Raw genomic sequence first — 72,089 nt, forward strand, 5'->3', positions numbered from 1 at the left:
GCGCGTAGAAAGGCAAAAACATTTAATTTCCACGTTTCGAGTATATGTTCATATATACATAACAATAAAAAAATAGGAACGTGCATTGCATATGGAACGCCACTACGCGGGAAAAGAAAAGAGTTCTCTGCGCATTATGAAACTTCAACTGTTCATAGTTGCTAAGTATGGCGCGGAAAACTAAATGAGACACACGTAAACACGCTCAAGTCTGGTTACTTTTTTATCTCCCGCGCCGACGTCTAGACAACAACGATGACTGCTCTCTGCACAGCAACCTTGAAACGCCGGAGGCGCAGGTATTAGCGACGATTAAACCTCTTCTTTTATATTATTTTTTCGTTTCTCTTGGACTAAGACGAAAGTTTCAAGTTGCTTTATTTTCGCTTATGCTCGCCCTGTCGGTAAAACGCGTTTATTGATCCTTTGTCGCGATGGAAGCGGAAGATAAACAAGGCTTAAGCTATCTTACTGTATATAGCAACAGTAAGCGGAACATCACCTCTTGATTTTCAACCAATCATTAAGAAAGGGAAAGAAAAGGAGGAAGAGAATGTTCGACCTCTTGACTTCACCTGTTTAGTTTGATTCGACTTTTTGTGCTTGATGCGGAGGTTCTATACTTGGCGGCCGTTTATAATTAGAGCACTGTAGGAGGGCGGATTAGACAGCCAGAAGAGTCCTCGACCAAACAGCTACTTTCACGCTTGTCTTTCAGCAATGAAATTACCTTTTTTTCTCATATTAAATAATTCTTTTTAAGCACAAGCTTTACCTACGTGGTGCTTTCTACATTAGTGCTCTGGTATACTATCTTAAAAGCTGAAAAACGAAAAAGTAGGAAGTCAAGGAGATTGATCAATTAGAGTAGAGCGAAGTCGGTTGGCGCATCTAGTGGGGCAAACAGAGTTCGTCCTCTATTCAGCGTGCAAACTTTCCATACTTCACAGCTGTGTGCAACACATCACGAAACTATTTGAGTCGCCAGTAGTAGCACCACCAGCAAGCCTTCTCCGTCCGCTTGTAGTTTGCACTGTGATCTACGACACCATGGAGCATATACTGTCTCGCCAAAACTACCCCCCCTGTGGAAGTAAATTAAGTTTGCATAATGGATTTACAGGTCCTACATCTCATTCGAAACACTGCATTTTACGTAGAAAGATCGCAACGGTGAAGGTTGGCTGGCTCAGCACGATGTTTCTGAAAGCGACCTTTCATAGTTCCAATTATAGTTTATCTTGTTTTACACCCCAGTGATGTGGGCAGGCCCGAGCTAAAAGTGAACAAACGTCACTCAAAGGCGCCAGAGATATATTAACACTAAATTTCAACGTAATGCAGTAAAGGCACTGTCGACAGTTTGCGGTACATCTAAGTTTGACAGACAAGCGTTACAGACCACGGCTACGAATGAAACGCGTTGCTTCATATATTTTGCGATTGCCCAGCGCTGACTTGCTTCCATGATTTAGTTAACGTAATGAGCTTGTTGTATCCATGCGACGAATCTTACTGCTTGCTGTATCCATGCGACAGCAGTCTTACTTTTTTTTTTCATCATAGAGTACACAGAATTGCCAATCCGGCAGGAAAGCAACACTTTGAAGTTGTTGATAACGTACGCTTGCTAGTTTTACGAAAATATATGGTCCAGTGGTGCGCATGTTATAACAGTACACTTCACGTATACGATTTATGTCGCCACTCGTTATGTGTTTGGAAGGTGACGTTCCGAAATTAGGGGTTGTGTGGAACACCCGGCGGGATGGATAAGAAAAGAAGATTGGCAAATGAAATGGCTTGTTACAAAATACAGCCGCAGACTACGGAAAGGCGCTGAATGTAGTTGTTTCGACCTACGGTGTTTCGACCCACTAAACTAGAAAAGGCCATGGGTTCAAACTAGAAAAGTCCAGATGTTCTACGCCCAACTTTACAAACACTCCTTTTCTTGCAAGCCCTCTGGAATTCGTGTATGCTGAACGACGTCCAGTAACACAAACGGGATTCGCCCCATTATATTTGCTCGTAAAAAGCATTTCCTGCTCTGAATAGCCACCTCGATTCACTGCGGTAGCTCAGTTGCTATGGCGTTTTGCTCCTGAGTACGAGCCAGGTCGAGGGTTTGGTCCCAACCGCGGCCGAAAGCAAGAAAACAAATCGGTATGGCGTGCGCCTCATAATCAGATCATGGTTTTGAAGCGCAATGCCCGAGAACTTAATTTAAATACTTTTAATAGCAGCCCCGGGTGCATATATTATAACATCGGTTTTCATTTTTGTCTTCACCGGTTCCTAAAGGCCGCGATATCAACAGCCGCCACCTAATATATATAGAAACAAAAGTGCCAGTTTAAAACTATAAATTATCCTGTGAACGAAACGGCATTATCAAATCAATGATCTCTCAATCTGTGGAGTTTGTGGCAGTTTGTGTATGAATTCATTATTTATGACAGCGAAGTTCAATACTACACGCGAATGAAACAAAAAATATCGAAATATTAGTCGAGAAGGCAACAACAAGCATCGACTGCGTCAGGTAAAGGGCGCAGCGTCTTTCGCGCCAGTTTTATTGTGTACCGCGAATACTTCTCGGGGCTACGAGCGATCGCGCTCGTTAGTAGGAAGCGAAACGCATTTAGAGTGTTGCAAATAGTTGCATATTCAGCAGACCCACTTTGATATACAGCGCACAACGATACAGCGCGCACGCTAACGCGATTCCGGCTGTTCGCAAAACAATGGTTTACGACAGCGTGGATAACAGCCTCTACAAAGCTACCACACTATGAAAGTAAAATGAGTTTTGGATACTCTTACAGACTCTGAAACCCTTTTTTAACACACTTCTTTCAATGCAGGAAGAAAAGGGCAGCAACGAAGGCTCGTCGGCTCAGCACGAAGTTCTGACAACTCCACTTCCCAGAGTTCTACACGTCGAAGCTCCGGAAAACTGCATAGGACTTAATGCGTATTTTAACATATGCGCGACACAAGTTCTACTTCTTTCTCCCCAGCTCTTTCTTTTCGTACCTGTACTCCTTTCACCAGTACAGGTTAGCAAACCGTACGCCTCTCTCTCTCTCTCTCTCTCTCTCTCTCTCTCATGATCTCTCTTTTGCTTTTTAAATAACCTAGATTCAGGCGCACGCACAGCGACTTCAACTGTAAAGACAAAGTGAGAGGTCCCGAGTATCACTGTGTTTGTCTCGAGCTGTAGAAGCTTTAAAGGACTGTGGCGCTAAATAATGATTTTTTACCCTCCACAAGCCACATAATCATATCGCTACAATGTACGCCAGTCATGTCAATGCCCGCAAGCACAAGTCCTGCTCCAAAGCATACTCCCTTTCTTTTTTAACTTAGGAATCTGCTTTTTCATCTTATTTCCTGCACTATCTCATTTTTTTTTATCACTTCTCCTCACGCTCCACTTTTCTTATTGCGAGCTGTTAACATTTCCGCGCCGCGAAAACTTTTTCACCTGTCTCTCACCGTAGTTCTCCCAGCCCAATCTTCTAATGAATGAAAGAAAGCAGCATTGAATCGTTGCTGATCCACATGAGCAGTAAAGTTAGCGCCATGCGAACGAGGACAAACGAACAAGAGAGCAGACAAGTGTGACAAGTGACAGCAGCAAATGTGTTCTCTAGCTTTTCTTTCTTTCTTTTGGAAGGGGGGGGGAGTGTTGTCCTCATACGTAACACGTTACGTTTGCAACTCGAAAGGAGCAGTTTTATCTTTACTTGGGGCCTTGTAATTGCCTTCCCACGTGACACATCGCACTGGAAATGGAAACGACTGTCATTACTGCTGAGCAGCGGATCGCTAAATATGTGGCAGAGAGAAGCACCAGAAGGATTTAACATCAGAGGGTTTGTCGATGAATGCCTTCTCTTATTTTCCGTATTCTTTATAACTTGTCAGATTCATGAAACGAGGGGCGTCCGCTTGTTAACAATCGTTTCTGCTGCCACTGTATCTGCGTAGAAAGTGATCGACTGACACTGATGGCCAAACGGGCTTAATTGCCATCCTGTTAGACGCTTCATATTTTACAACCACAATTAAAGTGGAGAGATTCATATTTAGTTCATTGTCTGTACGTCTATGAACGTCTATGTACATTGTGTTACTTCTAGGCTTTCGTCTTTACCGTCTGCAGTTAGGCTCGCGAATTACGAGAATTTTTCACTTTCTGGGGCCGTATAACGTAAAACTATTCCCATGTGTTTTTATTACAATCTCCTGACGTCAAATTTGGGTAACCACCGACGCAAGCATCGGATGGTCGCCCGTAGGGTTGTCTGAACAGACCAATCAAATGCTCCGCTCGTTCATAGGAGGTCACTTTTGTATGCTTGAAAAACGAATAACATTGCCTGCACTGAGCGGCTTGTCTTATCTAATTAGCTCACAAGAGGCGAGGAGCAAGCTCAAGTGGAGAGGGATTTGATGGGGCCGAGCCACTCCACTGAATATCGATAACCGGATGAAGAGGGCGGTGCCGGCGTCTGCGATTGGTCCGCTTTCTCGTACTTAGCTTGCGGTGGCTCGTCTACAATCGCGGCGGCATGCAACGGAAGCTTAAGAATGAGGCTAAAACGGATCTTCAGCAAAGAAGAGTTGGCAGAACGAGGTCATAAACGTGCCTAAAGTTCTCAAAAACATTGCACGGCCACGCAAAAAGCTTTATTACACGCAAATAAACCTATGTTCTTCGGCAGGGGCGATTAGCCAGTGCCGGAGCGATCGGCGGCAGCCATCTTTTATTCCTTTCGGAACGAGGCAGCCTGCGACTATTCAGAAGAACATTCAGTTTTGTTCGGCATATTAATGCATCTTTAACGCGCACGCGTCACTTTCACGCGGTAAGTTCTTGCGGTTTTGTGACGTCGCGTGAGAGGCTAGCGAAGTGGGTGCTGCCCGAAAACTTTTGACCAAACGCCGAGGGATAATGGCAAAAAGGCGTCGAATAAGAAATAACTATTTTTGTCTTGTTCGGTCAAATTATGCATAATCAGTGTGTACACATCATATCAGATAGGGAGCTATCGCGGTTTTCGTGACGTCGCGTGACAGACAGGTGAAGTGGTATGGTCCGAAAAAGTTTTTTACCAATCGCGGTGGGCTGATTGCAGAATTGGAATAGAAAAGTTTGGAATAGTTTTACGTTATAGCGCCCCTGTTCTCGCCGTCGTTGTAATTAAACCCTGTCGCAGACGATAGGCAAAAGAGCAAGAAAAACACCGGGATGGACGCAGAAACTCTCTGCCATCTAAAGCACTGAAATTGATTGATTGATTGATTGATTGATTGATTGATTGATTGATTGATTGATTGATTGATTGATTGATTGATTGATTGATTGATTGATTGATTGATTGATTGATTGATTGATTGATTGATTGATTCCGACAGACCAATCAACCATCACAAAGGGCAGCCGTCTCACCACTGCGATCATTTTTAGTCTGGACTATGACATAAATTATAATTTTCCAGTTCCTTTGCCCGCTTTCTGAGCATTTGCGGACAAAAACTTGGTTTCCCTGCTGCGAGACCTGAACTCCACAAGAAGAAAGACATCTGCAAACATCAGAACGTGTACAATGACTGCAATTCAAACACTAACACGTTGGTGAGCGATGCCAGAGAGCTCTTCATGGACCAAGAGGTCACTAAGAACACCAGTACTGTCGTCATCTTGAGCATCGAGTCTCTGGTAGCATAGAAGGTTTATTCATCACGCTCAGGCAACCGCATGGACTGCCCAAACTTCGAGTTCGTATTCTAAAGAAACAGGCTGTGTAGTTTTGTACACCACGTCACTGTTATATTTTTGGCCCGAATGCCAAAGGCTTTTAATGAGCGTATTTCATTTACAACTTATTTCTACAGTTCCATTTCGTCATCTACTGCTTCACTTCTACTCCAAACAAATTTATTCAAAGGCTGCAGTGATTTCGCACTGCGACAACTATCCACCCACAGGGCGTATGTTGCCACCTGAAAGATTTGACTTAAGTTTTGCCACTAAAAGCAGCAACGAATGAGTGGAAAACGCTATTCGCTAGAGATTTTCCCGTCAGAAAATTGTACCGGCTGGAGATGTCTAGAAAAACGTGAGAAGGATTTCGTAGTCATTACATCTAGACTCTTTTAACCCACTCGGTTCATTAGCGAGAAGTTTTGTTCGTGGCTAATTACGAACGGTACTTTATTAGATTGTTTATCATTTTCTACAGTTGCACCTTGTGGTATCGTAGTGCCAGCAAAGCAAATATTGCAATACAGCTGCAACAGCCAGTGAAAGAATAGTTAAAAACTATGGTATAAAAACTAGGCCACAACTTACCCCCGCCAATTCTCCAAGTACGTGACAGCACACTTGGATTGTGGCGGTCGTAATGTCTCGACAAGCGCATACGTGTGCGTCACGACCGACCGTGCACGCTTATTTATCGAAGTGATATTTCTATACATCGTATTTCTTGTGCTATTTCGTGCAGACACGGACAGGGATCACGCAAGTATGATCAATACACTGCTGTGCCCGTACAACCAGGCCGGATTCCAAATCTACAAGATGCAGAATTTATCCTGCGAACGCCCTTAGGACAAACCTGGGGCTGAGCCGGAAGACACAGCGCCCTAACGCTCCCTTGACAAAGTCGAAATGCTGCGCCGCCAGGCAGCGGCGTCCTGTGGAGGAGCTTCGGCGTGCGACATGTCCAAATGGGCAACAAACTGCTAGACAGCCGGCGCCATATTTCCTTTCCCCTGGAGGTCAGCGCGCTCGGCGAACTTGAAGCGGGTCGCTAGTTGGACCTCTAGGACGACCGTCGAGTGCTGGCTTTGTATTGGGCCGTTAGAGTGACAATCATTGCTCGGAGCTTTATAAGCCCCGACGCCGCCGCCTGGAGAACCGGATCCACCGAACCACCGCGAGCCAAGTGCCGCTCTCGAGTGGAGGGAGATGTGTTACGCGTTGGAGTCTCACCGGTCGTCGCCGTGCGGGAAAAGTCGCGTTTGTTGTTAGCTCTCGGCCCCGTGCCGATCCGATCTTGTCCTGTATAATGACCCATATATAGTGTATAACGTCCCCTTTTTTTATTCTCACCGACGCCTGACTCGGAGTCTTCGCTACCAACGCCCTGTCACGAAACGGGTGACGAGCGCTACCGGACCCCCTCGAAGTCGCGACAACACCTCGAATTTCCTGTTAGAAACCTCCAAAGTGGGTAAAGACCTCTAATTATAAAGACGTGTTTGAAGTGTGCCCAATGGTGGGACTGAACCTCTGTTTCCAGCACATAAGCGCTATGCCCTGACCATTAGGATAAGATCGCATGCATCTTTCTCTCAGGCCGAAGGCGCTCTTTGAAATGTCTGGCACATGCATCACGTGCCAGTTTCTCACATCCTTCTCACGTGACAACTATTGCTGTGAGGCGCTGTGTTAGACTGCACTACCTTCGGTATCGGCTCGCATGGTTCTTTTTTTCTTTTTGACAGATACCTTCAATGTGTGGGAGGTTTGAGTTTAATGTCATGGCATTTAAAGATAAATAGTTGGTCATGTACTTGAAGCTGAGGGAGTGAGAAACTTCTAAATAGACGATTGCGCTACATTGTTAGAGTAGAACATTAATGCGTTCTTTTATAATTATAATGCAGTAGTAAAGTAGCGGACCTGAATTCACTTGAAGGAAACACAAAATGAGTGTGTCTTGCAGCATAATGCTTGGACTATGGCGGCGGTGTTGTGTATGAACCATACATCAACACGCGAACTCCATTTTCTTTTCTGCACAATAATAACCGAAAATAAGTGAAGGTTCATTATCAAGGGCTCTGCGGTGCTTGGGCATAAGCATTTAATGGAATTTACGCGCTGCATAGGATGAAAATAAAGGCAATTGTTGGCACCACATTTAATTGTGCAGCATTCTATCAACGGATTCCCGAAAGCTTCGCCTCACATATACTTCAACAAATGCGTTAGATTAGCATAACTTTTTCACCTCCTTTTGCTAGGCATTTGCGTCGTGAACATTAAAGTGCACCACAACCGCCCTCTTGAGAAATCTGGGCTCTGTCTGATCGCAAGTCGTCCACCGACTAGTTTCTACTATAACACTGTATCTGCACCACTAGCTATACCGGCCCACTCTCTCGTATTTTTTTTTTGTTGATTACTACTCTGTAAAAACTAAAAACTAAAAACACAATGTGACTTTTAGCGCTGAAGGCGCAGCGAGGAGTAATTGCGAGAGGCACGAAGTCACGTAACCGCGTTGCCCAATAAAAACGCTAGACCTGGTTGTACAAAATAATCGCAAGATCCGGTTGCTTGACAAAGTGAGCGTGAAGTGCTTTGTGTAACGAGAACGCGTAATATGACCGTAGAATGAAATCGCCAAATCTGCTTGCCCGATGACGGAGAGCTTAATCTCTTTATTTGTTTGAGATATCAGGTTGCACAACAAGATGTACTAACCGTACGACAACCGTCAAGCTTCAGTCGCACGGTTTAAGCGAGCCTGACATTGGTTCACGCTCTCCGGTGCTTGGTGCTTACGCTGCACTTATGCAATCGTCTTCGTAAGGATACCATAATAATCGTTATCGCAGGCCGCTACGACCCATTACTACAAGTTCCACGCCACGAATTCATCTGGAAATTCGCTGTAACAGCAGCCGCTGTAATACTTCGCTTGGTAAAGTGCATGCAGTATACTTGTTTTAACTCCTGAAACTTGGTCTATAAATCCTCATTAAAGGACGTCGTTGCTTCAGCTGCGATGCTTCAGACGATGCTCTCAGCTGCGGAAGCTCATGTCACCGCACAAGAGCAACACCTTTTTCAACGGTGAATTATGTTCGGGTTGCAAAAAGGTGCTTGCGTCAGTAGATCTTACGTAAGAGAAGTTATCAGCTGTTGCTATATAGTTAGAGCGGGCTTGCAGGCTGCAAGTAAGAGGTGGACGAGGCAACCCGAACATACAGGCCTCCCTATTCATCGCTCAGGACGATAGAGTTGACGGCTCCGTGCATCTTCAAGGCTAACCAAAAATGCCATAGTCCATACGTTTATGTTTGGACTATGTAGTTTATGTATGCACGCTGTATGAGTATGCGTGTGCTCGTGAGCGTGTCTCTGTGTCTGTGCGCGCTCGCACGCACGCACGCACACACACACACGCGCGCGCGCGTGTGTGTGTGAGAGTGTGTGTGTGTGTGTGTGTGTGTGTGTGTGTGTGTGTGTGTGTGTGTGTGTGTGTGTGTGTGTGTGTGTGTGTGTGTGTGTGTGTGTGTGTGTGTGTGTGTGTGTGTGTGTGTGTGTGTGTGTGTGTGTGTGTGTGTGTGTGTGTGTGTGTGTGTGTGTGTGTGTGTGTGTGTGTGTGTGTGTGTGTGTGTGTGTGTGTGTGTGTGTGTGTGTGTGTGTGTGTGTGTGTGTGTGTGTGTGTGTGTGTGTGTGTGTGTGTGTGTGTGTGTGTGTGTGTGTGTGTGTGTGTGTGTGTGTGTGTGTGTGTGTGTGTGTGTGTGTGTGTGTGTGTGTGTGTGTGTGTGTGTGTGTGTGTGTGTGTGTGTGTGTGTGTGTGTGTGTGTGTGTGTGTGTGTGTGTGTGTGTGTGTGTGTGTGTGTGTGTGTGTGTGTGTGTGTGTGTGTGTGTGTGTGTGTGTGTGTGTGTGTGTGTGTGTGTGTGTGTGTGTGTGTGTGTGTGTGTGTGTGTGTGTGTGTGTGTGTGTGTGTGTGTGTGTGTGTGTGTGTGTGTGTGTGTGTGTGTGTGTGTGTGTGTGTGTGTGTGTGTGTGTGTGTGTGTGTGTGTGTGTGTGTGTGTGTGTGTGTGTGTGTGTGTGTGTGTGTGTGTGTGTGTGTGTGTGTGTGTGTGTGTGTGTGTGTGTGTGTGTGTGTGTGTGTGTGTGTGTGTGTGTGTGTGTGTGTGTGTGTGTGTGTGTGTGTGTGTGTGTGTGTGTGTGCTTGCGTGTGCGTGGTTGTGCGCGCGTCCGCTCGCGCGCCCGCGGTCGGTTATACTGCTAAAATTTAGGAATTTATAGTCGCGCACAAGCATTCTGCTGGCTCCATCATCCTTCCTTGGTGGTTCCGGTAAGCGAAGGGTACACTTTTTCTCTCGTTTGTGTAATGTCCGCCGTTACTTACAGTCATAAACCCTGATCGATATAAAACGTTAGTCATTAGGACAAACCGGTTTCTTTCCGAATGCCATGGGCGCGTGCGGGAAAGCTCGCCCTCGGGGGACGTCGACGGCGCGAGTGCTCTGTAAGCCTTCGGTCAGCAGTGAAAGCCCCACACTCAGCCTATGTGAGCAACTCTGCGGACGTGTTTTAGGAGCAGCCATAAAATAAAAGCCTCCAGCCAGTGAAAGAACCGCCTCGACTGAATAAACGGAGCTGCCGTCAGCCTTACAAGACGAAACAATAAAAGTGCATTCGAGGTTGTCGACACTGCTAACTGCCTCCCTTCTCACCACTATTGTACCGAGAGCGGCGACGTTGTAACGACTGGATAGTAAACCAGCTCGGACCTTGCGTTCTTTTTGTGCTCGGCGCAAGTGCTTTCAGCGTGTTTCTGTGTCAGCTGGAAGCGTCTCTTTCTTCCTTTATCTGAAGCTGCTGGCTCGGGTTTTCTTGCACCCCACAACGAAACTGCCTATCGTCAAGAAGAGCCTGTAAGGCCAGTCGAATAAAACTCACACAAAGTACTTTTTTTTAATTGTATTATGAGATCACTTTCGCAGAAATATTATTTCTCAACACACGTAAATATAGAGGATGCGTAAGGGTTATTGATTACGAACGAAAAACTTAATTTATTTCTGTAGTGTGATCGACACAGAAGTTTTATGCAATCCCGAACACGGTGGTCGCATTTCTTTGGAGGCGAAATGCGAAAACACCCCTATACTTAGATTTAGGTGCACGTTAAAGAACCCCAGCTCATCCAAATTACAGGAGTCCCCTACTACGGCGTTCCTCATAATCAGATTGTAGTTGTGGCACATAAAACCCTATAATTATTCATTTAAGTTTTATTTATTTGTGTTCCGACAGATGCTTTATGTAGAACGCCCAATTTATTTACCCACGCATCTGTGTACACGAATTTTATTTTTTACCACGGTATTCGGATTGAGTAGTGCTGTGACTAATGTTGAGAATTATTTTTATAGGCTACAGGGTATCAGGTTACATTGAAGCGATAGTTGTGATGAACGAATAATACCACCACGGCGTTATACTTAGCTGCTTAGCTATACTATTCGACATCTTAACATTCTTTTCAGAATTGCATTTATCTAGGTTGACAAACTGTATGTGGCTTGGCTGTAGTAACAAAAAAATAAAATTAACAATGGGCTCGCGAGTCATGCTTCCGCAGATACGAGCTAGTTTACAATCTACGGAGAGGGATGCAAGTCATGCCACATGCTCGCAAACTATGTCGCAAAATCATCTAGGCTAGCTCAAAAAGCGCCCCTTGGTTTCCTTTCTTTCTTCTTTCTTTTTTCTTGCAATCATTAACGCTCAAGGATCGGTGCCTGATCTCGCTTGCTTCTGCTTATAAAAATGCTCGAAGTAAATTTGCAAATGTCTTCCATACATTTTCTGAAAGAAAAAGAATAACCTTTTTTTATCCTTTTCAGTAGGCATACATTACGAAAAATCATAGAGACCAGTGGTTCGATGCCTCAAAAGAATCTATTTAAAATGCGCAATGTTCTCACAATGACACACCGACAGTTACACCACTCGGTAATTTTTATACTACTAACGTCAACTGCGTCGGTTATTAAAACAGCTCTTGCGCAAGAAGCTGTTCAGCTTCTATAATAATTTTTTTTCTTTTATTGATTTGGCGCAATCTAGTAAGAAGAATGGGCACATGAAGGTGCTCCGTGCACTACACATGTTCTGCACGAAAAGTAGAAGAAATGTTTCCTCAATCCCTCAACAAATACAATTATCAGCTGTGCCATGTTCACGCTCTGCTTGGCACAAAATCCCACGACACAGCTACATCATGAGCCACGAGCTACAGCAGGAGCACGCGACATCTTATGCCTTGGGTGCAGTTGTTGAGAGCGACGACACTCATAATCTCGAACTCGTTGTATGTTTTGCTAGCGTCCATCTTCATAACCCGGTGGCGGAAAGCGCAGAACGTCCGCCTACTCAAAAAGTAAGAATTCCTTAGAAGGCAACAGTTGAGACGTGATAAGCACGGCGCGTGTCTCATCGCAGAATGCCTCCCTGGGCGCGGACAACGGATATCCACTGAAATGATGACGCCAATTTTAATTCATGTGGCAGCGACGTGGCTCCTCAGACACTCCGGCACAGTCTCCACCGGCGCTGCCCAGCGACTCTACTTTGGTTTGCTCATACAGTAATGTTCGAGAATGGGCGGCACTCGGTTACGTTTGCACCGTCCGATCTCTGAGGCTATGATAATGCGATAATAAAACGTTATTAAAACCGAGGGTCTGGCGGAATCCCGTCTGGTCGGAGAAGAGAGCATTGTCAATAAAACACAAGGCGCCGACCGAGGCACAGCGCATTCAAATAAAAGACGTTTCGGATCCTGCAATGACCGTCTTTTACTTGAATATACTGCACCTTGGTCGGCGATGTGTTTTATTAATAACAAAACATTCTTGAAAAGCCATCATCAAAAGTAGCCAATATGTCCAAATATATCTAGTGCAACCAATTTATTCGTACAATATATCAACCGTGATTCGCGTTGTTTCGCAGACACGCCTGTCTGCAACTTGGGCCAGAGGTCATAAGGACTGCCATGTCGCGAGATCGTGTCTTTGAGCCCTGAGCCGAGGCCACATTTTCGGCTGATCAATCCCAGACACCCTGACAGCTATCGATCGAGGATACGTATCCGAATACAGACGCTGTAGGCATAACCGTCTACTGGCACTTTAACAGCTCTTCGGGCGGTAAGCAGCTGCACCTGGCCAGCTACAGTGCCACGTTAGCGCACATCGCAGCTCCGCTCGATTCGCTTTCAGCGAAGACGATTTCAGCTTCTTCTTCCGCCGGCGCGTTAACGAGGTCGGCAACCGGCAGACGCCTCGCAATTTCACCGTGGTCCCAACCAGTGAGGGCGTCGAAAAAGGGGCGGATACTGTATGTTAATGAGTTTCAAGGCCATCGCCACCGCTCCGTTCAAACGGGATAACATCATCAGTGTTGCTAAATCTGAAGCAATGTAGCTTTCGATAGCTTTTCTGTGAACGGTGCCTCTCTGGCTGCCACCCACTCTATAGATAGTAGTCCCTCCGGAGTTGACTTTTCTCTATCCTCAATAAGCTGGTGGTGACGACGGCTGTACCCATTGTAGTATAGTTAAGTGGCTATGGCGTTGCGCTGCTAAGCACATGGTAATAAGCTTGATGCCCCAGCCGCGGCGGCCATATTTTGAAGGGAGCGAAATGCACAGAAGCTAAGGTAGTTTGATTTAGGTGCACGCTAAAGAAACACAGGCGGTCAAATTCAATGAAGGGTCGTCCACTGTGGCGTTATTCATGTCCTACAGTGCAGCTTCGAGACATTAAACTCCATAATTTAATTTAACTGTTGTTGGCGTACGCTTCACCACCACTACTATAAAAAGAGGCCCATTATTGTTGCTTCTTTGTTGCTTTTTCTGGTGATTTGATGGCCCACAGGCCGCGGCCACCCGACCGTTTTTTTATCGAATTCCGACCCTCCTCCAGAAGAAACGCAGAGTATACATACACCGTGTGGGGAAAAGCTAGCTGTCACCCATGTACAAATCACGGAAAAGGAGTAGTGGTCTAAATCTAGATGTCGTGCAAGGCTCGTGTTTCGATCCTGTTTGCGTGTTTCCAGCTCTAGCCTATTTGCCTTGCATAACGTCCTTAACATTCATACAAACGAAAGAAGCTCATTCAGTCACTTCCTGCGTTTATTCGATGTCAGCGATGTAATTCTTTTTTTGGCGCCATGTCCAAGAAACTTCCTAGAAAGCAAGCTTCACCACAAAGGCTTTCCGTAGTCATCAGCCCGGTGCCGGCCAAGAAAGCAGCGCGGACATATTTGCCAAGAAATGAATCAGCTATAAGCGACGCCCTCTTCTTCCTCACAAATTCACGTAATCTACCCTTTAGGCCCTGAGCACTGTCACAGCTTACGATTATCTGGTTTTCTTTCTCTCCTCGTGCGCAATAAGCGCCTAGCGTGAAAAGCAGCAAACAGCAGGTCCCTGTATTCACTTCCGCATTTCGCCTAGCCTGAAACGTAGAGAAGACATGCCGACTGAAAAAAGAAAAAAAAAAAGGTGGCAGACGGGAAACGTACTTTTACGGTTCAACCTTTTGTTCCCGTGCTTGCAAGGAAAAAAGCACATACCGTAACGGCCTCAGTTCATATAGACAGGCTTTTCCTCGCTCTCAAGCTCCCTGTTGTCCCTAGTATAGCGGCACCCAAGGAGGAGCAATCGCCGTAAAAAGGAGCGCGACGGAAGCGCGGAGAAAAAGGAGGCGACCGCGGCATAAAATGGCGCAAAAATTATGCGCAGGGCACGGAAATCGTTTCGACGCGCGAGCGCGGCGCAATGATGGCCCCGTGAGACGCGAGCCTCCTTTCGTCCATGAAACCAGCGGGGAGCTGCACAAGTAGCCTAAAAAAAACGCAAAAAGGAGAAAAGAAAAGCCTATAGGCATCGTCGTCGTGGCCTCAACCGCGAGCGACGCCGGAAAATACCACCCCTCCAACTCCGTCAATTCAACCTCCTGCTTTTTTTTTCGTAAGTCCTTCTCCCCATTTATTCGGTGGGCGCCCTTAGAGCATGTCTAAGAGGGGAAGAGAAGGGAAGAGACGGAAAGTTGATGCGTGTGACTTCACTTTTGCTAGTACTCCCGCTACACGTTCCTCTCTCTCTCACTTTTTTCTCTCCCTCCATTTCATGACCAGAATATATGTATTTTCTTTCCTTGAATGATTAGCGAGGACGAAGATAATTTCCGCTTCGCTTTCTTTTCACACGACGTTTCTCTTTACCTTAGGGCCGTCAAAAACGATATATATACGCGATGCCGTAGATGCATGATGCCATGCTAGCCATATAGAGCGCCACTTTCTTTATAAAGGCGCGAAGTTGGGGAAGGGGATGGGGAAATTGGATAATGTAAGGAGGACCGGCAGCGGGACGATAAAACGGTGCTTTTGGAGCGCGCGAACGAAGCTGATTTCCATGTTTTAGCGCCAGTATAATTTCGCTACTTGGCTGTAGGGCGCGACATGCTCGTGGTCTTGGAGAGCGAGAACAGCTGTGGCAGATGTCCCTTATAGCCCAATGACTTCGCAGTGCCACCTCAACAAGGAGCAAGCGAGTGTGTGCACAAAGGAAGGCAGCTACGTCGTCGCCCATCGCGTCAGTGCAGTGGCCGTAGCGTTCCCAGCGGTACGTTATGACCAGCTTATCTTCGACTTTCTTTTTTCTTCTTTTTTTTCTTTTTTGTACGCAGGTGTCCACGGCACCACTACCTCCGTTCGCACCCGACTATCCCTGTCTAATGACTTCTTTGTGATGCAGTCAAGATGTAGAACGCATGCCACGTTGGGCGCATCACCTGCAATCAAGCGAGTTGCAAATTATTGAAAACGACAGCCTCGCCCTGCGGCTCTCGCATTCGAGAACTGCGCCTCTTCTTTTCATAGTATATTCTGTCACTGAAAGCCGGGAGTATTTCGGCAGAGGCTAGTCTCCTTCTTTATCTTCAGACGGACGACTCGCGCATGTCACAATTTCGCTGAGGTGGACCGTGTTGCCTAGGCAGCATGAAGACTAAGAAAAGCGTCTTAATTACCCTAACCTGATTTTCGAGTTAATGAAGGTGACAGCTGCTTCGTGGAACAAAACTTCAATGCTGATTTAGCGGTAACTGTGAAATTAATGGAGTAGCATTACGTTCCCACCTCTGTGAAGTTCCTCATCCATGATTTAAACGCATTCTCCGCACTCCAAAGCGCTGTTCGGGAGCTCACTCGATATGCGTCCTGTCTCTTCGATGAGCAATCTGCAAGTGATAGTACATATCAGTATATGACAGCCGGCCACCCAGCAAAACAGCTCCGATCGAACAGAACGTGTTCTTCGTCGTCCTCGTCTCTCTTCACCGAATCCTCCGCGGAGCGCAAAATAAAATTCAACCAAACTATAACTGCACAACACACGAAAATGCACTGAATGTACGTGTCATTATTCCCCGGCCCCTTTCAAAATCATCGGCTCGATGCTTCGGAAGAAAGGAAGGTAGGAGAGGATCATCAGAGCCCGTAGTAAGGCTTCATCCTAGCCACGTGGACGATGTCCGGTTGTGGTGTACGGCGGAAGAATCGCGTTATGCTCCCTGGAACAACATTGTAGTTGACGTCACTGAGGCGTTTAAGGATCCGGTAAGGCCCAAAATAACGACGGGGAAGTTTCTCCGACCTCCCGCGTTGGCGGATGGGATTTCAGATCCACGCTTTGTCTCCGAGGCCATGCCGTTAGTAAATTCTGTGTGGCGGAGGTTGTACGTGTGAGCATCGTAGTGTTGCTGAGAGCAAAGGCGCAGGCGAGCTAGCTGACGAGCTTCCTTGGCATACTGACCATATTGGGCAGCACTGACTGTGGTAGATACGAAGGCGTCGGGGAGGAACATTATGTCTAAAATTGTTGTAACTTCGCGGCCGTGAAGCAAGTGAAAATGAGTAAATCCTGTGGTTTCTTGAACAGCGGTATTACAGGCGAAGGTTACGAAAGGAAGAACGCTGTTCCTGTTCTAGGCCGTTCGTCTGTGGATGATACGCTGTCACCCGACGGTGGAAAGTGCCGTTGAGGATCATCAATTCTTCCAGGAGTTGGGCTGTGAAAGCGGATCGACCCTCTGTCAGTAATAACCACTGCTGGTGCACCATGACGGAGGACGATAGCATGGATGAAGAAACTGGCAACGTCAGTAGCAGCACCTCGTTGAAGGGGTCTTGTTTCACAGTAAAGGGTGAAATAATATGTCGCAACTATTATCCATCGGTTGCTAGCCGAAGATTTGGGAAATGGTCCAAGCAAGTCCATTCCGAGTTCTTGAACGTGTGCCCGGCATATTTCGACAGGCTGTAACAAGCCAGCTGGTTTCATGGGCGGTGTTTTGCGCCGCTGGCAGTCGCAGCATCTCTTAACGTAGTACTTAACGGGACAGTTTCGGCCAGTAGTACTTGTGGCGAAAAAGTGCAAGAGTGCGCGTGAACCCCAAGTGTCCGGAAGACGGTTCGTCGTGACAAGCATGTAGGATCTCCTTGCATCGCAGATGCCACTACCAGAACTTGGCCAAGCCCCACACGACAGCAAGTTCTTTTTTTTTTTTTTTGTAGTCGAGTAGTTCGATTTCGCTGATGATGAGGTACGCCCTAGCGTAGGCGATCACTCTTTCTAGACCTTCTTGCCGCTACACAAGGACGGCTCGAATGCTGAAATTGCTGGCGTCTGTGTGCACTTCAGTGTCAGCATCTTCGTCGAAGTGACCTAGGATTGGGAGAGCTTGAAGTCATTGTTGTAGGTCGCAAAAAGCGCGATGTTGCTATGGGTGCCAAACGAAAACAACACTATCCCTTGTGAGATAATGCAAGCGCTCAGCTATCTCGGAAAAATTTCGTACGAAGCGACGGTAGTACGGGCAAATTCCCCAAAAACGGCGAACCTCGCGTTCATTCGTAGTTCTCGAGAAGGTGGCAACTGCTCGCGTTTTTTCAGGATCTGGGCGAATTGCATCGCGGCTGACAGCATGACCAAGAGATTTTAGCTCCTCGTAACCAAAGTGACATTTTTCGTGCTTGAGTGACAGGCCAGCAGTTCTGAATGCATCACGTACTGCACGAGGACGTTGAAAATGCTTCTGAAATGTCTCCGAAAAAGCGACGACGTCGTCTAAATAAACAATACGCGTTTGCTACTTAAGACCGAACAAAACAGTGTCCATCAATCTTTGAAAAGCCGCAGGAGCTGAGCACAGGACCACAGGAAGAACCTTGAATTCAAAGAGACCGCCAGGAGTTATAAATGCGATCTTTACTCGGTCATGGTCATCGATCTTGATTTGCTAATAACCACTATGCAGTGTCGAAGTCGGTACAGTGAGTCATCGATTCGAAGAAATGGATAGACGTCTTTCGTTGTGACGTTGCTCAGTTTACGATCATCAACGCAGAAGCACGGTTGGCCTTTTTCTTTTTAACTAGCACTACTTATGACGCCCATGACAGGTACATTCAGTGCATTTCGGTGCGTTGTGCTGTTAAAGTTTCATTGAGCTTTATATTGGGGACCGCGGAGGATTCGGTGAAGAGAGACGAAGACGACGAAGTTAGACGCTCTGCTCTATCGGAGCTGTTCTGCTGAATGACCAGCTGTTGCTTCAGTTATGAACTCAGCGACGGGAGCTGGAGGGTTGCGCATGAGTCCAGCGAAGAGTTGTTCTTTCACCCCTCGTATTAGGAGACGAACTTTCTTTGTCTCGGCCATACCTGGATCCGCAAGTCTGAACAAGCGTGACATGTCCTCGAAAAACATGGCCACGCTTTCATTTGGCTTCTGAAACCGACTCTGCAGGACCTGCTCGGCCTTGTCTTTCCTTTCAGGGGTGCTGTATGTCTCGCGGAGCTGTCGGCGGAATTCTTGCCAGCTAGTGATGGAGCCCTGATATTCGCGAACCATGTGCGAGCGTAAACGCTATAGACTATACTTTCCAAGCGCAAAGTACACGTAGCGCAGTTTCCTTGAGCCATCCCTTTCATTGACCGCAGCGACTCGGTCGAAGTGTTCAAGCCAATTCTCCACGACCTCGAACACACCGCCATGAAATGACTTCGAAACGCGCGCTGCGTATGCGACACTCGGGGTAGAAGTGGATTGGATTGTGCTGCTCTCTTGCGTCTTACATACTTCTGTGGTGGACATTCTTACCGGGCTCTATGACACGTATTCGGGAGGTAGTCCTCGCAAGCGGCGGCTGTGGCGAAGTGCCCGGTTTTCCTCCAGAATTGTGGAAATGGTGGCAGGAATTTGATGCGTCGGGAGGTCGGATTAGTTTAGAGGATGGTACATAGCACCTCCACCAGTTTAATCACAGCATTAACACGACAAGCAACCGCCGGCGACCCAGCAGAACAGCTTCGATCGAGCAGAACGTCTTTTTCGTCGTCCTCGTCCCTCTTCACCGAATGTTCCACGGCGCGCAAAATAAAGCTCAAACTGTAACCGCACATCACACGGAAATGCACTGTAATTACGCTCATGCACACATGTACTTTCTTTCACTTTGACACTCTATAATGCTAGCGCATTCAAAATCTCTCGTCGGCGAATGTCGACAAATCTCTTTCGCGGTGCTGTAACATTGGTCCGCCTCTGCTGCATGCCTATCACTGCGAGGAGCATTTACAAGCCTTCATTTCTACCGTATTGGAATTTCAAAAAGACCAACGTAGGACTCTTGCACATTTGAAAAAACCATCGAGCACAGCTGTTTCGCACCTGCCCTTGATACGCCGTCCATTGCACCTCTCTACAGACCGCCAATAAACCGGCTGGACTACAGAACATTTTTTAGGCGCAAATTTTTGGACTGTGGCCACATATGTCGCCTGGTCCAGAAAGCTATTCGTGTGCCGCAGCAGTTTTCGAAAGGCAACGGCCACAGTGACTGTTTGTTGTCCTCTTGTGCATCCGTCTGTTCGCACGCAGCGTTCCACTCTCTAATTCTTCACTTTCGAATTTCTTTTTTTTTTGTAGCGAAAGAATTAAAGGCGAGTTCCGCAACTGTTTTGGTGTGAGAAAGGCCCGCATGTCGTGGCATGCCATGGTGTTTTCGATATCAAATTCTCAACCACTTTCAAAGCTCCAATTTAGCTTTGAAAAGCAAGTGTCCATCATTAAAAAAGTCACCGCTTTGCGTATATGTTAGTATAACAACAACTTATACGCGCAGTTTTTTTTTCAGGTATCGATATTTCTTTTTTCTTTCTTACGTCGAAATGTACCGGCGTCACGCAGGGGGCCAGCTAAACGTTTTCTGTGCGGCTGCGGCGGTGAAAGCATTGCGCGAGGCCATGAGCCAGCAAGCAGACCCCCAGCACTCCCATCGAAGGGTGTGAAGACTCGCTTAGGCAGCTTCATTGTCTCTGATATATGAGCTGTAAGACTGGCATACATCTACGCAGCATATACCTATTTCCCGTGTGTGCTATACCGAGCCGAACGCTCCTCTTGTTCACATCACAGTTCTTCCTCTTCTCGACTTATCAGGCTCTCCTCGACATGCCACATCAGCTGTAACTCTATTCTGCCTACAGCTGCAAGAAGCAAATTTATACAAAGATGCATATGGCTCATACAAACATATTTATAGAAAGCCCGTTATATCCGGGTTTCGATTCTTCTGTGGTAATTATTCAACATCAGACGATTTCTCTGTGTTCACTCCCCTTTTTTCACTCAACGTCTTCTTACTACTAATATTCTTAAAGCACAGGTATAGAACGCATATTCTTTTAGCCACATGTTTCATTTCAGAACTTTAAAAAGGCATCTTTTAGTTATTTCTTCTAAACCTGAGCTGACCCAACTAAGTATTCTGTAAGCTCGTTTTTATAACGAGGTGTTTGTTTGTGACGAAGTTCCAGAAACACTTTTAAAGTGTTTTAATCTTAACGAGTCCATGTGCGTGTTGTAAGAAAAGAAATTAAAATGAGAAATCAGTCCCAAGTGCGCAGAAATAGCACGCGAAACTGGCAACGAACGAATAGTTTGCCTTTACTAATTGTTTTTAGATTCACTCTGTCAAACGTCTTAGAAATCCGCGCACCGTGTCTCCATGATTCTGAAAATCGTATTTTAGCAGACATTTTCTGTTCAGGCGTCCAGATGTACGCCGTGCTACCGCTTTTAAATTCCTGCTTTAAGCCTAAGTTTTATAAGCAAGGAAAGTTTCATAAGCTCTTTGACATGTGGTTTGCGCGATAGAAAGTCAAAGAAAGGAAAGGCAGAAGGAACGAGTCTATGAAAAAGAAAAGCAATCTCCTATGTTGTTAGGAGTTCTGACTCTCACTATAGTTAAAGGGGGTGCTTATTTTTTTATTATTATTAAACCTGGATATGGGTACATCGTTGCAGCGGTTCATGAGCCTCTAACGCAAACCACATACTTGGCATTCTTCCTTATTCTCCGAGGATGAGCTAAAATTGCACGCCAGTAATCAATCATCAGTGCTGACGCCTGCAAGAGATCAGGGTTCTTGGGACGCGGATGCTTTTTCTTTTGTCCTCCTTAGCCGGCTCTTTATTGCGACTGCAGATTTAGCACAAGAATGTTTTACATCACGTCAAAAAGTTAGCTCCAAAGGAACATTGTAAGCAAGCATTCCTGGACAACAAAAGCTCTTATTTGAGTCAAATGCTCCATTAAATTACGATATTTTTTTTATTCTGGGGTATTCAGCTTCTACCGCTGTATGATCAGGGCTGCTGCAGATGCGATTTTACATTAGAAGAACATAAACGTTGAAAAAATATACTGTTTGCCATTAAAGCTTTCTTTTTCTTTCGGTTTTCTTTCTTCTCTGTTTTATTGTAGCTCTACCTTAGCATCTTAGGGCGGCTAGGCTTTCGGTATTACTTTCTAGCTCTCCATACAATGCGTTGAATTGCAGATTCCCTATAGTTTCTCTTTACTGATGTTTAAGTTAAGGTTGCTATATTTGAATGTTCACTCTTGACGCCTAGTTATGGCAATCCCATTCTTATGCGTGGGTAGTGCAAAAAGGGCGGGGGCCTGAAAATTTGACGCACTTTATATCTATAATTGTAGAATTATTCAATAAACTCCAGAAAAAAATTGTTGCAGGATATTTTAAGCTCATTTAGCCCTTGTAATTGAATGCCACCAATATTTTGTGTGAAAAATTTCCTACGAACTTTCGGGCCTACCACGAATTCGCGACATCCTGGACTTAAGCCAGAAAATGTCACACGCATGTCGCAAGAAAAAGAGATGAGCTTGAGGCAGTAACTGGCTTAACTTCAGCAAAACAGTTTATTTTGCACTAAAGATGACCTCATATTTGACGAATGAGCGACACCACTTCTGCCAGTAAACTATAACTGGTAAAGATACTGGAAGCATTTGACAGTTTTGTAGGTGCAGATTTGCACTTTGGGCACGTAAGAAACCGTTTGTTCCTCGCACGCTGGTCGCTTGCATGGTTCACGTGTGCTTTTCACGGCTGGATAGTGTCCGGTGCCGTCAGTGCTAGCGCAGTCAACAGGCAGTGGGCGGAGTGAGGGGTGGAGGATAGGTGCACAGACCAGGCCCGTGTGCCCCCCTTTTCCCCTCCCTCTGAAATTTCTTTGTACGACGAATAACTGGCATAAAACGACATGCGACAACACCCGCAGCCCCTTCCCCCTACACCAGTGAAGTACGTGCCCCCCACCCTCGAAAAATAAATTCCTTGCTCCTCCACCGGCTAAGGCTGAGACTTCGGACGACATTCCTGTTAGGCAACTGCCGTCGCTTATATCCTCCGGTGGAAGGTCGAAGCGAAGCCCTTTCATACCCCCATAAATAGGCCTAACGTAAGTTTCCTGCCGAAAAACTATACGCGCAATTTCGAGGTGTTGGTACATGTCGCTAAAGCCAATGAGTGCTGTAAAGGCCAGAATGTCGACAATTCGCGACGTACCGTAGCCAAGTGGTAATGCGAAAATTATCTGCAATCTCGAACTCACTACATACTCATCGCTTGAATGTAAACAACAGGGGGAAAAATTGAAAGAGTAAACCGACTTTATGTTCTCGAAACTTTTAGAAGGTAGTTGACGCTGCACAGGGCGGCACTTCGCCGATCGCGACTCCAAAAAATAGTTGCCAACCAACTGATACTGCTCTAGATGGCACCGCATGTCAGCGTTAGAAATCATTTCTTGTCGCGAATGCGTGACAACCAAAACTTGAGCCAGGAAACATATTCCAAGCTTGCACTCATTCGGTGTGTCGTGAATTCGCGAAAACCTGCATTAAAGGGTTACAGATATTGAAAAGGCTAAATCGTGTCAGGACTGCTTCGCCGCTACATTCTTCACGAATGATCTGTAGCTGTACGAAGTTGAAACACATCAGACCATTAAAGCTATTTAATAAAAGAATATACGTACATGCAAAACGCTTATTTTTGCAGGAAGAGGGTGTCTTGGAATTGCATTGTAAGTCCCGTTGACAAGGAATTTATTAGGTGTATGTGACTGAGTACCACCTAATTGAGCGAAGCAGTATATACTGTGGCGAGGAAAGCACATGTCGTCTTGAAAAAGACAAGTACACCTGTAGAAACGTTGGCTCCTACTTTCATTTTGTTCTATATAGTGTGGCGAGGAAACCACATGTTGCCTTGAAGAAGACAAGTCTACTTGTCGAAACGTTGGCTCCTGCTGTCACCTTGTTCTATATACTGTGGCGAGTAAACCGTATGTCGCCTTGAAGAACACAAGTCCACTTGTAGAAACGTTGGCTCCTGCTTTCCCCTTGTTCTATATACTGTTGCCAGGAAACCATATTGACACGTGAACTCGTTTATCTTTCACGGGTGAGCGCTTTTACCGTCTAAGAAATGTTCACAAGCGTCGTACGCCGAGAACGAGCCCAATCATTAGTAGAAACCCGAGTGCAGCTGCTTAATGAGAACACCACGATTTTTACAGAAGAAATGAGCCGCCTATTCCGCCACGCCGACCCGGAAATGTCCGAGGAGAAGAAAGTCCGCCTACTGATGCGTGGTGTAAAGGAGGAACTTTCCGCCGGAATGGTACGAAGCCCACCGAAGACCGTCGACGAGTTTCGCTAAGCCACCAGCATCGAGAAGACACTGAAAATGCGGAACCGGCAATTCAACCGCCGCACGAACTCGACAAACTACGCCGGAGTTCAGTCAGTTGCTAGATGTCAGATGTCACGTGGTAGTGACGGTTGAGGACACAGCAAGAAAACTGTGAATGGCGAAACTAACCTTATTGGGCGAACCTGTGCCCCCCCAAAAAAAACAGGCTACACTCAATGCTCAACCAAAACAGTGAACACAGTCGGTGATCCTCGAAAATCTGATCAGCGAGTCAAGCGCGTCGGCTTTCAGAGATCAGTCGTCGAATGTTCCAGAGTAGTTGCTGGGACCCGCGTGCTTTCCACAAAGTTCTACGCCATTCGCGTCGCGCATGCATGCAATAAAATTACACAAGGTTTGGCCAGAACAGACAGCGGATAGAAGCATCGATAACATTCTAGAAACTTCCGATACATGTAGACGCGTCCTGAGCTGAGTGATAACATTTCTTTGACGGTAAAAGCGCTCACCCATAAAAGACAAACGAGTTCACGTGTCAATATGTTGCCTTGAATAAGACAAGCCCACTTGTTGAAACGTTGGCTCCTGCTGTCACCTTGTTCTGTATACTGTGGCGAGGAAATCATATGTCGCTTTGAAGAAGACAAGTCCCCTTGTCGAAACGTTGACTCCTGATTTCAACTTGTTCTAGTTTTGCTGATCATCATGAATTTCTATTTGCCGCCTTTTCACTGTTTTCCCTGGACCTAACAAGATAGTGTGACATCGGGGTTTCAGTTTGGAGACCGAAACCTTCTCGCCCTCAGGACGCGCTATGATAGCTACGCTGAGCCTATTTAAGGCGCCGCGCTTTCAATAAACTTACTCTCAGCCTCGCTCCCCGTCTGCGTCCCTCTTCAGGTCGCCATCCCGGCGGGCCTAACGTGGCCGACGTGGCGATCATGGTGGCCACGACGACATAACAGATGGTAATGTAAACTTGTAGGCACATAGTTGCTGCCTACCGCCAATGTTCTTAGCGTGATAAACAGACACATGCGGCTGGTTATAAAAACAAGAACGACTTCTTGTGGTCTGAAGCGCCTGCAAGCACCAGAAGCGCTGATGCGTTCTTAGTGTTCATCTAGCCGTTCGTATGCGTGTTCATAAGGTGAGAATACGACCACGTCAATATGTTTAAATATTTTCGCTTAATACAACTCATGAAAGAATCGCTAATAAAGTATGCAAATTTGGAGCGTGGCGTAATGTTAGTGAATATTGCAGCTATGTTTGACACTTTTATACTCTTCAGCAAACGAGCAGTTTGCCCTGAGGGACTTCGAAAGCAAAACGGACGCCCTAGGGGCTGGCGTAAGGCTTTTCGACAGCGACTAATTGGATGGCCGCGGGTACAAGCGCTAGTAAATTAACGCTGAGTTTACGCATCAGGAATACGTGTTCTCTCAAAACAAGGTTGTGCGAAATTTTGTACCATGCGAATTACTTTCAAGTAGCTTGAACCCTCTCAATAATCAACGCACTTGTCATATTGATTGTAGATACCCGCTTAAGAATGAAGCATATTCAAACAGATACTGCAGTAAGTCCATGCGACCAGGTAATGCGTATTTATTGTTCACAGTTCATTCAGTGTTTGAGTTCCACGGGAACCTTGAAGCAGAAGAATTCACCTGCTGCATCCTGGCCCTTGAAAACAGCCTTTGCGGCCACCTTTAATGAAAGCGTAAGAGGAAACGTTTTAGTAAAAGAATACGATACATGTCGATGTCTTTGTGGCTCAATAAAATTACTTAGAAATCTTCTTTCTTGTAATAGTTGTTCAAATATAGCAGCCTAGCGAAGTATGAATTCAGTTAAATGTTGTTATACAAGGGAAAGTTAATGCAACAAACACTTGAATAGTTAATCGGTTTGTTTTGTCTGTTGCTGTTTATTTACTCTTGAGGAACGGTCTCTAGTATTCTATTATGATAGTATAGACCCAGACGTCAACGCCACAAACAAGTTCATATATAAATAAAAGACAAAATAACAATTTTTTCTGTTACGGCAAGGACGCGCGTATATATTATTATACTGTATTCCATTTCAGCAAGATCAAACTAATTTTTGCTAACGCGGTTTTTTAAAATCAAGTTTTAGCACAACAAAATATACTTTATGTTGTTTTTCGACAAATGATGTCACTAGTAGTGTTAAGGAGTTTGACTGTTAAAGGAGATGTTTTCTTAGCTTAAAAATATAAATGTATCATCTGGAATTGGCTGTTCTTCTTTGTTTGAACTACTTCCTTTGAACGCGAATGTTGTTGGGCACAGTCTTATCTGGATTAAAAAGCCGTACCAGGGGTGCTATGCAGGATGCGCCGAGTTTGGCGAAACTCGGGATCTTCACGAGCTCTGGCGACACCCCAAGATGAAAGCACGAATGGTACCGAGACACAGTTTACCTTTCGACAAGCCTCCAGTTTCATTGGTTTATCTAGATTCACTCTGGCTGGCTATCATTCCTTGGGCGTTGCCTTCTGGGCGGTCGACAAACTGGGGCTCACGTGATCATACCGTCGGTGCGTGGTCTTGCCTTCTTTCACTTGTTTGTCGTTCCACCGAGTGCATTACATGCACAAGCGAGTTATAAAACAAACGCATTTAGTACCATATTATTAGTTAGTTTAACGTGGTTTAGAAGCATTTTAAAGCTTACAACATGTACACTGAATGTGCATTAGACTAATTTGTAATTTAGTACGCTTCGCATTATACCACGAGGGAACGCTGTGGTGGCATCATCACATCCATTCACCGGGCGAGCATGGCGGCTAAACATCGAAGAGGCCCAGTGTAAACAAACTCGTACAACGAGCTTGCAGTGCGCGACTTAGTGATCAGGCTCGACGATGACCACTATTTCTTGGATAGTTCTGTTCCTCCGTCAGCAATCTTTCCGTGCACCCCGTAAGACTCCGAATAGCTTCGGCGATTTTACAGATCGCAACGCGCACCTACTGTTCACGACGCAGTGCTGAAGAAACAACTTGTCCGGTGTTGCTCCTGCGAGTGCGCCGAGTTCCTCCAATCTGCGTGACTGCGAGCGTCACGAACATTACATAGTGTGGGCAAAAGGCAGACAGCCTATATAGCTACGATGCGACAAGGAGGTGGTAGCGACGATAGATCTCGCTACCAACACAGTGAAGGAGACATCGACAAACTGCAGATAAGTATATTTCTACTGTTTCATATTTAGCATAATAAGAGTGCACGGATTAAGTCACTTTCGTAGTACCGAACTGAATGTCCAGCAGTTTAAAGAAGGCAGTGAGAACCAACGAGTGTTCGTGCTTTTACATGCAAGTGGGCCCGCGAAAATATGGAAAAGATGAAGGTAACCTTCACTAACTTGGTGAGAAAACAGAAATTCATGAGTGACATTAAGCCCACAAAATTTATGGAAGAGCATCTTTATCCAGGTGAAATATCAATAGCAGGTACTGATATAAAGCAGGAAACTTATACAAATCGTGATTGCCACGTTACCGATATCCTTGAAAAAAGTTTAGAATCATTGCATTCTACCGGTTATGCAATATGGGACATAAACCCGGAGGTTAACAAAGAAACTTGAGATGTCAAGGACTCTGCAGAAAGCGAAGTAACAAAAATTGTTGGAGATAGCATTAAGGCAGGAAGACAGTGGCGTAGTAAACCGTGGCAACTGATATGCTAGCGGAGATAAGGAAAAAAAAAGGAATCGGCAGGCAGTGCACGTATTCGATCACTTGTTGCCAATTCATAACAGGTGATTACATAAGCATGACAGAATGGATGTCAAGGAGAGAGAACTACAGCCGAGGATGGCAGAAAATTGCGTAATGGGACAAAAATATGATGTTTGTAGGCATAGGATGCAATCAGCTCGTATAAGACGGGATTGTAGGGTGAGGCATTTGTTCTGCAGCGAACAAAAATAGGTTTGTGGTGCCGACAGCAGAGACTCGTGAAGGTGCGGGGCCACCTCAGCTGCTGGCACACTAATCAACATGACGATTGGCTCTGAAAAAGAAAACCCCAGTGCTGAAAAATAAAGCAACGTTGTCCCGACACATTGTTTTATTATAAATACTACATAAAGGTTTCCACAGTTAAGGGCACTTAGTACTAATAGTGCAACGAGCACTTTTCTTTGTAAATAATGGTTTGTATGCGGCTGATTCATTCTAATACACTTTTTTTTCAGCAAAACATTCTGCTGCTGGAGGCACTCAACTGCCTGGTGGCAGTAGGCGAGCGCTAGGCACGTGCTCTTGAGAGTGTGGCAGAGGTCCAAAGGGCTGCTCTGCAATAGTAGTATCGGTGCCCTCACTGCTCTCCTGTTGAAACCACAAAAGGCACCTTATAAAGGAGCTTTCAGTTTAATATTTTGCTTATTATTCAAGAACAAGAATAAAATTATTGCAGTAAACATTGTGCTGTGCATATTAGTAGACTTGTAACATGCACTTGGTGTCCCTTCAAAATGGGCAAAAACGTAAGACAACCTGTGCCACTCTTGGACCATGTAAATAAAAATTACACTAATGCAGCATACACATTGTGCTGTTTGTTCTTTCTATGTGCAAGAATACAGTGTGTGTTGATTAGCCACAAGATGAACGGTGTGTGTAATTCACAATGAAGACAGGAAACAGCAGGAGCTTAATAATGCTATCACCTATAGACTGTGCATATGACTGCAACACTCCCCGATTCAAATGTGCCATTACATGCATGTTCGATACCACATATTCTTTAACATTGTCTTATAATTGCATGTACTATATTTCACACATCTTAAGCCCTTCCATAGTACACTTCTGATGTATCCATTTCATAGGCCAAATAATTGTACACTTTGTCCTTTTGTGTTGTATGAAAAGCAGCATCCTTTACAGTCGGATAAAACTTCAGAAGACAAGAGAGGCCCCGCCCAGATGACCAAAGCGCAGCAGCTGATTGCCTCCACGTCTAAAGAAATAGTCCCTCTCCAACGAGCAGGTATTAGTCTGTCCGGCGGCACGATGTCAGTCTAGAGTGCGTGCCCATTGTTGCAAGCTTGTGTTCACCTGCCTTAAAGTGCAGATTCCGCAGCCTCCTAAAGTTGTATCCGACTATAGAAACACGTAATGCCTTGCACCAGTTGCATAGACTTCTGCAACTTGATAGCACACAATGATCAGGAGCAGAAATCTATAAAGGCATCCCAGCAAAGCTGGCTGGCCACACTGCCATTATGAGGGGCTGTAAAAAGGTCTCGCCAAATATTCCCATGACGTCCTTGAAAAAGAGGTGGTGTTTGGCACTTCTTTAGAATCAAAAACAGATTACAGTGAATGTTGTGTAGCACGTCAAAACAAGCTGAGCTTGGTTATCTGCACAGCATGTAATGGGAGGTTGTGCTTCACATAGGATACAAACTGCTCTGTCCAGTACAATTTTGAGGCCGGTATGGCACCTATTATGTCAACAGCGTCAATATACAAATTACACTTTTCACAGGCCATTGATTTCACCATTATTTTTGTATGATGGTTCTTTGTATCAGTGCTTGTATTACATGAGCAGGTGGATTTGAAAGCAAAGGTTTGTTTGCAAACCTTCCGACTTCCATAATTGTGTGGCAAGGCACAGGCATGTTGTCGAATAGCTCACACTTCCTCGGTCCTGCACCAAAGAAGCCGAATGCTATATTTGAAGTTGGATCGCACAACAATTCAACGGCACACAAAGAAGAGTAACGCACACAGCAGAGCATTCTGCTGTGCACTTTTCTTCTTTGTGTCCCATCGAATTGTTGTGCAATTAAACTTCAAGCTTCCATACCAATACACCCAGTCTTCAACCTCACCAATGCTCTAGTTATTAGGCCACAATGGTGCACATCTTTGAAATTTCCTAACACAAATTAGCTCTACAAAAAATCACAAGTGTTAAATTTTGCAGCACAGGTGTATGTACGCACGTGCCATCTTCTTTACCACTAAACTCACAGGAATCAAAGGGGCAAGCATTAACCAGCCTTACTGCTGCCATTACCATTATCATCATGACACCAATGGAAAGACAGTGCCACGTTTCAGTAAAGGGAGTGCCGAAGGGAAAGGTGTGACAGCGAGGGCTTACAATAAAAATAACGGTTACGAGACATGTTCAATGCCAATATATGCTGCATGTCGCTCATCCTAGTTTGGCACTGTGGCGAGCATTTACTCGTTTGAGGATATCACGTTTTGTGTAATCATTGCTCTAAAGCTGTACAAATGGTCTATTTGCTCTGCAATTTTTATTTTTATCATGGTGGGTTAAAGACCCACTTTTCATTGGCATCTGCACATTTCTCCCAATATGTAATTTTGCCTTGGTGGTTCATGACATCTTCACGTACCGAGAGTTCTGCAGAGCATTGGATGTGCGTTGCTCTACTGCTTAAGAATTAGAGCCCCATTATGAGACGAAAATATACAATATATCCATCCAGAATAACGCCGCCCCCCCAAAAAAAAGAAGATACACTGAACCTCTGGCACATGCATCGACAGTGAACAGAGCAAACAATCTGAAGTATTCTCTTCATGCAAGCCAACACACTAAGATTCTGAATGCATTTTCATTTCGCCACACATGCATAGGCACAACCGGCTTGGTGCAACATCCACATCTCGCGCTGCAACAAATTATGCAATGCCTCGTTGTTTCATAGTGCGGCTGATAGATTACGCATAACCAAAATTCAGCATTGTGCATACTAAGTAACTTCACCAATGAAGAACCCCAAGTTCTTTATGAGATTAGGATTCATAGGTTACTTCACACAATTTGTGATATCCATTTATCTATTTGTACTTAATTAACCTCTTTCCCAAGAAAATGAGCCATTTGGAAGGCACCCTGACAGACAAGTAGTACAATCGGCAAAAAGTCATCAACCAGCGAAAAAGTTAGTGTCATAAGCAGCCGCATGTCAGATGTCGCTAACACAAAATTTAAGTCGGCTACACAGAAGTGACAAATTTGGCAATATGGCGTGTCTAAACATTGCTTGAATGTTAATCACAGTAACGCTGACACTGAAGGCGCCTTAATTCCTACGCACGTTCCGTCGACACACCCGACTACGTTCGTAATGTTCCCACGAAGTAGGAAGCATTCTTTTATATATGCCCGCTCAGCCGCAGTATTCTGGAAAGCTAGCCACCGCTTACGCGCTGCTGCATCGATAAGCGCGTCAGACACATCTCTGACACAGTGGCTAACAGTAGTTTGATGGCGTCCAATGCAACGCTCGGCGCCGACGCTTCCCTGAAAACTCCCAGTCCCGTAGAAACGGAGGGCACAGATGACTTGCTCTACGACGGTGAGCGAATGAAGCCCGCCACGCTGTCTCCGCAGACGAGAGTCTTCGCCTTGCTCGTCACACAGCCAGCGCACTGATGTCTTCGACAGGCGAAAATGACGCTGAAACTCCCCGTCGGTCATGTAGGTGAACGGGTCCGGACGGTCATACTGCCGCTTGCTGCCGCTGGATGCAATGAAACAGGCTGCTGCTGCCGCCGCCATGTTCCCGAGTTGAACTCGGTGGGGGTTTCGCGACGTACGAGTTTAGCACGAGTTCGCCTGTCAATCAAAACCAGAGGTCACGCCCCGCGCGAGGCGTGTAACTCTTGTGCGCGCACCCACTACAGTTGGGCCACGCCCAACTTATCTTCCGGCAACAGCGACGCGGTGTCGAGCTGAGAGGCATCAACAATCTTGACCGCCGACATAAAACACGCACAACGCATTGTCATCAGTCATGTACTAAGCACCATTATCAAAAACAAAGCGTTGACTGTCGCTGGCTTATGCATACATCTTCTCGGGCTGAGATGGCCCCACAACACGGTTTCATTGCCTGCATTGTGGCGCGTAGCACACACTAAATAATTATTGGCACGTCACTGTAGCTGCTTGCAAGGCGTCGATGCGCCGAGGGGGACGACGATGCTGAGGAGTGCGTATTGCAGCAGTCGTTTGAGATGGCTGCTCTGTCATCGGGGATGAAACGGAGCCACAGCGTCGTAAACACGATCAGCGTCCGAGAATCACTCGCTCTCCTAGACCCAGTGCAATGGCATTTCTTCATCACAAGCACTGCGCACTCAACAGTTCCAACACCTTTCTCCGTTCGAAGTCTGATTTCATAACTGCACACAAGAGCCCTCACCTGCCAAAATGCGAGTGCTGCGGTGTCGTTACGATATCCATCTGCGATCGCTGCTGGCTCCAGCAGAGGTAATCCGCAAGCACCTTCGACTGCACAACACACCCATATACTGCGTACATGCGCTCAGAGGCACCTTCACTGGGCAAGCGATGACAAGCGATGAATTGTGTCGCTGGGAAGCACGCACTTTTCGCGAAGTATCGCAGAGGCTTCGCGCACAAAGATAAAATGGTACATTTTCACTGAACTGCGTCACTACGCACTCTAAAATAACATGCTGCCATTTTGCAGCGACAGCCGTTGTGTCGCTTTTAGTCGGTTAGACGGGGGCCTTAATAGCGTAGTGAAGCGCCTGCGATGAACAGCCGCACCGCGGCGCTGCGTGTCTATTCCCCTAACAGAGAAAGAGTGGCCATGACCCTCCATAAATCATGACCGACTTTATTGAGAATAGCACTGCAGCGCCCCTAGGCGACTTATCCCCGTATGAACGCCCTCGTGCGTGCGACCCGCTTCAATTCACCGCTTCTAAGCTTTCGCCTCACTGTCGCCACTCGCGGCAAGAAGTGCAAAATTTAATAATTAGCTCGATCTCCGTTTGTCATAACAAATTTCTAGCATTGAAAACGAAAAACAGATACCTAAAGAAATAAAAATGTTCGTTATTTTATTTGTTGTATTTTAACGTATTCGTTTGAGTGGAAGTGTAGGTGCAAAAATACACCGCATGTACCCTGTTCGCATTCGACGGTGGAAAGAAAGATAGCACCAGAAACAGGAGGCACGCCCTTGACGCGCCCGGGAAAGGCGTGGCAAGCGGCTCACGGCAAGTGTGCAGACAGACAGCAAGACAGTCACGGAATCGCTAAGTTGCGATAATCCGTTGATAACAATACGCGGCGCTGGCGCGTTTCGTTGTGCAGCCTTCTGCGCTTGAAACGTAGAAGCAGTGTGCCGCGCAGGGTGCGCTCATGTTGTCATACGCGGCTTTTTTTCTACATATTTTTTTGCCTGCAGCTTCGGCGCGTTTTACGCTATCTCCGTTCACTGACTGCCGTCGAGCAAACTCGGGTAAAACTCGGGTGAACGAGAAACTCGACGCATCCTGCATAGCACCCCAGCTCTGTGTTGTAAGCACTTGAAAAAATGCTTTGCTAAATACTTCATGGATTCGAAGAATTTAAGCATGTTTAGTATCATTTCTTATAATAAATAAAGAAAACACGATAAAGATCGACTTATATACAAAAGCAGTGTAGCCCAGCAAAATAAAATGTTATCTTTATTTTTTGTGTCTGTACATATCTTGCTTTATCAGGAAGTCTGCATAGAGCGGTAACCACTCTGCTAATGCAAGTTCGGCCCTAACGCTAAGTTCACCAACGTTTTAGACTCTCATGAATGATTGCTGCGAGTAACACCGTAAATTAAATACATACTTAGGCCGTACCTTTAGCCTATAAAATAAATAAAATATGCTCCAATCAATAGTATGGAGTAATTTCCACGTTAATATGATTTGCAGATTAATTTAGTATTGCTCTCGTGCAAATTTAAACATCTACGGAAACAAACTGGTCTTATGAAAAAGTCCCACCTCTCTTGCACGGGCAAAACTTCTTCGGGCTTCTTAAGCGTTGAAGAAGGTACGCGACCAAAGGGAGAGACAAACAAAGGATCAAATTAAGAAACGATGTACTAACCGGTGGGAAGGTGGGGGAAAGGGTAAGATCGAACTTGGCCGTGTACTTCTCGCCGGCCTTCAAGGGGCAGCTAACACCCATGAAGTTGCAGGCATCGGTCTTGAAACCCGGGAAAGGCTGCGGCGCCATATCGCCAATGGCGCCGAGCACACGCACCCGGAGGGTCTTCGAGTCGTGAGCTGCGAGTGGCCGGAAGAGACGTCAAGACCAGATTTAGTCTCTCTTCTTCACATCTACCTCTCTCCTCCTCTTTCTTTTACTTTGATGAGGTGTTGGTCTGGGCAAATTGGTGTGGGCAAATTGGCAAATTGGGAAAATAGTAAATATATGGTAGCTTTTAGCGCACGCAAAAAAAAAAACAAGAATACACACAAGAGGATAAAGAACTGACAGAACATAGACAGTCTATATTCTGACAGTTTTATTTTTTTGTTGTCCCCATTTGTGTTCGCGGAGTTGTAATCTACCGTGGATTCTGTCTTTTGCACTTAAGGATAATGTGAAGAAAAAAAAGACATCCAAATATTCAGCGGTGATTCAATGTCTATGGAATTCTGCTGTTGAGTATAAGTTCGCGGGTTCTTTTCCCAACCGTGATGATAGCATTATGATGGGTTCTAGATGCAAAACAAATCGTGTTGCGTGCCTTGCGTGCACGTTCAAAAACCCTTCTGAGTTATAAATTATTTCGGAGCCTCCCCCCCCCCCCTACACGTAATTACCCGGGAGCTGCTTTGAGAAATTAATCCCCATCGCTATTTAACGGTATTACAGTCTGAATGCGTGTAACGAAACAAGAAAAGTGTGATAATTATCCTTTAGTAAAGTAACCTTGTCAAAAAGATAACTGACAACGAAGCCAAAAAGCTAGCATAGCGATAATTAACTCCTTGCGTTTAAATAAAGTGTCTGGGAAAATGAATTTATGCTTATCCCCATATTTTGACAAAAATAAAGGATAGTGGCAAAATAGAACAAGTCGTCGCCGCTAGCAGCGATATCCACAACCTCGAAACGACGCATGGTATGTTCTGCCATTTGAGCTGCAGTAGTAGCTGTGTGGCCGTTACACATTTGAAAGATGAACGAAATTGCCACTACGTTGAGGAACAAATACGAGGAAATATTATCATATGAATTTTACAGCACACCAGGTCTGCTGCACTCGTATCTCGTGGATTGATTTTTTTTCTCTCGCACCCATGATTTGCTCCTCTCAGCGCAACAAGATGGTGGGCCACAGCGTGCGATCAATAAAACTTACATCGGTAAAAAATTCAGGTGAGCCAGTTGAAATATGAAGCAATCATTATTATTATATGATCACCATATTGGTTTTCAAGGCAGAATTATACGCAGAGAAAAGAAAAACAGAAGGGAAGGAGCAGGCTGGCAACTGCTACACTGAAAGGCTCACAACGCCTGCCCACTCTAGGTAGAAAGGCATAGAAATGTATCATTACTAATTCCTGCGAATAACGCAGACACTGTTTGCTTAGCGTCGGCCTGAAACTTAATAGGGACACTACTCCGTGTGAATAACTCCATAAAAAAGTATACAATTATTTTTAAAAAGCTGCTAAACGCACCCATTATAAAAATTACGCGTTCAAAATAAACCGAAAGAAATGACCATATAGAGCAGTGCACAAGCATTGAAAGGGAGACACGCATACCGAGACAGTGAATATTATATTCAGAGAATGCGATACCATGCGCTCGCAAGGCAGAGCACTGAATATTGTAGGAGCTCTCAGGAAGCGCCTCCCCAAAGCAATAGCTCCCAGCGGTGCTGAGAGCAAAAGGGGTTGGCACGTGTTTCTCCTTGAGACATGCTTTGATAAACATTGAATGAGGGGACGCACTTGACAGCGTTTTCGGAGTGTATACTCCCATTTGCGACAATAGTCGGCACGCGAGCACTCAAATCATGGAGGTGGCATACAACGGGACTCAAGTGCACGCCAGAACAAGATATGTATCCTTGCGGTGGGAATGCCTTCGTTATCTACGGTGCCCCACTCGGCCCCATTCCTTACGAGCTTGGAAGTCGATCTCAACTCGGGGCTTGTCCGCCAGCGTCACGGTGCACGGCAGCGTGGAGCAGTGGCTAAAGCGAACAGCCGCCACGTTGCTCGTGGATCCATCTGCGCAGGAAGGACAAAGTATGGTCGCGTCGTTCCTGTGAGTGTTCCACCTACGTGACTACTGCAGTGCCGCGGGCAAAACAAACCACGTATAAATCGTTTAAAAGGTGAACAAGGTAATTGCGAATTTGCGAACGTTTTCTTGTAGTCAACATATAAATTTTGGTTACCTTTCTTTACACATATGGTGAAAGGAAACACTACAAAAATACAGGACCACTTTAAAACACAGTATTGCTGATTAAGCCACGTCATGAAAAAACAGGGACGGCAGTCAAGAAAAACCCCAAAAGATAAACCCCCCTCCTTAATTTAAAAAAATTATCGCAAGAGTTTTTGTGCAGCGCAGATTCACTGAAGAAATGTTGCTTCTATGCAACAGCAAGGAACGGGAGACGGGGCGTCGGGAAGAAGCTCTCAGGTTATTTATGAACAAACACGAGTGAAACAAAACAGAGAACATCTCACCTGAGCAGGCTTCAACTTCGACTTGTGAAAGGTCGCCGTAGACGGCTGGAGCCACGAAGGCGATGAGGCAAAGCGCGAGGGCACAGTGACGGACCATTGTGACTGAAGGTACTGCCGGTAGTGTGACAACGGTGTGGCCAAACGGAATTTTATATTTAACGAGACCCCGATAACGCGAGAATGACGCCCACTTTGAAGACAATGGACAAGTTCGTCAGCAACTTGCGGTTTCTTATCCGCACCATCCGAGCATCCAAGATAAACTAGCGGCGGCACGATATGGTCGTCTTTCACCGCGCCATTGACCACAGAAATCGATCTTATCAGTCAGGCGAGGTAGTAGGCAGGATGCCATTCGATGGAGAGGAGTACAATGCAATTGCGTTAATGCCTACGTATAGAGTTTGTCGGGGATTTGCCGTTGGTGAAAAGCCTTGGGCAAGCATCGATAAATACCCATACTAATAGCATTACGTGCGGCACTGCGCCAAATGAGTGACGTACGTGATTCGGAAGAATTCTCTTATAGAAGCTTTTAGAGGCACTCGACACGCCAAATTGCCGACGTCAGTTCCACGGCATTTGTATGTGGAAGAAAAGAATTATAAGAAAGGCGTTAAGCAGACAAAAGTTCACTGGAATGCAAGTTTTTCATGAACATTGAAAAGATGGTTCGTGCCACATAGCGCGATTTAATACTAATAATAACAAAAGTTGACAGACACTTTCGCATACGGTAAAGAGGATGAAGGCCAAAGCTTGCGCGCTCACGAGGTATTCATGAAATTACTTGACAGTCTCATTCGAATTCGTTGTTACTTCCTATTGCTTGCTTTCTCCCACCAAAGGTTGTGGGTTCGAGTGCCCTAATAAACTGTATCTTAATTAACCGTGCCTTAATTAACTTCGCCCTAAATAACACTAGAGGTCGAAGGTTCTAGTGCCTTAATCAACTCTAAATTAACGGTATATTAATTTCGCCGCCTGAATTAACACCAAAGATCGTGAGCTCGTGGACTCTGAGGGCGTGCAAAGGGGACCATTTGCCCCCTCCCCCCGCTTTTTCTTTCTTTTTTTTTTTTTGTAAGCGGGTACTGTCGGCTGCATACTGGCAAATCCAACAAAACTGCAGCTGAAGCCAAGTTTTGTATCATAACCGCGCCTACGTAAGTGTGCCTTTCCTATTACATATGTATTGCTTTGGCAGGTAGAATTGCCTTTCGGGCCTCGCTACCATGCGCTGTATCAGATAATGCTCGACTGACTTCAGGAAGCAGTTAAGTGGACACGGCGCTTCGCGGGGCCATCTTTGGGACGCACTTTGCACACCTGCATTGCAGAGGAGGCTATCACCGGGAAGTCGAAAACAAGTTTCACCTTACGCTGCTTGCTCCAGCTCGTGTTTGTCGGTTCCGTCTAACCCAACCATATTCATAACACAAAATCGACCTTGCTTTTCAGTGTTTACCGGTTGATGGTCAACGTGGCCTTTTTAGCGCATTTTCGCCAGATTTAGCGACATTTTTGTGTGTTTAGCGACAGACATTTTCTTTTTTTTTTAGTGACCAGGGATATCTTTAGCGGTTTGAATGAATAGCTACCGAATCTTTAGTGACTTCGAAGCTGGGAACGTTGCTTTAAATATTGCGTTTTAGAATGCACCTAATTATTAAACAGCTACATGTAAGCGCGAAGAACTCACGACGCATAGGCGACGTGGCCATGATGAACAAACAGTCGGCTTCACATAAATAGTGTTCACTCTGTAAATGTGCTTCACAGCACAGTGGGCATCACAAACTATTGTTAAGAAATGCGATTTAATTGTCTTCATATAGTGTATACAGTGTATAGTTTATATGGTGTAGGTTCGGCGGTATCACTAAATGGTTGGATTTGTGGACTTGCACAAGCGCAGTAGTAAATTAATCCACCAAAGCCAATCGAAATAAATTCTACGCTCAGATCTTGATCACAGCAGGTGACTAAGACTGATTGAGTGTATAGAAAGGCGTAAATATCTGAGCGGTAGCGCTCGTTCACACGAATATGAACAAATTTATCGCGTTTCTCAAGCTTCCAGGTAGATCAAGGTAGGAAGCGGAGTATTCGACCTGTATAATGTTCCGGTAATTGTCGTTGCCGTATTAACAAAATACAGCCAGGCGCATTCCGCAGAATTTAGTTCTCCTGTTACGAACGTCGACAACCGGAAAAATTAGGCAATGATGTAAACTAAGGACCTTTTCTTGTGATGAAAACCTACTTTGCGTTGTTTTGAGTTGTTCTCTGTACGTAATCATACAATATGAAAGTAAACGCATAATTTACTGTGTCATCTTCTGTTATGTAATTATATCAATAAGACAAAACCTCTCTAGATCCTGCTAATAAAATCAATGTTTATCCGCGTCTGCACGGACATTAGACATACATCGAACATGTGGGTAAATTATTTACTTCACCTTAACTTATATTGTGTTGGCATTGTGTGGTGGCGTGTGGGAAAACGTATGATTTAATAACGTACGCAGCCCATGTATAAAGGCTAAACAGCTTCCTTGGTAATCGGTTCCCATATGAATGTTGCGGCCCCACGAATTTTATGAGCCTCATTCAATACAATGGCAATCAGAAAATTTCCTACATATATATACAGACAGAGAAAGAGAGAGAGAGAGCCTATGCTGGAGTATGTTTATCTAGATCAATTACTCGTAGGAGAACCTGATCATGAGGAGGAAATTTAGAGAATAAAAATAACCAGAGGTCGAGGGTTCGACCCGCAATTTTGGTGGCATTGAATTTTGGTGCCATAACGCCGAACATAGGATTTTTCGACCCATGAGCAGTCTAAGGCTTTCGCCTTAATAATAATAATAATAATAATAATAATAATAATAATAATAATAATAATAATAATAATAATAATAATAATAATAATAATAATAATAATAATGTAGACTTAGGAAGCAAGATATGCGCAGGATCCAAATAGTATGCAGCCTGATTAATTTTCGAGGAGGACTTTGCTGCCTGCCAACTCATTTGCAGAGGCGTCCTCAGCAAACCTTACAAGCATCACCATGTTTCAGCGATATGAAGCCTCTCCAGCGTCGTTTATCTCCAGGCCAAGAAAGACGCGAGTGAAGAAAACGCAGACCTCGTCGACCGTTATCGACCTTTTCCTGTTTTCGTGCCTGCGCCTGATGGAATTTTCGCTTTGACCTTCCACTAATCAGAAATGCTTCCAACTAAAGCAGGCAGCTCGAACGTATGCCTTATTGCACAGACGAGCTGCAAACCGTTGTCAAGTTTTTTTTTTCCTTTTTTTCAAGCCAAGCGCCGACCTGTTGTGTTCCCGGTTTCCTTTCGTTGGTGGTCTACCATCTTACCTATCCCACTATACTCCCTCTCCAGTCTTCCTTCATCGCGTTCTCATTCGGCTCGACTCAGCAACACCGGTAATGACGGTAGACAAAGCTGAGGCGACATCTAAGGCACATAGAAACCAGTATAGTGAAGGCACTCTGCTATTTGCTCCTACACTAACACTTCCATATAACTATGCCTATGGGACCCGAAAATTACACTCGAACGCCTCTACAGTGAAATGACCTGTATAACGAAGGACTGATTAAGTCTCGCCTGAATTCCTCTTTCATACGCATCGTGAACGCGTCCACAACGAAGACCACTACAAAGAATTAGCCTATACACCGAGGAAATTTTGACATCCCCGATGGCTGATTTGTCGCTTTACGACCAACGCCACGTAGTGATTCGGCCACTGCCCGCTGCAGACGCCACAAAGGTGCTCTGTGCGCTAACGCAAACGGCATGCTATTGAAGAGCATGCCGATGCCAGAAGTAATCCTGCTGCACTGCTCCAGGAATTGCTTGAGTCGTACGCTGCTTCTTTCAGTGCATCTGCGGTTGCAACGGCTGACGAATACGTCGCAGTTGATGACAACGTGATGATGTAATCGCAATTGACGACCCACGACGTCTTCAAAGCCAGCTAAGGCAGAAAGGACGCCAATTTCAACGACGGCTGTGGGGATCAAAATCGTGTAAATGAACCAAAGGTTTCTGACTACAAGGAAGGCAGTAGCGGCATTCGACGATCTGCAGCTTTACCTTGCGTAACTGCTGCGTTTCTTCGCGGAGCATGCTGTCAACTTCGGTGCAATAAGGTTGGCTCCAGTTGCACATTCTGTTAGACAAACTGTTAACAGAAAGTTTAGGAACTTATTTTACAAGGTATGTATTGAATTGTTGTTAAATAAAGATTTCCTTTTGTTAAACGTGCTGAGTCTGCTGTAGTGTGAGTGGTACATTGCGCGACCATTAGAGCCAAGTGACCTGCATAGAGAAATATTCCTGAGGTCCCAAGTCCTTCTTTATATAGGCGTTTGTTTGGCTGCATTTCTTTGCATGAAGAACACCGCAGAACCGAAAGCGCTTAAAATATACACGTGAACATTTTTATATTTATCCACGCACAAACAAATTACCTATTTCTTGGCTCCGTACACACTTGTCTCACTTATGAATGAATAAATTCTTTATAGACAACAAGCCCGTTGAGCGTGTCCTTGTGCTCTTTCAAGGGAACGGCAAACTTTGTTAAAAGGTCTACCGACATGTACCGAATTAAATGCAAAGACGGTGGAAACACATAGAACCAAGCGTAGTGTCCTCTGCGAGCTGCCCTTTCTTTCCACCCTTCTTGTATTTTGCGCAGTACGTTACTTGTTCAGTATGAATCAGCTAGTTCGATATAATGTAATTCTGCATCTTAACGGGTCAGTGGAGTCAGACACCTGAACTGAAAACCGACGTATGTGCCCATAGGTTCTCATAATTTACCTATATTTAGAAAATAACAAAATCTTTGTTGAATCGATCCAGGCGTTGAGTTCACTTTTTTGCTTCGAGGTTTTCAATGCACTTGATGAAATTGAATTCTGGGGTTTTACGTGTAATACCATGATATGATTATAAGGCACACCGTAGTGGGATTAATTTTGATAACCTGGGTTATTGAACGTGCATTCAATTAACGGTACACGGGCGCTTTGATGCGAAAGCATCAAATAGTGTATTGAGTGAAAAAGCCGGCGTCTATCGGCCTCATTTTTGAACTATCAGTTGTGTCGCTCACGCTGCCCTCAAGTTGCTTTCGTACAAAAACTGTTTAACGTATTAAATGTTCACCTATACGAGGTGGTCTTACCAAATTCCTCTCTTCCCGTCGCTAAAATTTAATTTGATTACATTTTTTCGAACAATGCTAGACATTTTTCCCATCAATATCTTAATAGCATTTTGTAAGACCACCTTGCACACCTGGGTACAAAAACGTCATAGCAATTGATGCTTCTGTCGGTGAAGAAACGGCAGATGTGGCCATTGCATTGTATCACAACATTCAAATTGGTCTTTTTCCGTTCGGCTACCTGACTGCACGCCTATCTTCCAGGCAGAATTATGGAAAATCGTCTTAGCTTTACGCAAATTACCATCATGTCTGTCATCAGCCGTAATCTTAACTGATTGTCTGTCTGTGAATTCTTCACTAACCACATCCAAATTGTCAGATTCATTAGAAACATTCTATTCTGTTCTCCCAAAGACAATTACGTCTCGTTCGTTTAGTGTGCCTGCCAGGCCACAAAGGTCTAGCCTTCTACGAATATGCAAATGCACTCGCAGTAGCACCCCATAACGGTCCTATAATCCGCATTTTACCTACGTCAGTTTCATTACTACGGCGCAATTCATAATATATACCACTGCAAATAACTTCGCACAATCATCGTTGGGAAGATCTGATTTCCCGCATCTCAGTTTTCATTGGAACATCAAATGGTGCTCCTCTAGAAAAATTGAAGTAACGATTACGAGACTATGGTGCCGAGTTCCCCCACTGAACTTTTACTTCCACAAGTCTGGTCTGGCTACATCGGCCTTGTGCCCTCTACGCAATAAAAGTGAATCTGTGCAATACTTATTTTTTATATGCCACCATTTCATTATTCAAGGGGAACGTTTTTTAGAAGAACCCTTCCAAAAGCTTGGCTTGAGTTTCACTCTTCCTCTAATTCTTTCCTTTGGGGCTACCGTATAAGGTTACAGCCACAGGAACGTTTGTGAAGACCTCTGCATCTTTTTGCGTGAAACAAAAAGAATTGCATGCTATAATTCTTCTTACTACTTATTATGCTGACAAAAAATAACTTTTAGGTAATACTTAGATAACTTATAATTCATATCGGTAACAGCAGACAGTTTAAATCCCATTTGCAAGGTACTTATTTCATTTCTTCCTAACTTCCTGGAAAAAAATTAACAACAGCTTATTCACCGCCCAATTCATGGCCGATCCCCCCAGAGTGGCTTGCGCAATTTTACTAAGGAACGAGAAGAATTCTACGCACTAAAGCACTTATGTGCATAACTGTAAGCATAACCACGCGTCGGAACGCTGCGCCCGTCAGATTCTTGCGAAACCCGCTATCATTCGTAGGGAACATAAGCACCACGTCGGGTTTTAACTCTCGTCCTCAAAGGAGTGCTGACACAAAAAAAATCCATGTGGTTTTTTCTGCTTTATTAAGTAGTTAATGACCCAGTAATCATGGCACGAAACCTCATTTACTTCAGAGCGCGACACGTAATTATTTGCAGTCTTTTTTGTAGCGACCAGTCGAAGTTTCGGTTCCAGAGAGCAACGAGATGGGGCGAACGGGAGTGTAAACAAAGTGGTCACGTGTTCTCGAAAAGCCATGACGAATAGTCGTGCGACTGCCGCATCGGTCGGACGACCGCAGCCAATGACAGCGCCGGTAGCGTGAACGTCATGGCCACGTGGTAGACCCGGCGGGGCGGGGCCGGCGAGCAGGCGCCTCGCCGCTCCGATCATGTCTGTTTATTTATTTTTTTTTTTCTGGTTGAAACGCGGGCCTCTTTCGCCGCTGACGACAGCGCATAAATGGGCTACAATTTGTTTCTGACACGAAATAACTCCTAGAATGAAGTGACCTCGAAAGAGTGCGAGCTAAAAACGTTGTGCGAAATAGTAAATCGTTGGAGTGATTTCTACTCGGACGCGGTAAGCGCAGACGCGCCAGCCGCTTCGTCTGTATACGAAGCGGCTCGCCTGACTGGCCTGTTCACTCATCGCTACTAACGGCTCCGGGAAAACTAACCGTATTTTCACTTAACAGAAACATAAATGTTCAGGCATTGATTATGCTGACGAATTTAGGCGCTTTATTACGAGCTCCGGACGCATCGCAAGGACCCTCGGCCCCGGATAGACGGCCGGCGAGCTAGGCCTACATCGTCTCCCAGCGATCGCAAGCTCGCTTGGCATGCTCGTTCGCTTCTGTTGGCGCCAAAGAAATCAAAAACTGCAATTTAAGCGTGACATAACTGTGTACACGTTGTGCCGACTAACATAGGCGCTTCGTTATACGAGCTGCAAGCGATCGTGTCACAAGCGCAACCGGTGTCGGATTCGATGGGCCAGCGAGCTATGCCTGCCGGCTCTTGGCCATCGGCGGCTGTCAACGGATCCGATACTGCTAACGCGGCCTTGCGGAAACACGTCTACAGTGCTCGCACAGACGTGTTCATATTGTCATCGTTTGTATCAAACAAGATAGCTGTGCAAATACGGTTGCTTTCACTTTCTGTTCGAAGTTACGCAGGATTCCGAACTTCCACGCAGGGGCGCCGGTTATGGGCCGCCGCTCGCTCAATTGTACCACGTGTCCCGAATCGCCGCATGCGGCAAGTCGCACACGACGCGCCGTTCTACAGATCGCACGGAAAATCGCGCCATGTGTCTCGCGCTTCAGACGTGGCCAATCACTTAGCGACTCAGATATTGCGGCCGGCGATGGCGAGGACGAACCTCAACAAAACCCTCGCATCGGCCACAATCAATGGTAAGACACAACAAATCGGCGTTGAATGTTGTGGCAGCGCAGTCAAGCTGATAGTGTGGGAAATATCCCGATGGACGCGACAAAAACTGCAGTTGCAGCGACACGGAGAGCGTCCCACTACGAGCACAACACCTAGAACAAGCAACAACAGAGGAGAAGAGCACATGTAAGCCGCATGGCAGCCAACGAAAATTCGTGACGTAGCCACATGACGTAGCGTTTTCTTGGCTATTTACAATCCCGGTTGATGTCAATGTCGCGAGGTGCTCTGTATTGCGGTTCGCTGGGCGCACGTACTTTAAAATTGATTTTAAATATGTTCTAAGCGATATTCGCCGCTGATATTTTATAGACGATGTGTGTGTGACCAACCAAATCGATCTCACAAGTTATCTCGACTTCAAATTTTTGTGTCAGTGCTCCTTTAAAGCTCACGGACTGAAAGACGCGTAGTATCCTTCGTCTTCGCCCATCCTAGCTTTAAACTTCAAAGTCAAGAAGGTGATCTGTCTTCATTCCACGTTTGCAGTGATACGACCTTTTAGTTCTGTAGAGAAGCAGAATATTAAGTACATTAAAGGGGGCCCTAGTGTAAGCCAAGGTGCAAGAACAAAAGGATTACCAGCCATTACATTTGTGGTTCTTCTTTATAAGGGGCACTCGTAACAACATACGCGTCATTACGGATGCGCAACAATACGCTCACTAGAAATCCAACCCTTTCAACAATTTCAAAAAACAGCAAAACGAGTGCGCCAGATCTTTGAACACAAACCGAAAGACCCTAAATCTTAGAATAAGTCTCTCTATTCTCCTGACCCACCACCGGATTCAAATTTCCACCGCAATTTACCACCGCAATTTTCCGCCGGATTAAACAAAAAAGCTTGTTGATAAAATGGCATAAACAGGCCTGGAGTGCGGCCTGATCGCGGTGACCAGAACCAGTAACGAATTCCCTCACCAGAGCAGGATTTGCCACCCTGGTGCAGTACTTGGGCACCACCTCCTATATGAATACAACAATCAAACCCCGGTCCTCAGTCCCCAGTAGCTGCGAAGCAACAGACTACGGCGGTGGGAAGACCTGTGACGCAGCAGAGGGTGCTAAGAATCTCTGGGTCCGGACAGGCCGCCATTGGAATCTGAACCTGGCACGTTTAACGCTAGAACGTTATCTAGTGAGGCGAGTCTAGCAGTGCTATTCGATGAATTAGCGGGTAGTAAATGGTATATAATAGGGCTCAGTCAGGTTAGGAGGACTAAAGAAGCATATACAGTGCTAAAAAGCGGGCACGTCCTGTGCTACCGGGGCTTAGTGGAGAGACAAGAACTAGGAGTCGGAGTCCTGATTCGTAAGCATATAGCTGGTAACATACAAGAATTCTATAGCATTAACGAGAGAGTGGCAGGTCTTGATGTGAAACTTAATAAGAGGCATAAATTGAAGGTGCAGAGGTCTACGCCCATACATCCAGTCATGATGATCAGGAAGTCGAAAGCTTCTATGAAGACGTGTAATCGGCGATGGGTAAAGTCAAAACAAAATACACTATACTGATGGGCGACTTCAATGCCAGAGTAGGCAAGAAACAGGCTGGAGACAAGTCAGTGGCAAAGATTATAGGAATATCAGGGCTGAGTTATTAGTAGAGTTTGCAGAACAGAATAATATGCGGATAATGAATACCTTATTCTGCAAGCGGGATAACCTAAAGTGGCCGTGGAGGAGCCCGAATGGCGAGACTATAAATGAAATAGACTGCATACTCTGCGCTGACCCTGGCATCATACAAGATGTGGACGTGCTCGGCAAGGTGCGCTGCAGCGACCATAGGATGGTAAGATCTCGAATTATCCTAGACTTCAGGAGGGAACGGTAGAAACTGGTACATAAGAAGCCGTTCAATGAGTTAGCGGTAACAGGGAAAATAGAGGAATTCCAGATCAAGCTACAGAGCAAGTATTCGGCTTTAACTCGGGAAGAGGACCTTAGCGTAGAAACAATGAACGACATTCTTGTGGGCATCATTAAAGAGTCTGCAATAGAAGCCGGTGGTAAGTTCGTTAGACAGGATACCGAAAAGCTATCGGAGGAGACGAAATATCTTATTAAGAAACGCCACTGTATAAAAGCCTCTAACCCTACAGCTAGATTCGAACTAGCAGAACTTTCCAAGTTAATCAACAAGCGCAAGGTAGCTGACATAAGGAAGTATAATATGGATAGAATTGATCATGCTCTCTGGAACGGAGGAAGCATAAAAGTAGTGAAAAAGAAACTAGGAAAAGGCAAGAATCAGATGTGTGCGTTAAGAGACAAATCCGGCAATATTAGTACTAATATGGATAAAATAGTTCAAGTGGCTGAGGAGTTCTATAGAGATTTATACAGTACCAGTGGCACCCGCGAAGATAATGAAAGAGTGAATAGTCTAGAAGAATTTGACATCGCACAAGTAATGCCGGAAGAAGTAATAATATTTGGGGTTTTACGTGCCAAAACCCCTTTCTGATTATGAGGCACGCCGTAGTGGAGGACTCCGGAAATTTTGACCACCTGGGGTTCTTTAACGTGCACCTAAATCTAAGCACACGGGTGTTTTCGCATTTCGCCCCCATCGAAATGCGGCCGCCGTGGCCGGGATTCGATCCCGCGACCTCGTGCTCAGCAGCCCAACACCATAGCCACTGAGCAACCACGGCGGGTACCGGAAGAAGTAAAGAAAGCCTTGGGAGCTATGCAAAGGGGGAAGGCAGCTGGGAAGGATCAGGCTACAGCAGATTTGTTGAAGGATGGTGGGCAGATTGTTCTAAAAAAAAAACTGGCCACCCTGTATACGCAATGCCTCATGACCTCGAGCGTACCGGAGTCTTGGAAGAACGCCAATATAATCTTGATCCATAAGAAAGGGGACGGCAAAGACTCGAAAAATTATAGACCGATCGTAAAGGCTACTCAACAATAGACCATATTCGCACTATCAATCAGGTGATAGAGAAATCTGCGGAATATAACCAAACCTTATATATTGTGTTCATTGATTACGAGAGAGCGTTCGATTCAGTCGAAATCTCAGCATTCATGCAGGCATTACGGAATCAGGGTGTAGAAGAGCCATATGTGAAAATACTGAAAGATATCTATAGTGGCTCCACAGTCACCGTAGTATTCCATAAAGAAAGCAACAAAATCCCAATAAAGAAGAGCGTCAGGCAGGGAGATACGATCTCTCCAGTGCTGTTCACAGCGTGTTTACAGGAGGTATTTAGAGACCTGGATTGGGAAGAATTTGGGATAAAAGTTAAGGTAGAATACCTTAGTAACTTGCGATTCGCTGATGATATTGCCTTGCTTAGTAACTCAGGGGACCAATTGCAATGCATGCTCACTGACTTGGAGAGGCATAGCAGAAGGGTGGGTCCAAAAATTAATCTGCACAAAACTAAAGTAATGTTTAACAGTCTCGAAAGATAACAGCAATTTACAATAGGTAGCGAGAAACTGGAAGTCGTAAGGGAATACATCTACTTAGGGCAGGTAGTGACCGCGGATCCAGATCATGAGACTAAAATAATCAGAAGAATAAGAATGGGCTGGGGTGCGTTTGGCAGGCATTTTCAGATCATGAACAGCAGGTTGCCAGTATCCCTCAAGACAAAAGTGTATAACCAGCTGTGTCTTACCGGTACTCACCTTCGCTGCAGAAACCTGGAGGCTTACGAAAAGGGTTCTACTTAAATTGATCACAACGCAACGAGCTATGGAAAGAAGAATGATGGGTGTAACGTTAAGGAATAATAAGACAGCAGATTGAGTGAGGGAACGAACGCGGGTTAATGACATCTTAGTTGAAATCAAGAGAAAGAAACGGGCATGGGCAGGGCATGTAATCAGGACGGAAGATTATCGGTGATCATTAAGGATTACGGACTGGATTCCAAGTGAATGGAAGCGTAGCAGGGGGCGGGAGAAAGTTAGGTGGACGGATGAGATTAAGAAATTTGCAGGTACAACATGGGCACGATTAGCACGTGACCGGGGTAGTTGGAGAATTATGGGAGAGGCCTTTGCCCTGCAGTGGGCGTAGCCAGGATGATGATGATGTTGAAGATTATTATTATTATTATTATTATTATTATTATTATTATTATTATTATTATTATTATTATTATTATTATTATTAAAGCATACACCAAATAGGAGAAACCTACATCACTACGCCGGGATGCTAAATGTCCAACAGCAAGGAAGGCGACAAGACTGATAGTCAGCGAGAAGATGATACCTGCTTAAAAAAAACAAAGCTTCCTGCACGAGCGGTTTTGAACGGTTGGATTTTATGAAGATCTCTTTCATACGGTGTGCTGGGTCTTGCAGAGGAGCTATCTTCACTTTTTGAATCTTTCTTCTGCATCTCTGTGCTCGGCCTTTAGGATCCGGTATGCTCATGTGTGCGTGTGACTCTGTGTGTGTGTGTACGTGCGTGTGTGACTGTGTGTGTCTGTGTGTGCGTGCGTGCGTGCGTGCGTGTGTGTGTGTGTGTGTGTGTGTGTGTGTGTGTGTGTGTGCGTGCGTGCGTGCGTGCGTGCGTGCGTGCGTGTGTGTGTGTGCGTGCGTGCGTGCGTGCGTGCGTGCGTGTGCGTGCGTGTGTGTGTGTGTGTGTGTGTGTGTGTGCGTGCGTGCGTGTGTGTGTGTGTGTGTGTGTGTGTGTGTGTGTGTGTGCGTGCGTGCGTGCGTGCGTGCGTGCGCGTGCGTGTGTGTGTGTGTGTGTGTGTGTGTGTGTGTGTGTGTGTGTGTGTGTGTGTGTGTGTGTGTATGTGTGTGTGTGTGTGTGTGTGTGTGTGTGTGTGTGTGTGTGTGTGTGTGTGTGTGTGTGTGTGTGTCCAACAAAACATGGTTCGGGGTTTTATCTTACTTTCACACGCTATACGTCAATAGTAAGAGTCTGCAAATACCTCCCTATAACTCCTTGACCTCAGATACCCTGTTAAAGATCTGTTTTTCAATTATCAGCAAACCTGCACCTTTAGATTTTATTATTTTATGGTTATTCTGGTTCAATCACTGGCTCCATGTTTTTTACTGCTATCTGCTCTTTCTGAATACATGAGCTTACTTTAACACCCTTGTGCTGCCGCTGTTATGCCGCTAGCAGAAAGCTTGCTGTTTCTTTTTTTTTCGCTGTGAATAAACGTTTTTTTCCAATAACGGTATCAAAACATTAGACCATCTAACTACATCCCTAAATACTCCAGCCACCCATCTATTTGGGAGATGGAACCGGAGCTCCATCTGTCGGAAGCCATACAAAACTGACACCAGGAGCGCCGACCCTCCGAGACTGCAGGATGGATGCAAGCATCGAGGTTACAAATAACCTTCTGAAGGGGCAGTCGTTGCAGCCGCCTGCAACAAGTGCATAATAATTCACGCTGTTCAGCGTCCAACTGAAGGGCACCAGTGGTCACCGGATTCATTTTTTACGAATTGAGTAGGGGTGCAAGAATGTTTGAAATTTGGAATATGAATCGAATGGTTCCTGCTATTGCATCCGTGTTCGATTCGCGAATTCACTGTTCAGAGTTGACGAATATTCGTTTTTTTTTTTTTCAAATATATGGGGCCTATAAACACTCACTTAAACCTCGAGAGAGACAGAACGGTGAAAGTGAGGACTGATCCGAATGATTACACTCCATAATATCTCAGCTTGTGGCGAAGTGGCACCTAGCGAACGCATGAGTCATGCAGACAACTCCTCAGTAATTTATAGAGTCATTCAATAAGAATGGCTCGCTTTTAAGCAGTTTGTAGTGATTTTTTTTCGTATCGATAATTTATATAGTTATTCAGTAAGAATGGCTCACTTTTAAGCAGTTCATAGTGATTTTTCTCCCGACTTATGCGGGTAGTCTCATTATGTTCACATCCCTTTAAAACAGTATGTGCTGCTCTAGTTATGTCATAAACTTATGTCTGACGTTCGCTTATCAGTCGTTGATCTGGCCCTTCTGTCAGGAATTGTAATGCATTTGGGGTGGAGAAGAACCCTAGGAACTGAAGATGACGAACACCACCACCACCACAACCACCACCACCACCATCAGCATCATCCATGCTTCACGCAAGACGACGCTGAAGTTACCATTCAGAGCACTGCCCGGCGTAATTGCTTTATTTGCCTGTTCCGGACGGCAAAGCTCATTTTACATCGTCAAAAAATCTGATCAACTTAAGCAATCTTTTTCAAGGCCTTGTGCATTCGACAGAAGGAAAGTCAAGATGGGAAGATAGTCTCCCGCATATTTTCTAGTAGGTTTCTTTTTTATTCTACAGTAAATCATATCGCGTTCTTTTTTTTTCTTTTTTTTTTTCGTAACACGATTCGAACCAGCTTGCACCACATGCAGAAATTAATTATTGGCTGCGAAAATTACGTGAAAAGAAAACTATTGTTTGACCACTGATGACGAAACGCGGCACATTGAACATACATCAAGACATTATAAGTGCATTTAGTAAAGTGGCCGTGTTCAGCAAATACTCCGCAAATTATCGGTGAACAAGAGCCTCATTTGGTAATCATAGGGTTCAAATGATCTGTAGCCACTCTATCACACAACCAGTAAAAAAAAATCTCGTACGCGAATGTGCCCACCGCCACTGAGAGGGGTTATATTGTTTCAATATTCTTTTATTGCAGGGAAGCGTGCAACAAGGAGACATGACAAGTGATGCTCAGATGGTTGCTTGTTTTTCATATAAAGGAAACGCATACGAATCTTTTAATGTAGTTTCAGACGAGGCGTCCAATTCTCCGTCTGCTACCCATGGTAAGGTTAAGTCTGTTCGGTGTCGCGCTCTTGGTGCCTTTCCAACGCCACATGCCTTTGTACAGCAATAGTACGAGCCATAGCTGGCGAATGTGATTCGTTTACGGCATTTAACATCCCAGGTCCGCACGGTAGCTATGAGGGACACAGGGACGTAAAGCTCCGGGTTAATGTTCATAACTTTAGGTTCTTTACTGTGGCCTCAATGCTCAGTGCACGAGCATTCTCGTATTGCGCTCCCAACGTAACGTGGCCTCTGTGACCATGGGTATAGGTAATCACGCATCGCCAATATAGGAACGGCCTGCTTTCTTTTATGCCAGTACATTGGTGTTGAAGATCTGGCATAACGGAGAGAAGACGGTTGATGCACCATTCATCGGCGACTAGCTTGGACACCAAGGCAAGGAGTCTAGAAGTATGGGTGCTCGTAGACAGTCAAGAACCTATTGAAACAGGGTGAGCATGCGTGCACAAGCTCAGGCGCGTTTCCAGACTCGCTAGCGGTCTCAGAGAAGCAGAAATGCCCTAACTGGCGGCGGGCTCATGCATTCTTGTTTCAGCCACCGCCTCACGCGTACACTCAGCTAAGCACTCAAAAAGGTAAATATGCCTATGTACTCCTAAATACGTCCATTTAAAAAGCAAATACTCCTAAATACGTCCACTGATGCTCGCTGACACGGAACGCGACAGCAGATGTGAGACGCGTACTTCGCGTTTCGAATTACAAAACCGAACATGTTATATAGCCGCCACGTCAGTTGCCTGCCAAATTGTGTAGAAAAAGTACAGTGTGGTACAGTATGTTGCAAATATTCATAGCGTCGCTTTTGTTAGTTCTCGAAATTGCGGCGAGTACAAGAGCGTCTCTGTAGATTCTGTACTCCTGAAGCTACAGCTGGCTTTTCCAGCAAGGCTCGTTTACGTGAAGTCGAAGATACCCATTCTTCTGCTCTTATTATAGGCTCTCAAAGTGCCGTTCGCAAGTGTGGCCTGCAAAAGCAGAAACCCTGTTCCATCCTGCGTTCTTTTCGAACAACCTCGCTGAACTCCAACTTTTAGCACATTGCGGTTGGGTATGACAGCCACCATCATAGCTCCTAGCAATCACCATTCATATTAATGCCTTTTCTTTGCATTTATATCGATAGCTATCACTCATGCGCTTTCTTCTAACTGTTGAGAGCCCGTTAATATCGTCTGCAGTATTTGGCAGAGAATTGTTGGTAATAAGGTCACGTGGACAAGTCCCTAGTATGTCGGCCTATAGCTTTTTTTTCCTTCGGAGAACAAAAATGGTTATGTTATAAGTGGGCGTGCATACAACACAACCGAGCTAAGCAGGTTTCAAACAAACCTGGTTTCAAAGAAATATAGTTCCCTACTAATTAGTTGCTACAAAAGCACGCAAAGTTCTCTGTGGCAATACTTTACTAAAGAAAGCGTATTGGACTACATTTTACATTTCCGGCGTACATCGGCACCACGTCACCCGGAATATGGGCGTCTGTTTTACATGGGACAATAACCGCATTGTTATTACGGACAGTCGGCAGATCATGGTGTATGCGCTTTAGCAGATTACGTATTAACAAATTCGCTCTGATTTGCAGGATCGTCATCACGCAAAGTGTTGGCACCGACATCACTCACCCAGTATATACGTCAGAATTGTGAGTCGTGTGGGTGTCATTTTAGTGTGCTGAATTTTTCGTAACTTGTTTATGTATTTCGATGGTTTTCACATTCAGTATACTAAACAATAAGATTACGCGAGGCAAAGACTCATCCCTTTAATTGCTCACTCACGCGTTCACTGTGGGAACATGTAATTTGCGTCTAATCTCTCATCAGAACATCCGACTTTTCGGACGCTAAGGCAATCGTGCTGATAAATCAGTAAAGCCTACATGAGAGATAACATCCTAACAAAAGAAAGGGCAAAGGTGGACGCACGACGAAACAAAAAGAAAGTTAGCGATCGGGATGCTCACTTATATAATGAAGATAAATTGGGCCTCTGTGGAAGCAGCACTTCAATGTAAAGCACGATGCGTCTGCTGAGCCGACATGTTGAGAGCGCAGCGGACGGTGTGGTATCATATTTCAATGCTTGACGGGCGCAACACGTGCCTTGGGCACGCTGTCACAAGTACTGCAGTCTGGCGGCATTGTTAGCCGACGGCTGCAAATCAGCGATAACGCGAAATGGGATTGATTGATTGATTGATTGATTGATTGATTGATTGATTGATTGATTGATTGATTGATTGATTGATTGATTGATTGATTGTGTTTAACGTGCCATAGCAACACTGGGGTTAGAAGAACCGCCGTAGTGGAGGACTACGGCGCGAGTTTCACCACCTGGGGTTTTTTCACCTGCATACAAATTTAAGTACAAGAGTGTTTCTTCCCTTTCGCACCGACCAGAAGCCGCTACCGCAGCGAGGAATCGCACCCGTGACTTCGTGCTATGCTGCAGAATCACTGAGCTACCAGAGCGAGTACACCGGAAGTGTTTCTACGCGGACTGCTCGGAATATTAAAAATTGTGGTTTCGAAACAAAAATGTAATTATTACCAGCCAAACATGACAGCAGCGCCATCGACACAATGAGCACCAATACGATTGCCCCAAAAAATGATAGATTAACATTTTCATTAATGACATTATGGGGCATGTTGTAGTTGGGAATGCAAGTCAGCTATAGTACTCAGAACATAACCTTTTGCTACAAACTCTGTACGTTAGAGCAGTTTCAAGGAATGAGTACTCAAAATCCGCAGATATTGTGTATATTTCTCATCCAGCTAATACCTGTCACAATATACAAAAAAATATGCAGTACGGAAAACCGGAACTGGAACCACAATGTATTTCGTGGCACATTTTGAGTTCGTGTTTCACGAAACTGGTGCTATAGGCACAAAATTTCTTGCAGAAGGTGGCGTTCTGAGCACTAGTTGACATCAATCAATCAATTACACTCTGGCCTCTTAAGTCAATAATTTTATACGTGAATGAGTAATTTTCTGCCGATTAATAAATGCGTTCACGATCACAGCATAAGTTGTGATTTCTGCGACTGCTACGAAGCTTGTTCTGCAAACGTTATCATAGTCATAGCTAAGTTTTCTTTATTTTTACAGGGAGGGGTGGATAGTCAGGAGGAGGAGGCTGTATCTAGTTCAGCTGCTCCTGATAAGGCGTCCGACTTTCAGCTGTGGTTTCTACGCCTCTGAATGCAGCAATGCAAATTCACAAAGTTAATCACGAAGGAGTCGCTTACAAGTTTTGCTGTGCTCAAATGGCGAAAGCAGTGGACTCTTGCGTAGGTTTCTCAATTTGCGTGGAAACAATTTGGTTCGCTTAAGCAAGATATTTTCGCTACTCCGCTTTCAATAAGATTGAAAGTGTAGCCTCGATCTCTCCTACTAACTAATACAAAAAATGCTACTGCACTCGTAGCTTAGAAGGGTGACAGAGGAATGATATAGGCTGGGTAATGTGATTTTTTTTTAAGTTGAAGTTGAAGTTCAAGTTCAAGTTTAATCAAAATAGGAAAAGTACACAGGAAATATTGTGCAGGACATCTAAATCCCTCGCTCAAGGCTAGTTGGGCTAGGGATTCAATATCTTCAATATCTTGAAGAGAATTTCAATATCTTGCAGAGGTACGTTATGTAAAGAAGGTAATAAGACGACAGCAAGCAAACACAAGCCGTTCAATTTGCTTCTGAATAAAACAAAACTGCGCAACCGGTTTCGTGTGCATTCTGAACTGTTCAATTTGCGACAAAGAGCGAGCAGTCGAACACTATCTACAGATAAACATAAGCGTTGCTGAGCAACCTGATAAGTTTGTAGGTAATATTCCATCATTGAGAGTGCCTCCGCATAGAGCCCTGGCATGCACGTGCACTTACAGAGGCCCACGGATGAGGCGGCGCCATCTACTTTGCTTTGCACAAAGGCCCTCGCGATACAGATTGGTCATCAAGTCTCGGAGTCCATGTGAATCTGTCGGGCTGGAAGAAAGGTGGCGCTCAAGCTTCGAAATCGATCGGTAGGCTTTCCTTTTCGTGGCGGATGGACTGGTTTTTTAGGGCTCCGTGGCGGCGACGAAATTATAAGGCTTGGTGCATGCTTTGAGCTTGCTTCTATTTTTGATTTGCTGTTTTATTTTAGCCTTTAAATAATGATTGGGTAGTTTTTTTTACTCTTTTTTGTGTGCACTGGTGTGTTTCGTGTACATTTAGTTCTGCAGGATACTCAGAGCGTCCTTTCGCGCCACGTGCTTCAGCACGTGCAGCCGGGTGGCACTGAAGTCTTTATAGCCTTTAAATAGTAGCTTGGACGTGGCAAGACTAATATCTATTAGTGGTTTTACTCTGTGTGTGTCGGTAGGAAAGTGAGAGCGTGGCCGCGTGGTTGAACATGTGCGAAAACGCGTCATACCTTAAGTCTCTGCATCATTGATTGCTTTCAAAACATTGGTGAGAATTACTTTAAGACATTTTAAGGATTTAGATCCCGTGCGTATCGCTTTTTTCCAGAAGGCACGTGCTCTGCATTCTTACAGTATTGTAGTATTATAGTATTTGCATTAGAAAAAGCCGTGCAATACATGGCAAGAAAGCCGGGAAAGCGGGCAGTTTGCGGGGGGGTCCCTCAAGGCAGATGAGGGGAATAATGAGAATGGAGAGGGAATCGAGTCAATCGGCACACACTGTGATGTCGATGCTAGGTTGAAGAAAATGGAAGGTTTCCAGGAAGAGCTTTTCAAACAGGTTGAAGAGCTCATAAATTAGCTAAATAGGGAGCGTGATGGACGGAGGGTAGTCGAAAAAGACTTGAAGCAGCCGAGCAAAAGCTGAACAGGGCCAAACGAGAATGGTCGTGACTATGGAACTCAGTTCCCGGACGTGACAGGAGAGTGAGTGCCAGCAAAGTACGTGGAATACGTGCGACATGGTGAGGGGTTAGCCGGACAGAACGACACCTACCTTGAGGCCGCCACGCGGAAAAAGTAGGAGCGCATGGGTCATGCCCCTTGTCAATTCCGAATCACGCGGAAAAGGCCAAAGGGAAGCAGGGAGAGGTAGGGGAGAGTGAAATGGTGATTATCGCCGGCAACTAAACCTGACTAGGTGGTCAGAATCAATTGTGGAGAGGATGGAATGCGATAAAAGAGTGGTGGTAGGGACATTTCCAGGGCGGACGCTCGGTTCTGTCATGGAACGAGCAAAAGCCAAGCTCGCGAAAAATGCCCATGTGCGCCACCTTGTCGTAGTAGCAGGTGGGCTAAATGACGTCCTAAACAGGAAAGTGACAGGACTAGCCCAGCGGTTGGCCAAACGGGTGGACGACTTGCGCGAGCTGTCTCCTCAGGTACAGATAGTGGTGTGCACAGTGCCGGAGGTGCCTGTACATGACAGTCACGTATAAAGAGCCGTAGTGGCTGCTAAGGAGGCGATATGGAAAATAAGCCGAGAGAAAGGCTTCGAGGTTATCGAACTAAATAGGGAAGTGAGAAGGTGTGGTGGCTTTCAACAAGACGGGATCCACTTCAATTACAGGCTTGCACGAGAAGTGGGCTGGCGAATTACTGGTCGCGCTGTTGCTTATTTAGGGGGCCCATGGGCGCTCAGGAGGCCAGAGTAGGTAGTAATGAAGAAGGTCCCCTAAGGGAACCACAGCATAGCATCGCCGTCAATGACAGAAAAAGGAGGAAAGCAAGAAAGAGAGCTCGCCATTCAATAGACTACAGAAACATGCAGGGCGGCAGAAGAAAGGAAAAGGGGGCAGATATTGAGTAGCAGTTAAATAGAGAACAAATAGGGGTGTATGCGGTTACAGAAACGCACCTTAGAGACTCTAAAGAGCCGCCAGTGATTAAGAATTATGTTTGGGAATGCTCATCCATCATCCATGAGGGAGCCAAATGGAAAAGAGTAAATTCAAAATGTCAAGATCATCTTTGGTTATCAGGTACAATGAGTGAGAAAAAGAAAACTTGGCAGGGCGTTAGGTATTTGTGAACCGGAAATAATTGCACAGAGAAGAATAAAGAGTTAGTAGAATGCATAAGTACTGATCTTAAAGGTTTCGGGAATGGTGCTGAAATTATCCTATTAGGTGACATGAAAGCCCACATACAGGGTTTGGATGGCTATACCGACAACAACAGGAAGTCAGACCTTTGTGAGCAATATAACCTCGTTATCGGGAATACATGGCCAAAGTGTGAAGGGCAGATCACGTGGGAAGTGGGAAACTGGCCATCAACCATTGATTACTGTCTGATGACAGAAGGAATTCATGATGAGTTGAGAGAAATGGTCATTGATGAGTAAGGGTATAGCAGCAAAGGGAGTGACCATAAACGCATCATTTTGAATATGGGATATGTATTTGGAAAAGAGAGCAAGGAGTGCAAAATGGCCACTCCAAACTTGAATGCTGAACAAATAACAAATATATCACTAGAGTCGAGGAAGAACTTGGCAAATGGCCAAGTAAAGAGTGGGAATATAGTGAGCTTCTAAGTGTAATAACGACAGAAATACGGAAAAAGAAGCATGTTCGTTGGAAAGGAAAAACAGAAACCGATAAGCCGGTGAAACAGGGAGATAGGACAAGCGATCCCGAACGAGATAAAGCATCCCGAGAGCACAGGCAGGCAAAGAAGGCGCAGTTACCGCAGGATAAAGTAGCCAGTAAATGGGAAATATACCGGGAGTAAAAGTCTGTGGTTCAAATACTGGTGCAAGCAAAGATAAAAGGTGAAAGTGAACGTTGGTTGTCAGAAATACGTGAGAAAAAGAAGGCTGCACCAAGAATATTTTGGAACCACATAAAGTTATTAGGCAGGAAGTCAACAACAATACAACATATCCTAGACGAAGATGGAAACAAACTGGAAGGGGAAGCGGCAATAAATTAGAGCCGAAAAATGACAGCCGAATCTTTCTAAGGCAATGACGAGGTTGTATTTGAAAAATTAAATAAAATGAAAGAGACCCAGGTGGAAAACGAGCTGGTGTTGACAAATTTCAATTGGCAGAAAGCCGAAGAGAAAATTCCTAAGCGCACAGCCACAGGGCTAGACTAGGTACCCCTTAGGCTGATTAATAAATTAGGACGAAAACGTAAGGAAACTCTAGTGAAAGCAGTGGAAAAAACTTTATAACATAGACGAATACCAGACAGTTGGCGACAAAGTATAATGAATTTAATTTATAAAGGTAAGGGGGGAAGAGAGAATTCACTCGTATAGACCGTGGACCATTACATCGGTAATATGCATGCTAGTAATGCAGGCAATCAAATTAAAGCTGCAAGCATGGGCAGAGAATCATGGCATTTTTTGAGAACTTCAGAATGGCTTCAGAATAGGTAGGCGTTTGGATGATAACTTATTTGTTCTTACTCAGTGTATTGAAATATCAGAACTAGAAAGTAGAACGTTATATATGGCCTTTTTAGACATTACAGGAGCCTATGACAACGTAGACCGCTACATATTGTGGGATATTCTGGAAGGGAAAGGCTTAGGTGACGACTGTCTACAGCTTTTGAGAGAGATTTACTTAGAAAATACCGTTTGCGTTGAATGGGAAGGGATGAGGAGCGAGGAGAAAGTTGATATCAACAAGAGACTGAGGCAGGGGTGCCCTTTATCCCCACTGCTGTTTATGATGTACATGATGAGGACGGAGAGGGCGCTATAAGGAAGTGATATCGAGTTTATACTCTCATACAAACAGGCAGGTACAGTAATGAAGCAGCAGCTTCCAGGCTTATTTTATGCGGACGACAATGTGTTACTAGCTAACAAGCAAAGTGATTTGCAACGTCTGGCTAATATCTGTGGACCGGAAGGCAAGAATTTAGGTTTGAAATTTAGGGTTAGGAAATCAGGTGTTATGGCATTCAATGAAAACAGTGAACAGACAGGGGCAATAAAGGGCCAGGAAATACCTCGGGTAAGAGAATATAAATACTTTATAAATGCAAGTGAGTATAAATACTCACATGTGCCGCAACAATTTTATTTCTTTTCTTTTGTGGGGCCGGGGCACCGAATTGACAGAAACGCAAAGGAAAGCATGTTGGCCACTATCGAATGCTTACTTTGGGCACCTAATGTGGCTACCAAAGGAATATAGAAGAAAACGTGAGACGCTTGGTCCACAGAGAACCATACGCATACTGCTCGCCATCCTACACCGGCGAGTCAAAAAGACTTTCCGAAGAGGTTGCTATAACATCGAAAAGGTGATGCCCTCAAGCGAACGCGTTGCAGTCCTTCGAGTCCCCGCAGTGGTGACGGTGAGCGACCATTGTTTCTTTTTCTCGTCTGCTAGTAAGAAAGCGTCCAAAACTCTGCCAGGCCAAAATCCACTCGGCCAGAGAAAAACGAACGCGCATCGGAGTGCGCCGCGCGGTAGTCGGGGCAACACAAGAAAAACGCATGACCTCTGACCGGCTCTGGCAGTCCACGGGTAGCGAGAACAAGAAAATTGAAGACGCTCAGTGTGTCTTCGCGAATAAAAGTCAAAGTAGAAAAATTAAATAAGAATGTAGTTACCGTTGCTGGTTTTAGTATCCTGATATGGGTGCTTTGACGCAGGTGAAAAAGATGTTGATTTTTTTGCTGTGACATGATGGCACGAATGAACCACCACAACGCTTTGTTTCATCGGACCTCTCTGCGTGCTATGTCAACGTGTCTGACAGCGAGTAGAATTTGGCTTGTCTCGTTGTGTGCACCGATGTCCGACTTTAGAATAATATCAATGCACCTTTGGCTTCAAATGTTTATAAGAACATTAAACCCACAAAGTTCCGGAATTGAAAATCTAAACCACAACTTGGGATATGCCAAAGCAGCTATCGCATGCAAAATTCTAGAACCTTATGCCCATAAAGTTTCGGAATTGAAATCAATGCGCTCCGTACATTCCGTGACCTCCCCGCGAGATGCCACGACAAGCCCGCTCGCCATCAAAACGCCCTAGAAACTTTGTGCTCGGATGGTACTCTTTGTGTTCTGTGACTCCAGGTGCATGGACATTGCCACGAAATGCAGCCCGAGTTCGCTATGTTCGCGCCAAAATGTCTTTTCGAGCATGAAACAAAAACATTCTGGACAAAATCCAGAATTATTTCCGGTGCTGGGGGTTGTCTTGGTCGGCGGCATAACAGCACGAAAACATTTTGAGGGGGAAGGAGTGCTGAAGCCCCATAAGCCTCACCCCTGGCTACGGCTACGCCCTTGGTCCTTATACTGCGTTTTCGCAAGAAATGCTCATTTCCGCACTATAGCCAAAATATTCGAACATTCGTTGTTCAAATATACATGGTGCAACATGTTTGCCTTTTTTTCCTTACTGTGATTCCACAGTCCCCAGAAAACAACTTGGGCGTATTTGAACGAAAGTGAGAGGGGGGTGATATTTATAAGCATTTCTAAATAAGGTAACACTTTCCTTATTTTGAAGTTTTCAGTAAAAAAAATCTTGTTACTTTAAAAATTAGTTGAAAAATAAAAAGCACCGGTTCACTATCCATATAAGACCTATCCTTTGTAAGTGTCAACAAACTGCGATATACAGAGAAGTAGGAAAAGAGTCCCAAATATAAGCAAGATTGAAAAATGTAGCGTTTTAGGGAAATCTTTTTAATGTTACGCTGTTTACAAATCCAAATAATAATAGTTTATTTTAAAAATAAATAGCAGTTTAGCACTATTCCGTCACGTGGGCATAATGCGAAAAATAATCGGAAAAATAAAGAAAACGTCAAATATACAGCCTCGTGGAACTAACTCAGCAACGTCGATCGTGTGCGTCCTCTTGTTCTCAGCGACCGCCGAATGACTATCAGAACGATATCAGAAGCATTTGGTCGGGAAGGTCCTCCGTTAACAAGACCTTTTACTCAAAAATCTGAAATGAAGAAAGCTCACGCCAAGATGGTGTCAAAGCTTCTGACTCCTGAGCAAAAGCTATTACGAAAAGAGTGCTGCATAGATTGAAAGACTTCAGATGACAGCGATGAGTTCCCGCAAGGGGTCGACACCGACAACGAAACTTGGACTTAAAATATGACCACCGAGCTGAGGTCGCAGAGCAAGGAGAGGATAAAGAAAGGCGAGCCTAGGCCAAAAATGGCGCGAAAGAACAGAGCAGAACAAAAGTCGTCTTGATCATGGGGTTGTTGTTGTTGTTGTTGTTGTTGTTGTTGTTGTTCGACAAACAACAAAGTTTGTCGAAAGGAAGGTGCTGGATTCTACGTCACAACAATGCCCCTGGTGTTGGAATCTCAGCGCTGACACCCGTTGTTGCACCTGGGTCGCAAGCCCCAAGGGTAGCGTTGGCCTGGCGGCCTGGGGCACAACTGGAAGCATCCGAAGGTCCCGGCAAAGCATGAGTCGACTGGTAACAGAACAACTTGTTTATTCTAGCATCGCAAAAGAGCGGGCGGTCAGGTCGACCGAAGTGGAGAGACGGGAGAGCACGTAACTCAACTGAAGAAATCGGAGCCTCTCTCGGCGTCCGGGAGCAGCTGCTCTTATACTCTCGGAGTCGAGGGGAAGAAGGAACGCCTCGTCAGAGGCGCACGTGATGCGCGGCACGGACAGGCTGAGAGACACGTTGGGACGAGTGTAGTGACGCATCCGCTGGGCCGGCGCCGGTCAGACCTCCTCGCTTCACACTTGGGGAGCTCCTCTCCCCGGCTGCCGCGCTTTGACAAGCGTGGGCACCAACATGCACACACACACACACGCACACTTGAAGACACGTGGCATTGAAACATGCCTGGACGCGCTTAGCGGGGAGGCGTATCGGCGGCGCTGAACGGGCCAAAATGTCCGCCGCTTTGAACGAAGCCCCGGCGTCCGTTGCATCCGCGCCGGCTATACCGCGCGTTGTAGGCGAAATGTAACACTGGGCATTCTGCATAGTTTTTGGGATGAAATTCTATCACTGCGCTGGAACAACCTCCACACTCCCAGATTCAGCCCCCTGCAAGGTTATTTTGTTCCCAAAATGCACACTGATGCTCCGATGGCAAAATTTGGGGGATGTGACGACATTCCAAAAAGAAGCGACATCGCTGCTGAAGCGTTCAACAGAAGAAGACGGCCAAGGAAGGGTGTTTTCAGCAACAGATGACGTAGAAGCAGTGCAATAGGGAAGGTGAATAGGGAGGTGAGAAGATGAAGGTCACCACACTGATGTATAAAAGCGTTTGTGAAATATTTTCTTTATGCATACTGCTCGAACTTTTCGCAGTTTCCACAATTTCGCTAAACGAAATAGGTGGAAGTGGCATTTCATATACTTAAGCAATTGCTCGATAAAAACTAGGTCAGTCTATGTAGCACGAGTACTGAATTAACGGGGAGACACCTTTGCCTTCCAGCGGAGGTAGTCAGGCTGATAATATGATGGCGACGATGAATTTGTATCTGTTTTTCAATTATTGTTATTGATTGTTTCTACTGTTTTGTTTTCACTTTAACATGTAAGTTCACGTTTCAACAGCACTTAACCTATATCAGTCCTGTGAGTTTATTCGCGCCTAAAACTTGGAATAGTACACCAATTTCTTGAGCAATCCACCATTTAGTGGCTATGAACCACGAGCTGGATGGGCAAGAACAACAACGACTAATTAAATTACGCAAAGGGGCGCATTTCGCCGGAATCACAACGCATCCTGGCAAACTTCCGAGGTGAGCAGGTTGTCCATATCATCTGGGCGCCTGCGCACTCCTCCCTCCCCGGCAATGAGGCGGCCGACACCGTGGCTCGACTACTCACAAGCCGAGCCACCGGGGCGCCGCGGCTGGGGCTGACAGGGGACGGAATGGTTGGCTACAGGGAGATAACTAATCATTAGAGATTGGGGGGGGGGGGGTGCGTTTTCCTCCCGCACACCCATCACTTAATAGGCAGCGGGCGGTGGCATGGCGCCTTTTTCAAACAAATGCATATTCAAATCCGGTGACTTATAATCATTATTACCCAGACCAATATTCGGCCAATTGTAAATTTTGTCAAGAAAGGGCGGACCTTGATCACATTATCTGGGCCTGCCCTCGGGCGCCCCGACAGGGCCAAAAAATTCAGGATCGGAAGCAGTGGGAGACCATGTTGCTCAGCTCGGCCCCCGAAGACCAACTTTTGGCTGTCCAGCAGGCCGAGGATGCCGCTAGAGCTCAAGGGCTTCTGGCCGCCATCTAGGCGGGGTTGCCCCCCCCCCCCCCAATCTGCCGGTTAAAAGTTATTTCTCTCTCTCTCTCTCTCTCTCACTCACTCAAATAAGAATTTTCTTTACCTACCTACTGCCACCAGATTATTGGCCTGTCCCCTTTAGTGGGTACGAGCTATGATAGAGGTTTACCATACGCATAATCATCAGCATCATCCTTGAACGGTGTTGACCACGTTCAACCACGGTGTATGAGATTATACGCGGGTGCGACATAATGGCGCAACACAACACACAAGGAAATTCCTGTCGAGTAGAAGGAACCAGGCCCTGGAAGCTACAAAACGTCTCTTGCGTGCCTGTAAACTCTTAAAGGACCTCTCACCAGGTTTGAGCATCTTAAACAGAAAAGCGCAGCGCATACTTAACTCGCTGACGATCGTACCTGCAGAGAATTACAGCGATGTGTGCCCCCACGAGAACAGCGGCAATTTCAAACCAAACGCTGCGCGTTCTCCATCTCGAGGAAGCTGCTTCCCAGCCAGGGAATTAAGGCAGCACGCACAAATGTTGTGACGTAAATCACCGTGCTAGCAACGTCACTCCCCATGACACGTGGATTCGGTAAATAATCTAATGGGGAACGCGTAACGCCGTCACTAGAAATGCGCTACGCATTTAAGCAGCCCTGCAGTCTTCTTTCGGCTAGCCAACTTTTATGATAGAAGTACATAGTTGAACAATTTTACGCTGACACCTCATTTTATAGATTTTGTGTGCTACAAGAATTCAGCAATATTTCAGAAATTAAGAAATTCACAAGTGCGCATTCAAACGCTTCAATATATTGATTGATACTTGATACTGAATAATTTATCAGCCGTTCGTTGGTTTAGTCACTAAGGAATTAGACACGCATTGCTCTTGACACCGTAGTTCTTCAGGCAAATGAGAAAATCTCATAAACTTGAAACGTCCTCATCTTTGCAGCAACCACCTGTCAGCTCACTTATCATTCAGAATGATTCGTTGAGCACTTCATGCCTCGATAGCTCATGGCAAAGCTGCAAGGCAGCAGGCAGGCAGGCAGACAGACAGGGAGGCAGGCAGGCTTTGATCAGCCCAGTGGATACATATAAAAAATTTCAATTTCGGTTTAGGGAAGCCTCCATTGCGTTATGGTGTCCGACAGAAGTTTTGAATGTCACGCTTAGGGAGCATGCTATACCATACCATTTACAACACGCGGTACATTAAAGTTGTTGGTGTAGTTCCCGAATTCCTGCGGAAAGAATTATCGTGACCGAAGTTTAGTAAAATACATTGAAATACAATGCTTGCCTAGGCTGCCTGTTGATGCGAGCCAACGACTATCATTATTTGATTGCCCATTATAGCAATGAAGCACTCACGGATAACGTCGTCAAATATTGTCAACTGTACCAGGTCAAGATATGCCCGCTTGCGAGAAGTGAACTATGTATAAGAGCGAAATATAAAAGTACAGGTAAACCTAAATGAAGCCAAGAGCACAAATGGGCAGTGCCTTTTCCGGCCCTCGGTTTCCTTCTCGGTTACCTTACAATCACATCAAGCTACAATGATCAACGTAATCGTCAATCTTGAACGCTAAACACTTACCTCCTTGAGAGGACGACAGGGGAATATAAGCGGTAGCTGGAGAACTCCGCAGCAGTGCCAGTCTCAAAAATCATCTATCCGACCGCCGACAAGCACACCGTCGAAGAAACGCAGGCCATTTTTTCACCGAGTACAGGCACCGCTTATGAGGAGGTAGCCACGCAGCCTAGGTTCTCGAGTTAAAACGTCGACAGATGATGGCGCCACGGGGCGACAGTGTTTTCGTTTTGAACAAACCCGATGCATGCGGACGCGCTGTCGTCGCCACACTTGTACGAGCGCATACCTTGACGTGTTGGCTGGTGTCAGTGCCGCTCCTCGAGCAGTCGCATGCCCAGGAACAAGGGACGTTTCTTTCAGTTTCCTTTTTCCGCCACCACGTGGCTTATCGACCTAAATGAACTCGAAGTTCCTGCCACGACGCTTTCCATGAGGCACAACTAAATAAAATAGATTAAGCAGAAGCAGATCCTGAGACTGTCAATTCACATCGGTACGTAAAAACGAGTGCGCTTATGTATCAGCCTTATCGCGAAGACTGCCAGCTACTTGCTTGACTGGCAATGAGTTGGCGATTTACCTACATACTTCTGACCAGACAACTCGTCGGCACTCCGGATGAGATGTCTGGGTCTGGGCTATATCGCTGTTGTCGCAAGGCTTCTGTAGAATAAAAAATTCTTTATTTCTTGTTTACTTTTGCATCGCCGTATATGTCAACGTTCTCTTTCGTGGATTTCCGTTGCGGTTTCCTATAGAACCGGCGCGATGCATTAAGAGGATGCTTTTCATCCGGATCATCTCCGATGCGGCCTATTCAAGTACATGTAAAGCGCATAAATACTCCTATGAGTAAACCCTTGGACCAATTTTAATGAAATATGTTCCATTTAAGAGAGAAAATTAAATTATTGTAACTGCAACAACCATAATTTCTTTTTTGGAGCATGGAATTGCTTACAACAATTGCCGCAAATGGTAAATTTTAACAAAAAGGAGTACAAAATTTATAAATCCATACGTCAGATCCAAACTACGTCATAATCGTCATAATCCAAACAATAAATCCATAGTTTCAAGAAGAAAGATCGAATTTCTGTGAACTGCATCTATTATAGAATCTAAAGCGGAGAAATTAATGCATTAATTTACAGCCTATGCGAATTTGTTAAAATGTTGGCAAGGATCTTGCAAATGTGACATTTCGCAAACTAGTAGTATATTTCAGAGGGATGTAGAATATATCATTGTCCCCTTTAGATGTATTATTAGGTGCAATTCACAGGATTTGCAGTATCGTTTTCATTGCTGAGATGCAGACTTTTAAACGTCAAATTTCATTTCTTTTTATTTTACTGCTTTTATGAATTTCTGTAAACAAGTTGAGAGCCTAAATAAAGGATTAGCTTGCTGCAATCACTACATTTTACCTTTTTTTCAACTTCAACATATCTCAGCAAATGCGGTGCTGTGGTTGCTAAAAAAATGACTGCTGATTTTCTACGCATTTAGATACGTACCTCCGAGCTAAAGTTTCCCTTAAGTTTTAGTAGAAGATATCTGCTTGCGGAATCTGTTTATAAAGCTGCTTGTGAAGGAGGGGGAGGAAAAAAAAGGAAAAGACAGGGATCTTAATCAGAAGATGGTGTAATTGGCTAAAAATCCCTAAATGCTTACTTGAATTCTACAACATAAGGTAAATAAGCTAGAAAATGCTACAACCATGTGCACTGGATATTTTGCAAGCGCTGAGCTACAAGGTCAATTACAGACATCTTTTTCTTTTCTAAATATTGTTACGTTGCAGAAATCACATATAAAGATGTATTTACACTATATACAAGAGATACAACGATGCATCAACAAAATGGCTGTCGAGAGCAATTCCACCTGTACACGTTAAATCTTCTTCTTCTGACTGGCACCACTCTTGCTTGCGCCGTGACAATATTCTTATTATGCAGATTAAATATACATCAAATATAACCAGGCAATCAAAAAAAAAACGCACAGCCTTTGTGCGACCTTACAAAAAACAACAAAATGTCCAGCGAACCTGTTTCGGTCGAGAAGTTACACTACTTAGTAACTTTGATTACCTGCAATTTAAACAGGCTGTTAAAAACTGTGCCAACACATTATTTTGCAAACTGTGCACGCTTCAAGCCCATTTCCTTTAAGTTGAAGGCTACCATTATGTATTATTAACCCAAGACACCCAAAAACATATATATGCAAAGCTTGCATAACGCTGTGGTTAACCGAGTTCTATTTTGTGTTTTCATCTTTGACGATCGCGAAATTTCAGATTGCGTTCAAGCACTAAGGCCTGGCGCGAGAACATCGAACCGCTTAGAAACAAAAATATAGTTCTCCTACTTCACGTCCTATGGCGCAGAACGTCCGTGAGCTGCGCAGAACGTCTCGAAAGCGGCGTTTCGAGCAATCGATACCGAGCGGTCATTCTTTATTTCTACTATGGCGATCGCTAAATTTCGGAGTGTGTTAAAAAATTAACGCCTGGAGGGGGAAAATCGAACTACTTAGAAAATAAAAAAAAGAAAGGTCAGTACCCTTCCACTCTGTGAAGAAGGATGACCAACAAAGCTGAGTATGTGGGCCCCTTAATGGTGAACTGCACCTCCGCCGCGGGTCGGCCCGATATTGCACTATCTTCGGTATCGGCCCGCGTATGGATAGTGCCTGCTTCACTTCCGCCGCGGGTCGCCCCGGCAATGACCTATACTGTAAGAAAAATCCCGGGGAAAAAGGGAGTAACTCAGCAGTTAGTCCTAAATGGGCGCTTTCGTCCCTCAATGGACTAACTGCCTGGATGTACGTGCCGTGTGCGAATTTCGGAGAGTAAGTGTTTAGTCCCTGGTCGGAAAGAGAGCAACGGGAGGACGAACGACAACAGTTACTCCCCATACATTCCGCTGTTTTCGTCCGTGTCGTGGAACGATGCGGCGAAAACGCCATTGTCTATAAATAGTGAATAGTTCGAGGTTCCTGCAATGTGTGTTGAACTACATGCAAAGCAGCACTCTGCCTCTTCGTGAGAAAGTTGCATAATATTTAAAAGCTGCAATGTGAAGAGCCATGTCCTTCGTTCGCACACCATGTAAGTGGGCGATACGCACTAAACGCGCGAGTCATTGATATACTGCTAGATTTTCTTGGTCAATAGTACCTAAATTTATTCCGTTCCAAAGCGATTACGAACTTAACTGAAGTGATGTGTAGCTCAAACGGGACATACTAAGTGACAGAGAAATTGGCCTTCTCAGTCGTCTTGGGTGCCCCGTTTGAGCTCGCTACACATATGCATCGCGTTGTGCCTCAGTTTAAACCACCCTAAGAATACTAGAGCAGATTTCTTTTCGCAGTCGCTTATTGTTGCAAGTACACTCAACGTTAGACTCTCCCCGCATAGAATACGCACAATGCCGAGTCGCTTTTATATTGCCGCACCTGCGTTCCAATGCTTAACCCTGTCTCAATATCATGCGCTGTCAACCGGCCTGCCGTGGTGTAGCGGCTTTCAACGGAGCATATACTGGCCGTGCAGGAAACAAAAGTTGACGGGGAGGAAGAGACCTGGAGCACGGTGCGACGTTTCACGTCTAGATTCTACGCTGTTGTAAGCCATGCCATCGGCACATCTGCTGGTTGTACCCTTTTTATTAAGAAGTTGCCGGCTCTGGTCGTGCATGCTGATTTCTCGTGCTTGTCAGGTCGGTGCGTTGCTGTCGATTTCACACTCAGCAATACGGAATGGCGTGTTTTATGTTTGTACGCACCAAATGTTGTGGATGAAATGGCCGATTTATTTTCAAAGTGTTGAGAAGCGTCTCAGTTTCGATAAACAGCTGATTATAATGGGCGACGTCACCTGCGTCCTGAGTGCTTGCGATAAGACTAATGATCGGGGGTTCAGGGACGCAAGTACTGAGGTACTATCGCAAATCATAGAAAACGGAACCTCGAGGGTGTGGCGGATATATATGCAAGGCGCGGGTGGTGTGGCCCGCGCCTTGCATATATATCCGCCACCCGCGCCTTGCATATACTCCGCCACGTTCAGCGTGCAAGTCATGCCCGTCTGGTCCGAATTTATGTAATGCTGGACGTGATTCCAAAATGCTACAGTTATCAAGTAGTGCCGGTTTTTTTCTCAGACCACTGTTTGGTAAAGTGCGGGATTGGGGCACAAAAATGTGGCAGTGCTTTTAGCTGGGAACTGTGGAACATAAATAACAAGTTGATTAAATACGATGCTTTCAACCGTGCGGTAATGAAAGAAATCGGCAAAATAGAGCCGAATAAAGAATTGAAACTATGGCAACAGTGGGAGCTTCGTAAGCAACAACTTGAAATAAAAGCAATAGAGAGGTCTTGTTCCATGGCGTACGAGGAGAAACTAAATGAACGCAATCAAGGACTGTACTTGCAAAACTGCTAGAAAAATAATGCGAAGCGCCAGGTAAATGGATCGATGACATTAGGAAAATGAATCGAAAAGTTGAAGTGATAGAATAGGAGCGTTATCGCGGTGCGCTAGTGCGGGCGCGAGCGGAACATGTAGCTGCTGGGGAGGCGCTGTCTAAACGAGCGCTCGGCATTGAAAAAGCCCATGCTCGGCGAAATCACGTAGATAACATAGAATGAGGACGTCTCTTGTTGGATGATAACGAACATCTTAAGCGTGCGTTTTTTCAGTACTATCAGGTGTTGTTCACTTTACATGCTGCCGACACGAACACGTTTAAGGATAGGTTTCTTGGGGCACTGCCGCGACTCAACGATGAGCAGAAAGATAGGTTAGAGCTGCTGATAAACGAATCCGAGGTGGAAACAGCGACAGACAATTTAAAACCTTGTAAATCGCCAGGACCGGATGGGTTAAGCGCGGCGTTTTACAAAGCTTTTAAGCGCGGAATTGCGCCAGTATTGACGGTGGTGTTGAAAGAAGCTTACGAAATTAATGAATTGCCTCCGTCTTATGCAAGATCACACACTGTCTTAATCCCCAAAGCTGACGAAGCAGACAAGTTACGACAAGTAACAGCGTACGGGCCAACTGCACTCACAAATGTGGATTATGAAATTTATATGAAGGTTTTAGCGCGAAGATTACAGTCAGTAATCCAGGAAATCGTTGGACTGCCTCAAACATGCGGGATAAAGGGACGATCTATGACGACTAATGTTCACACAGCAAGATGCGTGCTGCAAGTGCTGTGATATTACGAATAGCCGTGTGGCCATCTTGCAACTACACCTTGAAAAAGCGTTCGACTGTGTCGCGCATGAAATTTCGCTTTGCATACTAGACCATGTTAATGCTGGTTCTGTTATTCGCGAGGGTGTCACCCTGGCGTATCGGAACTGCACGACCAGGTTGATCGTTAACCAGAGTCTGGGGGTCCCCATTAGCATGCAGCGTTCGGTACGCTAGGGTTGCCCCCTTAGTCCTCTTTTGTTTTGCATTTACATAGAGGCGATGTGCTCAAACATCGTGAAAAAAGAAACAATTTCTTGCTTTCGGTTGCAAGCAGCGGAAATCAAGCTGCTGGCACATGCGGATGATGCGGCAGTTTTTTTTCAACTAGTCGGGAAGATGTATCTGAGGCTATCGAATAGGTAGAGAAATTCTGCGAAGTCTCAAGCAGCAGAGTGAACTTAGCCAAGTCACTGGGGCTCTGGCATGGAACATGGCAATCGATGCCCGACCGCTTCGCAAACGTGTTCTGGGTGACGAACTCAATGAAGTACTTGGGAGTACCTCTAGAATGCTATCGTTATAGCGAGACATATTGGACAACGCCGACGCATGATACACGTGGAAAGGTGGGAAGGTGTAAAGGAACGAACTTATCGATTTTTGTTAGAGTTACCGTGTGCAATCTGTGCTTTATTAGTAGGCTATGGTATGTAATGCAGGTGTTACATTGTGCAAGACTCAACGTACAGACGCTGAATCGAATTTTCGCCATTTTCGTGTAGGCTGCGGAATGGGAAAGGTGCAGCCGAACTAATTTCTTCAGAGGAGTCAAGAATCGTGGATTGGGGCCTGGGACACCTTCTTGTGCGGCAGATCGTTAACACCTTTTGTTCCTTCGTGACGTCAGCGATCCTTTTTTGCGCATCGCATACCAAGTAATGCTCGGGCGCGCGTTGCCAGACTTTGTTGTTTCAACCGAAACGCTCTCGGGAGGGATTTTTGGATATTTTAGAGAAGTTGTCGCAAGTATACGATTACTTGCAACGAGGTTTTCAAAATAATGTTTATCTACCGTCAAAAATAAAAAGTTGTACAAGGATTTGTGTGACGTTGTTCTGCCGGAGTCCATGTCAGAGCCTTGTACAGTGCACGGAGGCCCTGGAAGGGACGTGTTAAAGAGAGTAAAGAAAATGCAAGTTGTGCCAGGGGTTAAAACCTTTTTGTTTTAATTTACACACTTGAACGCTGCCAGTAAAAAAATGTTTTTAGAGGAAAAGGGCTTATTTCTTCCATGGGGATCTCACTGTCTTAGCTGCAAACAACCAGAAACGATAGATCACATTTTTGTTCATTGTTCAGGAGGGGTATTTTTTGGGGATGTACTACAAAGAACTCTAAAGAAACAATTTCCCCTCGACCCTCATGGAATACGGTATCTACCCATTACTAACGAGGATGGACTTCCGTTTTATTTAATAATGTTAACGGGCGTACACAGTATTTGGCGCTATCGAATGGCAGGATACTACTGCGATCCCGATGCACGACCTAAGCAAATTTATTTCCATGAAACTATGCATCGGTTGTTAAGATTTTGAAGGCAGGTGGCGATACTGCCGAGTGGCAATCAAGGGTGGAGCCATTGATGGCTCTAAATTAATTTTGATGTGACGAAGCCACCCCACTGCCAGGCTGA

The 72,089-nt window shown here is 45.2% G+C and overlaps 1 protein-coding gene across 1 annotated transcript; it reads right to left on the bottom strand.

The window, feature by feature from the left end:
• Nucleotides 1-25,529: 25,529 nt before the first annotated feature.
• LOC142582638 (mite group 2 allergen Tyr p 2-like) lies at nucleotides 25,530-36,642 on the bottom strand. The gene is made up of 4 exons (XM_075692548.1): nucleotides 36,502-36,642; nucleotides 35,926-36,033; nucleotides 33,887-34,065; nucleotides 25,530-25,655 (listed from the first exon to the last, which is right to left on the bottom strand). Exons 1-4 carry the CDS (start codon nucleotides 36,596-36,598, stop codon nucleotides 25,572-25,574), a joined length of 468 nt encoding a protein of 155 aa, XP_075548663.1. The 5' UTR covers nucleotides 36,599-36,642; the 3' UTR covers nucleotides 25,530-25,571.
• Between the last annotated feature and the right edge of the window lie 35,447 nt (nucleotides 36,643-72,089).

The sequence above is a fragment of the Dermacentor variabilis genome, chromosome 5 (genome assembly GCF_050947875.1).
Source record: "Dermacentor variabilis isolate Ectoservices chromosome 5, ASM5094787v1, whole genome shotgun sequence".
Classification (NCBI taxonomy): Eukaryota; Metazoa; Arthropoda; class Arachnida; order Ixodida; family Ixodidae; genus Dermacentor; species Dermacentor variabilis.

Coding starts and splice junctions, on each gene's coding strand:
- LOC142582638 (XM_075692548.1), bottom strand. CDS start 36,598: ATGGTCCGTCACTGTGCCCTCGCGCTTTGCCTCATCGCCTTCGTGGCT. Junction 36,034..36,501: donor CGAAGTTGAAGCCTGCTCAG/GTGAGATGTTCT, acceptor CTTCCTGCGCAG/ATGGATCCACGAGCAACGTG. Junction 25,656..33,886: donor TTTCCCCCACCTTCCCACCG/GTTAGTACATCG, acceptor CTTTCATTAAAG/GTGGCCGCAAAGGCTGTTTT.